Below are 72089 nucleotides of genomic sequence, written 5' to 3'. Positions count from 1 at the left end.
GTTTCGTAGCCCCTCTTTTTACAAGTTTTGGAGTGGAAAGTATACTTATGTTTCAAACAGTTTTGTCGATTTCTGTTTATGTTCAATACGGATGCTGTGCGTATAGAGTTACTTGTGCCATTCGACGTGCTTGATTTTGTTTATATGTGTGCGATTTATGTGTTTATGGTTATGATTTATGGTTTGGACGTGCTTATTGTATGAGTTTGAGACTTGGACATGAGACTTGAGACTTGGACTAAGGCAGGTACCGTAAGGCCAGACTTTGAGACATTGAGTCTTCAAGACATTGAGTCTATGAGACATCGAGACTTTGAAACATGAGACATGAGACTTGAGACTTTGGACATATTATGGCGTAACTCTGCTCATTATGTATTGAACTAATACTTGTTTAGACTTTAAAGAATCGAAAAAAGACTTATTTCTTTGACTAAAACCTACGAACTCACCAACCTTTGTGTTGACACATTTTAGTATACTTTTCAGGTACTCAGGCTAATCAGGGATAAAGACTGCTATGCTAGGCTTGAACTTCGGAGATTAGTGCTCCTTTATTTATTGTCAGACTTTAAGGCTACATGCCTTGGATTATTTCTTTATGGACTTGGTTGTAATAAGCTATTTTAGCATTGTTTTGACTTTGAACTCATGTTTTTAGGAATATATTTACTATATTCTAATTCATTTAGCTGTATCTATGTAATTCCATATCGTGTTGTACTTTTCATGACACCTCATATTTCCGCGAATGATGGGGTGTTGCACTATGATCATGATATCCAAAGTTTACATGAAATTCCAAGTTACACCTCATACCTACTTCATCTGAAGTAAAACTTCATTAAGATGGACTATGCTCATGTTGTACGACTACTCATTTGCAATCTGAAATAACTCCTTGTCAAGTAATGAAGTTAATGATTCATTCGATTGCAACTGAAAATGTAAAGTTTCAAGAGGAAGTAGTCACGTTACAAGCTGAAAATGTCAAACTGAAAGAACAAATGATCTACTTTCGAGCTGGGAATGTGAAGCTTAAAAATGAGATGAAAGAACTTCAAGCTGAATTTGGAAACCTTGCAGTTTGGAATGATATTGACAAACAAACTTTAAAGAAGAATGATGAGTTGATGTCACAAATGAAAGCTGAGATAAAAGAACTTCAAAAAGAATTGGAAACTTCCAACAACAAGTTGGATAATAGTATCTTGGAAAGCAATTCAAGAGAACTTAATTTGCAAGAAAAGATTTCAAGTTTTCAATCTCAGCTGAAAAATGAGACATCAATTTTCTTCACTATGGAGAGCAAGTTCGTTGATGAGATGAATAGAGTTGAGAAGGAGAGACAAGATGTTTGCAACAAAATCAAGACTCTTGAAGAAAATTGTTTGCAATTTCAATCAAATGAAACATCTCTACAAAAGAGAATCTCTGAACTTGAGATGGAATTGCAAACACAATCAACATCTTGTGATACTAAAAGTGATGATGGCTCTGTTTATCATGATGCAAGTCCAATATTTTCAACTGAACTTGAGGTTTCAAAGAAAGTTTCCATTGAGTGCATCCCAAAGAGCTCCAATATCAATGGTTCATCAACCCCTGCCCGAAAGATGTCTCAGTTTACCAATTACTCATTGGAGAAGAGTAAGAAGTATTCAACATCATCTACAGTTGATGGATCAGTATCTTCAATCTCATTCCTATCTTTTGAAGACAATACAACTTTCATCTTACAAGCCAAAGCTCAGTTGCCTAAGCTCACATGGAAATCAATATACAAACAAAAGTCAACTGAGAAAAAGACAATCAAATACTCGTTTTGGGAACTCTACAATCTTGCACCTAAAACAATTCATATGCCAAAAGTGAATGTCTTATCCTCTCCACTGCGTCCACAAAAACTCAACTTTTCAACGACTGTATCAACTGCCATAGAAATGTTTAAATAAATTCCTCGAATCGTGTTGTCGCCATTAGAATGATTAGACGGCTCAATTTAACTTAAGTTCTTGATATATTTTAGACTCAAGTATGTGTTTACATGAAGGCCCATTTTGATCTTAAACCTTGAATTATAAGACGAGTTCATAATTTATTATGATAAAGTACTAGATTTCGAGTCGTAAACGATCGTAGTTATGAAAGTACTAGCCCTAAAATATTCACAAATAGTCCCTAAATTTATTAAGATCATTATTATTCGAAAACTACAAATAGAAGAACTTAGTGAGAGAAACTCATTCCTTCATCTCCTTCATCTCAACTCTCTCTCTCTAAAAACACACACTTGCAGCCACCATTTTCACACACAAAATTCATCTTTTGATTTTGGGTTGTTAAACCAAAATCGTTTGTACTTTTAGCATCCTTGTGATAATCAAAACATATTTCTAGAATCAAATCTCAAGTAACAACAACAAATTTGGAGTTTTTGATCAAATTAAAAGTGTACTTTTTCAAGTTTATGTTCTTGATGATTTGGTCCAATTTTGATTGAAAATCGTGTTAATGATTAATGGGTTTGTGTCTAAATGTGTTTAATAACATTTGTGTAAACAAATTTGGGTCATAACATGCTTCAATCTTCAAAACCCATTTTTGAAAGTGAAGGAAAAACTTGTTCTTGAGTGGCACGACTTGTTCACGTTATTTTGATCTTGAATTCATTAAAAGTGTTATTGGTTAGTGTTATTGGGTATATATGTACTAGTGTTATGTTCTAACAAGTCCGGAAATCGATCTAGATATTGATGTCGTGTTTGTACTTGTTCTTGGCCATGAAACAGTTTTGTTCTTGAAGGCAATGGGACGATCTTGGTCCCAAGATCGTCCTATGGCAGTTCATGTTCTATCGTGCTTGTTCGTTTGATCTTGTGTGGTGCTGTGCTGTTGTGTACTTATTGGGTAACTAATCATTTGGATCGGTTTCGCTCAAACACTTGTTCTTGAACTAAGAACGATCATGTACTCGTTCTTGATCTTGTTCTTGTCCTTAAGTCTAATAGAACGATCTTGACTAGGAGACTAAAACGATCCTGACCATAAAACTAAGACGATTTTGAACCATGACCTATGAAATGATCTTGAGCCTTGACTTTTGAAACGATCTTGAACTTAGAAACTTAAAACGATCTTGAACCTCAATACATGAAACGATCTTGACCCTGAACAGATGAGACGATCTTGAACCCAGTCTCCCAAGACGATCTTGACCTAGAACAAATGGAAAGATCCTGATATTGCACTACTCTAGAACGATCTTGCACCCAACCTAACATACTTGATAATTAATCGACCAGACCTTGTACATAACTTCTAGATAAGTCCTTGGCTTCATTATCATTCGATTAATCACATCAAAGGCTACATATTAACAACAGAGCTAGTTCCTGAAACGATCTAGAACAACGTACATAGTGCAAACCCTAATTAAGTACACATAAGACATGTGTTAACTAAATTCCTAAAGTGCGAGTTCTATGAGCAACTAAATTGAGTTCTTGAAGCTAAAGATCATTATTTAAAGTCACATTCAACTCATTAATGCGATAATTACTTATGTGTGAGTTCTAAGATGTTCATATCAAGTCCAGTACGAGTACTTAAAGTTCATTTAAACACTTTTTGAGTCAAAACATTCAAAGATAATCAAAGGACAAAATCATCAGTTCATCAAGGTTATTTCAGTGAATAATTAAGCACAAGAACTAATACATGTGTTCATCTATGATCAACGACTTGTGATTAGGCTTACATCAAGACGTACTTGGATTCAAATAGATATATCTTACTTATATCTGTGCTTGTTCTCTGTGCTTGCAAACTAGGCTTGTACCGGATCATTGTGAGTCTTCGTAGCCCCTTTTTCTTTACTTATGTATTGGGGTGAAAGGAATACTACATATGTTTTTATATATGACGTAACTGCTTTTACTACACTATGGCTATCTGACTACTTGTTACATATCAGCCGGTCCTGTTGAGGATTGTGTGTGCTCACTTATTACATATCAGCCAGTCCTGTTCAAGATTGTGTGTGCTCGCTTTATACATACTTACCGGTCATGTTGATGACTGTGTGTGCACGATTACATACAAACACTTACTTATGTGCAAGTTGGTCTCTAGCCACATTATACTACTGACGGCATAAAACGTTTTTATGCATCTTGTTTATGAACTCAAACCTACGAACTCACCAACCTTTGTGTTGACACGTTTAAGTATTCCTTTCAGGTAATCAAGCAAATCGTGGCTAGGATTGGTAGCATGGGACTCTTAGCAGACCGCAGGCTAGGTTTTGAAGTTTGCATGCTCTTGTTTATGCTTGATGGCAATATGCCTAACCTTTTCCCCTGTGTGGGAACTTATCTCATCTCTATTTGAGTGCTTGATTCAACTTGTGTGTGATGACTACTATTATGCTTGTTTCGTTATGAAATTGACTATTTATGCTTAATGTATGCACACATTTAGTATTCCTATGTAACATCCATGTGCGTGTGTGCTTTATCTTACATCCCAAGTTTTCCGCCGTTGTCGGGGTGTTACAACGACTTCGAGATTTCACCCTCCATGGACTTCAGACTCAATTCGCGGGATTGATGATACTTACATTTGGAATGTGAAGACAAAAACCATTGGGCCTAAGCAAAAATGGGTCCCAAAGGTTGTTGTTAAGTGATCTGGTGAATTTGGTTTATACACATGTCAGTGTATAACCCGAGCTAAAGATGTTGTTTATTGGACTACTACTTCATAATGGTTGATTCCCCAGTTTCGACTTCAAAGAAACATGATGAACATGTAGCCACACATTCATCATGAGGGGAAGAAAAAGAACAATGAAGTCGAACAAGTGTGTGTGCTTTCTTGAATTTTGATGGGGAGAAAGAAGAATTCATCAGTTGAGGGGAAGAAAGATAAATTGTTGACTAAAGTGATCCCCAAATTATTCTTTGAAGATAGTTATCGCCAACGTGGTGGGTACGCCGCGGGTACACCCTATACATAAGCGTTGGTGGCACGCAAATATGATTGTTTGATCGAGGGGAAGTTTGTGATGAAAATGATGTTTGTCCAAATGCTTTAAGTGAGAGATTCATTAATTAAGGGAAGTGTGACAAAGTTAAGTTTGTCAAGAAGAGGCTTTCATGTTCAAATCTAAAGAGCCAAGATCAAGTTTCCGCAATGATTATACTCTGAGAAGTTCAAGACTTAAAGATACATCTTTAAGAAAAGTGTGAAGATTAAAGACGTAAAGCCAAGTTTGATGCAAGATCTTGAAGACAATGAGAAAGCTTCGAATACCTTCATCAACAAATTCATATTTAAAGATGTTGTCATGCATGTATTACATGTCAACACCAAGGAGAAGAATGTTAGAACAAAAAAATGGTGTTAAAATGTAAATATTTTAGAGGTGGAAGGGGCATTAGTGAAACTTAGATTTATGATATAAATAGCCCCCTTCCACACATTAATTGTAAGCCTTTCACCATTTTCTTAATTAATCATATACATTCCACTCCAATTCTCTCTCAATCTTCATCCCCAACCTTCATACACACACAAACACCTTTTCACACACTAACACCATTTTTGCATAAATTGAGCTTAAATTTCTACTCTTCATTTATTTAATCTAAAATTGGATAAAAGTATTCAGATCAAACCTGAAAGACTTAAGCCATTCTATAAGTTTCTTATATACTGATTGATGAACACACATCTATAGTTCTTCAAGTAGTTTTCTTAAACGATCTTTAAAGATTGAGATACTTGTCCCGTGAAAATTGCGATGAGATCTGCCAATCATCTTAAACTATATCATCAGTTTATATACGATGGTGATAGTGGTAACATCTAGATTTATTATAAAGCTCAAGCTAATACTAACTGTTACTTAATGTCGATTTCTCCATACTTCACTGGTCTTAGTAAATGCAAGTTCATGCACTTCACGTTTCTGTGCATAATTTATCTGGCTTGGGGAAAAAAAATGGTGTGGAAGTTCTTGATAATTGAACATTTGGACTAACATTGTGGAATGGTTTACTAACTCTAAGTGCCCAAAGACTGTGTCATATAGTTCAAAGGATATCATTAGCTGCATGTGTCCTATTTGATTTGGAAGAAAAGGAACAATAGTATATTTAAACAGATAAGCAAGCCTAAACATAAAGTGAGAAATCAAATTGAGGACGTTAAATGTTATATATCTCAAATTTTTGTCTTATTTTATCTCCTACACACAAATATTCAATATATTTGAAGTAGGAAGTGAGATAGGGTAGAGGTTGCAAAATGAGTGGGTCATGGCTGGGTAATGGGACAATATGGTTTGGGTCCCAAAATAGTTGTTCACTTAAAAAGAAAAGATGCTCTTAAAGTGAGTACTACAAAAAAAACAGTAACATGTAATAGTTATGAGTTCATTTTGGTTAAACTATGCTTTTGTTTAGCATTTATATATATATATAGGGTAACATTTCGGTGAGAACACTTTTAAAATAAGAACGGTGTAAACACTTAAAAACATCATTTTGATGCATTAAAAGTCTATAAAACTAACATGGTGCTTAACTAATTATCTTTATTTAAGTGTTTAACAACACATTGATCCGTCAAAATCGAAAAAATCACGTTTTTTGTTTTGTGCATCCATCTTGGATGCATATTCATTAAAATGATGCATCCAACAAAAAACGTGATTTTCTCGATTTTGACGGATCAATATGTTGTTAAACACTTAAATAATGATAATTAGTTATGCACTATGTCAGTTTTATGGACTTATAATGCATCAAAATATAGTTTTGAAGTGTTCTCATTTGTTCTCATTTTAAGTTGGTTCTCATTTAATTGCAATGTGAAAGGCGACAAATGGTTTAAACTGGTTTTTGAGTCGGTTTTTGATTATTTATTGACCCGGATTTTGGATGGTTTTTTTTTGCCTGGCGGTGTGATCAAAGGGAGAATGGTGATGTAAGAAGGCAGGGAAGACCAGGATATGGTGATCTGTCATATGGTAATGCATTGCATTTAAGAGCTCCTTAATTTCAAAATGAGGGTGGGGTAATGCTTTCTATGATAGTATAGATAAAAATATGGATAATCATTTGGTGGTGCTTGGTAAACTCAACTTATTTCACCTCAAGATAAGCATAAATAATGGAAAAAATGATAAGCAAATAAACTGGAAGACTCTCATTTGTAATTATTCTTATTTTGTTATGGTGTAGTTGTGGGAATCGATGACGATGCAAGCCGGAGCTATACTGAATTTGACAGACATATCTGTGACTGCAAAATTGACGGCTCTCGGGGATCTAACGAATAATGTTTGTGATCTTAATGTAACTTATGATGGGCCTGATGTGTATGAGACATGTACAACTCATTTACTTTTCCCTCCGGTAAGTTATGAGTTAATCTTTTGTTGTAAATGCGTATTCGTTTGAAAATGGTCTTAGACTTGGTTGGATGCTTATGTGAATTCCCCTATAAATGGATGCATATGTTGTTGAATAATGTTCTGATAAGGGAATTATACATGTTGCAGTAGAAACATTGTTAGTTGTTGTAGTAATAGCAATTACTTTGGTGACATGGAGATTTAGAAAATTAGTGTTTGTGTAGTCGTGACTAATGTAGGAGTTTGCATTTCTTGCAGAGAGATGCAATTTATACTTTTTTATGTATAAATTGTTTGATTTGTATTATGGTTTATCAGTTTTAAGTGAATAGGTCGTAGTGGGTGTTTAGTCACCGTAAGTGTAGTTTATGGCTAACAAAGGAACAACCTCTTAAGTTAAAAAGGCAAGTATAATAACATAGTTTTTGTACTGGGTGTTTGATTTCCTAATACGGGGTTTGTTTAAGGTGCATAAATTATTTGTACATTTACCATGAAAATCAGGGGGTGGGCTTTAAATATGGAAGGTGCAAGTTCTTTTATGCACGTTAAATACAACCCTTAGGGCTGTATATAGCATTTCCCAATACTTAACACAATAACTTCTTCCATAAAATGGAAAGTAATTTTAGCGAGTCAACCTAACATGTTTTAACTTTTAACCCCCGCTAAAGCTAGTGTTATTACTCGTATCTGTTTTGACCTCATTACACAACTGCCTGACCACCCATTTTGGTACATCTACTTGCACATATATGTTAAGCGGGCGTTAAAGAAGTTACACGGGTATTTAAACCCTCGTGGTTCTTTAAAAGTATTGTTTTATGACCTAAATATCAAGTGTACTATTATGTTGCATAATAATAATACCATAAAAATAAAGCGTCCTATAAAAGTTAAACTAATAAAACCCAAATGTTAAGTGTCCTATTAAGTTATGTTATAATAGGACTCTATCAAATAATGGTTTTTAAAGCTATTGTTTTATGACTTAAATATCAAGTGTCTTATATTATGATATATGATAATAATACCGCAACAAGTAAGCGTCCTATAAAAGTTAAACTAATAAAACCCAAATGACACGGGGTCATATTATTATAAGTCGCATGTCCGGGAATATTTTAAGCCTACGGGGTCACACGAAATGACACGGTAACTCGATAATAACAATTGATATATTAAAGTAATATATTAATTAGTTTGATCACGAAATAATTAATTAAACATAATTAAAGGATTAATTATATTTAATTGATTAAAAAGGAGGATTAAAATGTGAAAATTGGAAAGTGGACTTGGACCTAAGTCCATATAGGGGGACGGCTCATCAAGGCTTTCCAAAGCCTTGATGTTTGCTTAATTTCCAAGTAAAGGTTAACCTAATATTGTCCTATAAATGGAGGGTTAAGCTTAAGGTTTTTCACACACAATTACAAAGTAATTCTCTCCTCTTTCTCTCCTTTTCTTTGGTTCGGTCGACTCCTCCCTCCTCTAAGGGGTTTTCGGTTTTTAAGCTTAGGGTTAAACAAATGGTTGTTTAGGTTCGTGATCTGGGTACTAGCATACATTATTCGGGGTGTCTAGTGTACGATCGTGGAGAGGTTTTGCTTTAAACCCTAAGTATTAATAATAATCTTATTATTATTATCTCAATTGGATCTTTGCATATAAGGTAGACATCTCAATTCTCTCTTTGTTAATTAATGTGATTACATATATGTTTTGATTTCTTCCGTTGCGCTTATTCGTGATCTTGTATATTTTATGTGTTCATATTCTAACAGTGGTATCACGAGCCACGTATGTGATCTATTAATTACAAAGATCAAAACTTGAAGGGGGGTTTAAGGGTTGGTTGATTTTAATTAATTGTTAAATAATTAAAAGGTTGTTTTTCTTTTTTTTCTTAATTAATTAAATCGGATCTTGATTAAATAAAAATTAGGGTTTTTGTTTAATTAAAGTTTTAACCTTGTTCAATGGAGATTGAAACCCTCAAACAAGTTTTGAATTGTAAATTGATATAAATAATGTGATAATTGCATGGTTATGTGTATCGTTTTATTTAATATTGTTAAATAAATAGTAAAATCACAAGAAATTAATGCAAAATTTTATTGTGATTTTACTGGATATATAAAGAGTTATATTATGCAAAACATGTTGATCCAATAATTAGGGTTAATTATTAGATAATTATGTGACAATGTGATTTTTGCGTGTAAATTTTCTGATGTACGACAGTTTACTAGAAAAATCATATAAAATGATCTGTAATGTAACATCCCAACTAAGGCAGAAAAATGAGATGTACAGAAAGTCGAGTATTCAAAACAAAGGATTATAAATAACATTCACCATAGCTTTATTTGATAAAAAGAATTTACAATGTACAAATGCGTCCACCATACTTGGATATTAAGTCCACGAACCAAATAACAAGCACATGAAATTGTACACTACAATGATCAAGGCGGATTCCATTGCCTATCACAAGGTTTGATCTTTGACTCCAAAGTGCAATGCAAATAATCATGAAGCATATAAATCATCAATGCTTAAGCTTATTTCCTGAAAAACATGAAAAAAAAGTGTCAACTGTGAAAACGTAGTTGGTGAGTGCATAGGTTTTTATATAAATCTTGGTACATCACCGTTTTAATACTTAGAAAACCGATTACTATTACATTTCGAAATATCCAAACCATATGACCGACAAAATTTTCATATCATGTTATCAAGTTTCCAAATACCATAATGTCATATCAAGACTTGGAACAATCCATAGTAAAATTTCAGGTTCTCATTTGTCAAATCATCATGAGAGAAAAAGTATATAAATCGATTAATCGTATATCATACCAAAATTATTCGGTTACCAAAATCATTTCAATATCACCAATTTCAACGTCTTTCAAGATATCATATGAGGGACGATACCCAATCTGTATGTTCAAACAATTTCCAATTATCAACAATATTAATATCAATTTCGCTTAGCCACAGGGGCATAATTCAATATCAATTTCATTTAGCCACAAAAGGCATAATTTACATAATTTTGATGAGTAAATCCTTGAGCCACTACTACTACCATTTTATCAAGTCCAAGAATATATATAATTTATTTCATGGCACAAGCTGTCAATCAAGTGCCGTATTAATAATAATAGGGTCGTGCCATGGAGACGACCATTCAAATTTAAGGTAACTAGAGCACCACTATGGTCGGACTGGAAGTGAAGGTTGTCACGAAGGCAACCAACCTTCCACCGTTACACTTATGGGTGGGTGGACGAAACCTAGTTGCACAACTCTCTAACTACAGGCCTCCACTTTCGGAGTAAATAGTAGTGTACCGAAAGAAAACGGGTTGACAAGACTCAAGCTCATCATAAAACATTTATCACATTGAACTTACGAAACAATTTCATTTCATAATCATATTATCAAAAATCATTATATATATATATGTATATAAAAGCAATTTCATTTATATATCATGCTTTTCACCCCGATAGTGAAACACATAAAATAGTTTGAAAAGGGACTATGACTCACCTTGATATGCCGCATATTATACTCATCTATCCGAAATGGGTACTTCCCATCTACAGCTTCCTTGACCATATATTTATTATGTTCCTCCATAATATTTCAAGCCAAGACTATCCCTACGATAGGACTAATATACGTAAGTTCCTATCTTAAGCCATCACTTAGAAATGCATTTTCATTATATTGCTATCAATTATGGGATCCAAGTATATTGGTAACACTCGCATCGTTTTGGTTGTAGAGATTGATGGTGTAAAAGGTTACTTTCATTACATGCGTAGTTATAAGTTGTTAGATTTTCAGCAACTTGGCTTCATTTGTGGTTTCACTTGATATATTAGGTTATCATATAGAAATACCATATTAAGTTATGTTCTCCTTATTCATCATTTGTTGTGTAACCGATTTTAGCGCGAATTAGCATTTGTGATATCAATATATAGCTTGGTTAACATAATTATTTATGCCTATCTCACTTAATTATCTTTGTTGTATTTTAATTACACTTATCTCATGAAATTCATTTAAGTGTTATGGGCCATTATCAATTGGGCCAAAATGTGATGGGTTTTTAAGTGACTTGGGCTTAATTTAATTATTGGGCTTAACCTTATTTGGGTTATGTGATTATTGGATGATTGTGGTTATTGGGCCAAATGGCCTACTGATTTATGGTCCTTTGGGTTCGCTAATTGGGCTGGGCTAGCCCATTAACTCCTTAGTGCATCTTTTAGCCCATTACACAAATGATTACTTTACTTTAGGATTTTCTGTTTTTACTTGTCATTTTTAAGGAATGTTGGGTACTATTTTAGGGTGAAGACGAATTATTTGGACCTTAATGTTTTTTAGATGATGTTTGGTGTCTTTAAAAATTATCCAAACACAAACTATCCCGAATGGGCACTGCTTGCGACATCAGAAGTTTTATAAAAGTTCTTGATGTTCTGATTGTTAGAAAAATTCCATTATTTTATTTTAAATTCACGACACATTGATATTACTTTTCACCAAGTATGACCTCCTGGAACCTTATGGATTAGGAGATAAAAATTGTTAAAGTTTATAAAATATTCAGAGAAAATGACAGTTTGACCAGTTTCAGTAGAAAATGCCCTCACATGCCCAGTTTTCCCGTTCAAAGACAGAAGATGGATTCTGTCAGCTTACTTTGTTTGCCCAATGCATGCCTTTACTTTATGGCTTCACCCAATACTTATTTTGGCAAACCCAATACATTTTGTTAATCCTAATTCATCTCTTAATCTTTCATTAGTGTTTTCTCCAGATTTTATTTCATATTTTATGGACAGATCATGTGATGAAAGTGATGAATTTATATTTGTGTTCTTGTGATTTCGGTTAGTGATTTTTATGCATAGTTTTGTCTTAAATTCTTATAAAATCCTAATTTCTTATACTAACTTCATAAATCCCAGATTATTAACATGTATTTTAACATCAAAATATATATGAAATCATCAATTAAAGGTCCATCTCAAATCCCAACTCAAAATCAACATAAACTAACATAAACTAGCATAAATCTTAGCATGCATGTTAAGATCTATTACTTTCACTATAAATCTTTCATCCATCTTTCCTCTAACATATAAAAGTTACTTTTTAATAAAATTTCCAGAAAGTTCTTTATCAAAAATACTTAAAAATGCATCAATCTTTCAAGGAAAAAGTCACTTTAAAAGCTACTAATTTATAACAACACTTTCGGGTCTTAAACTTGTTGAATCCTTGAATCTTTCTTCTAGATTTCGACATGCATGAGCATGATGAGAAAGATTCTATCAACTTGCCTTCATCAAGTGTGTTTTTCAAAGAATCAAGAAGAAAACATAAACTTTTGATAAAGATCTTTGAATATACACATAACCAAGGTTAATCTAACAAAGAGATGAAGATTCATACCCTTAAAGAGCACGGTTTTGATGAAGAAAATATGGCAAAAATTTCGTGGCTTTGATGCTCCAAATAACCCTTATTTCAAGCTTAAAATAACCCTTAAATCTTACTTGAATCAACCCTTGTTTAAGCCTTTCAAAAACCCTTTTTATTATTAAAGTTTAATATGATTTTTCCTTGTCTTTTTGTTGATTATTTGAGCCAAAATGGAGAGGAAGAAAAGAGGAGGAAGTGCAGAAAATTTGAGAGAAATGAGAGAGAAAATATCGGTTTGTGTGTGTAAAATGAAAAGGGATGTGTGAAGTGTGGGGTGTGATGATAGGTTAAGTTAACCTTGGGAGTTTAAGGGTATCATGTGGCTAGTTAAATTGTGATTGGTGGAGTGCACATGGCTGAATTTTTGCAAGAAAAATTAGAAATTTTGTAAGGAACAATTATATAAAAGTCTTACACTCATGTCAATATGCATATATATGTATGTCTATGTATGTATTTGTATTAGTTCTTGCAAGGATATAAGTGTATGTATATGTTCTTGTATAAATATTTACTAGTTATGTAGTGTTTCTAAGACATGGTTTATGTACATATGTGTGTGTATACGGTATGTATATATATATATAGATGTATGTAAATATATATATATTTTTTTGTGTTTTAATTTTATTACTTACGTCATTATTTATAAACTTTTATTTACATTAGATATATATATAGTTATTATTATTTAAGCACTTTTATGTATATCATAGTTCTATAAATATATTTTTAAGATGGTCATTATAGTTATGTGTTCAAATATACTTGAATTTACTTGGTGTTTGAATTGTTGGACATTTGTGAATAATTATCTTTGTTAACCCAATTTGTGAGTCTTAGTTTATTATATATTTAACTTAACTTCTCGAATTAAAATTTTTTGGTTCATTGGGATTTTGTCAACTTCAATTAGAACTAATACATGTAGCTTGAGATTGGCTTAACAAATTATAGTTATTGGTTATGGCATTTCTAAGATAGCTAGTCATCTATGGTATTTCTAAGGCATTTTACTATACTAAAGGGCGATTTCTCTTAATAAACTTCTAGGGATAGATACCTAGATAAATATAAGTAAGTTGTCCTAGTCGGAAATTGAGGGTTGTTACATCATTACCCCCTTAACTATAACTTCGTCCTCGAAGTTCGCTCGTTCACGAGGTGATAAAATGAATAGATTGACGATAAGGATAGCTTAACAGGGACGCACGAACGTAAGAGTTCATCTAGGTTTCATCACGACTTTTCAGTTACTTACGGAATTTTTAACCTCCACAGTTGGGGGCATCTATTCCTTGGTGCCCTAAATATCACTTGATTAGAAGCTTTAAAAGTGTTATAACTGTCGCTCACTTCTTGAGACGACTTGAGATTAATCGTAAGAGATCATTATGGGTTGTCCATCTTGCCTAGATCAATGTTAAGTAATGGGATGATGACAAGAATATTAATACGGAAACGAGCAAACTGTTCATAACGTGAGTTATAACAAAAATAGTAAGAGACGTTGGAATTTTGATCGTTGGTGGCTACTCATTTCCCCAATAAAGAATCCTCCACTGGCTCCTTGCCTAGTTTTATCTTTCTTTGGTTTGATGTTGGACACACATGCCGCTACTAGAAATTATTGACTTCGTTTGTGACAAATCACTTATTAAGGGATTATCCCCTTAACAAGGGTGTTGCTAATCCAGGATGCCAAATTGCATTAAAATTTGCAAAGGTACACCTCCATAATACCTCATTCTAGGGTTTTCAGTTCGTCTTTATTGTCTCATGGCGTGCAAAGGAAATCGGTCATGTAATGCATGATGATAGTTCCATCTTGTTCCCCATACTTACCTTTTTTCTTTCAATTTTGCCCTTATTTTCCCAAAGCCACCTTTTTCCGTTATTCGCTAAGTCACATTGTTAATAATTTCTCTTGCTCTTGCCAATATTAGCTTGTAAATCGTTTTATAGCACCTTTATTTCTTCCTTTTTAACGTAGAAGTACCACCATCTAAGACATACTTCCGGCTAAGCTCCTTGTCAACATTGCACGTATAAGCTCTTCCAATTCTATTCTATGCCTACGCATTCCTCGCGATAGAGTTTACACAATCCTTATACTCACAAATAATCATATCATATCCTCACCGTCTTGGCAAGACTGACATTTCAAGCCCTCATTAGTATGAATCACTTCTCAAGGACATTTCTTCTTGGGTCCTTTCAGGCCTCTACAAAACTCCCAATGACCTTGCCCTCTAAAGCCTCATATCTTAATTTTTTTTTTGTTTTTTTTGTTTTCTAAGCTAAGCTTCTTTTCAAGTACACTAGTCCAATGCTCTTAGGAATCATGATGTAACATAAGTTAGGTGAAGCTTCACACCTCATCCTTCTCTCAATCATCTAGTTTTCTCCATTTCTCTTTCGTGTTCTTATGGATAACCATACTCCTTACCGTTTTGCCACTTAGATCCATCTCTTGCTAGATAATTGTTATTATGGATGACACCCACGCAGTCGATAGTCCTTGGAGTTTATCTCAGGGGCACTTGCGAGATCATAGTGATAGGGATCCTTGGATCCTAACTCATCACAGATGTATGTTATCATTATCACGCTTTCGTTCCAGTGTTTCGTAAATAGCTCTTTCCAGAGTTTGTAGTTTCTTGAAAGTTAATTCAATGACCAACTTCCTTAATCGTTGTGGTGGTATGTGCCTTAACTTCTAACATTGTATTCCTTATTTGCTTTCACTACTAACTTAGCGATTTCATGTCGTTTTCCTTTTCACTTCTCTTGGGCGCACTACTTCATGGGTCGATGGTTCTTGACTGTTCACCATGTGTTCTAAAATTTTTCTCGCCCAAGTTCATCTTATTTTAGCTTACCTCCATACGACCGTTGACCTTGAGGGAATATCCATCACTCATGTTTCCTCCACATATCGACCATACTCCCCTTCTTTAGCAAAGCTTGCCTCCATCGGCCGTTGGGCGTATATCGCTTCCTCTCAGCTTAGTTGATCATGCTCTACTAATAGTTGGTCCTACGATAAAGGTTTTCCAATAGGTATTTAAAGTATAATGCGTGGAGCGCCATAAAGATGAACACCTTTAGAACCACATCTTGTAGATGACGTCAATATCTTCACTTTATCATTTGAGTTAATCTCCTTCCTTTACTTTACTTCTACTCCACATCCTCTTCAATGATGCTAGTGAATATCTCTTCTTGAACGATAAAGTATAGTCTTGTGCTTCATTTTCCTTGTTTGAATATCTTCCTTGTTGCGATTACCCCCTTAACATTTTTCTTCTAGAAAAATGTAAGGGATTTCATGTTTTTCGTATCATCTCGCTTTCTCCTCTAAGCAAGCTCCCCAGACACCTACATAACTAGGTTCCTTGAATCATCTTGCTTTCTTACGTTCTTTGGCAGTCTTCAATCCACCAAAACTTCTTATCATTCTCGAAGGCCTTCAATTTGCCAGATTTCCTAATCCCACTTGTAACTACTCTTGTCCTCCAGAGTACTCCCAAATCATTTTTCATTTATCTTCAAATCGCGGGGGTCACATAAGTCTTAGATTACTTCTTATCCTCCAACGGTAACTTTGGAATTTCTTTTAATTTCCATCGAGGCTCCATTTTACATGGATAAAAGGACCTTCAATTCCTTCACCAATTTGAGGCCTCGGTTCGATTGCCTCTACACTCGCTCACATGTAGACCATATCCAAGGCATCACATTCATTGGGTATATTAGTCTATACTATCTTTTATACTATACTTTTCTAACTCGCTAGTTTTTTTTTTAAACTTCCTTGTAACGAGGGGGGTCCTTCTCTTAACGTCATTGCGAGTGTGTGGTGTTAGTTATTTGGTCTCACCACTTTCAAGTGTTACGTCGAGTCATCTATGGATTAAGGGAATCATAAATCTTTGCTAAAGAAGAAGAACCATGCTTTCATCGTGTTTGGTCCTCAAGATTTTCGAAATTCACTTGGCTAGTTTCAATGTGGAAGTAGGGAGTAAGAGTTTATAGCGAGAATAAGACGTCAATCCAGATTAATATCTTTAGGTGAGTTAAACAGAATGCTTCAACATCGCTTGTGAAAATTTTGCTTCCTCGTACATTGATTGACACAATATATCTTCCACGGCCTACGTTATGTACGTGACCCAATAGCATCTTCTATGCTATATAGTTATCCCAAGTATTCCACGTACTGAAAACTGCTGTCTGAACGTCTTTCGCATCCATTGATATCACAACGAGAGCGGAGTACTACTTACTCGATTTCGGCATTTCTGAGTGTTGTGTAAGTGAGTTGTATGTTGTTAGGTTACTAACTTTTGAAGAGAAGCGGTGGTGATCATTACTTTGAATCATTAAGAATATCAAGGATATAGAATTTGGTTTCGAATGAATGAAGTAGGAAATATAAAACAAAAGATTCATTAAGGCTTGAATCAAACTCCTTGCGAGGGTTAAAGAAATCACTTCTATGTGTTACGTTGCTCATTGGACTCCAACTTTCAATGACATCAATATACGTCGCACCGACTTAAATAATATAGATAGATGTTCGCGTATACGTGTTAGAATAGAAATATCGCACCAAATTTCGGAGCTTCCATCCCTAGAATGTGTCGTCTAGAATGTGTGGGTGCGTGTTCGACTAGTGGCGTTGTATCGTCATGAGGCCTTAGTATCGCTCACCATTTGTAAGTCTCTAACTTAGTTTGGCATTTCTATATGTTTTGCGTAGCTACCTTCAAGTCGCGTCATATCTTGGGACTAAAATCCTTAGAGTATATCGTCAAACACTCGTGAGAAGACGCTTTATGGATGATATCGCATTGTCGTATGTTCACAATAAATAGTAGTGTCATAAGAAATAGGATGTGGGATAATTTCAAAAGGGCACGAGTGAACGAATATCGGGGGGTACTTAATGTCAACTTTCATACTTAGAAAATTTCTAATTTATAATGAATTTCCTAGGGCGATCACTAGTTCTCAAGCAGTCAAATCTCAACATGTATTATCCATCTTGATAGTAAGGACTTATAACCATGTTATCATCGTATCAAGCAATTACTAGTCCTTAATAGTCAAATCTTAGAGCACCATAACTAACTCATAATTAGGCAAACTATATAGTCATTACATCATCTATGCACTAGTCCTTATATAGCTCAACCTTAGGGCGCAACAATTTTCTCAATAGTAAGGCATGACTACATAATCATCGCAATATTCATATGCTAGCTTCAAATAGCTCAAACTTAGAGAGTAAGGGTTCTTATATCCATATTTCAAATAGTCCAAACTTAGAGAGTAAAATCTCTTATATCCATATCGGCTATAGAATTTCATATTACTCGTCATACCTATATCCCCTTCCAGTTCATTCTTAAATAATCATTCACATCACCCAATAACTTAAACAAGTCATATTCGAAAATAATTTCATGCTTCATAATAATCATATTATTTTATAGTGCATACGCTACTTAAAGTTCAACATCATAGTTCATAAATCTTTTACGGATGCATTTCTCACAAAATTTTCACATTGCACCTTTAAAATTTCACATAGACAATACAAGCTTTCACAAATTCACATTACAACTTTCACATTGTACCTTATAACTTTCATATTACAATCAAATCAATCATGCCCAAGCATAGAGTAGCATGTATCAACAAATATCTCTTTCAATCTTAGATTCGTTTCACTTCTAATGTGCAAGGAGAAGAATCCTACCAAGCTAGCATAATTCTCAACTAAAGCAGGTCTCGAATCCTTATATGTGCTTAGGTGAATGTCTAAATGCAACATGTATGCTCATAAAAACGAATTTAATAAAGATATTTTTTTTTTTTGAAAAGGAATCCTTTTGAACATAAGTCCAAGTGGTCGTTTGAGTTTTTACATGGTTCTCTCATAATTAAACATAGATTCATGACTCTATGTTTAATTAGGGTCCTACCAAGCTCAAACTAATCCACTTAACCTCATGCTCGACTCGACTATAAAAATTGTTTTGAAAAGTGGCTATAGTTTTGAAATTCCCGTAGGAACTCCAATGTTCTCTATAACCTTGGCTCTGATACCATTTTCTGTAACACCCCAACTAAGGCGGAACGATGAGATGTACAGAAAGTCGAGTATTCAAAACAAAGGATTATAAATAACATTCACCATAGCTTTATTTGATAAAAAGAATTTACAATGTACAAACATGTGAACCAATTTCCAAGTACAAATGCATCCACCATACTTGGATATTAAGTCCACGAACCAAATAACAAGCACATGAAATTGTACACTACAATGATCAAGGCGGATTCCATTGCCTATCACAAGGTTTGATCTTTGACTCCAAAGTGCAATGCAAATAATCATGAAGCATATAAATCATCAATGCTTAAGCTTATTTCCTGAAAAACATGAAGAAAAAGTGTCAACTGCGAAAACGTAGTTGGTGAGTGCATAGGTTTTTATATAAATCTTGGTACATCACCGTTTTAATACTTAGAAAACCAATTACTATTACATTTCGAAATATCCAAACCATATGACCGACAAAATTTTCATATCATGTTATCAAGTTTCCAAATACCATAATGTCATATCAAGACTTGGAAAAATCCATAGTAAAATTTCAGGTTCTCATTTGTCAAATCATCATGAGAGAAAATGTATATAAATCGATTAATCGTATATCATACCAAAATTATTCGGTTACCAAAATCATTTCAATATCACCAATTTCAACGTCTTTCAAGATATCATATGAGGGACGATACCCAATCCGTATGTTCAAACAATTTCCAATTATCAACAATATTAATATCAATTTCACTTAGCCACAGGGGCATAATTCAATATCAATTTCATTTAGCCACAAAAGGCATAATTTACATAATTTTGATGAGTAAATGCTTGAGCCACTACTACTACCATTTTATCAAGTCCAACAATATATATAATTTATTTCATGGCACAAGCTGTCAATCAAGTGCCGTATTAATAATAATAGGGTCGTGCCATGGAGACGACCATTCAAATTTAAGGTAGCTAGAGCACCACTATGGTCGGACTGGAAGTGAAGGTTGTCACGAAGGCATCCAACCTTTCACCGTTACACTTATGGGTGGGTGGACGAAACCTAGTTGCGCAACTCTCTAACTACAGGCCTCTACTTTCGGAGTAAATAGTAGTGTACCGAAAGAAAACGGGTTGACAACACTCAAGCTCATCATAAAACATTTATCACATTGAACATATGAAACAATTTCATTTCATAATCATATTATCAAAAATCATTATATATATATGTATATAAAAACAATTTCATTTATATATCATGCTTTTCATCCCGATAGTTAAACACATAAAATAGTTTGAAAGGGGGCTATGACTCACCTTGATATGCCGCATATTATACTCATCTATCCAAAATGGGTACTTCCCATCTACAGCTTCCTTGACCATATATCTATTATGTTCCTCCATCATATTTCAAGCCAAGACTATCCCTACGATAGGACTAATATACGTAAGTTCCTATCTTAAGCCATCACTTAGAAATGCATTTTCATTATGTTGCTATCAATTGTGGGATCCAAGTATATTGGTAATACTCGCATCGTTTTGGTTGTAGAGATTGATGGTGTAAAAGGTTACTTTCATTACATGCGTAGTTATAAGTTGTTAGATTTTCGGCAACTTGGCTTCATTTGTGGTTTCACTTGATATATTAGGTTATCATATAGAGATACCATATTAAGTTATGTTCTCCTTATTCATCATTTGTTGTGTAACCGATTTTAGCATGAATTAGCATTAGTGATATCAATATATAGCTTGGTTAACATAATTATTTATGTCTATCTCACTTAATTATCTTTGTTTTATTTTGATTACACTTATCTCATTAAATTCATTTAAGTGTTATGGGCCATTATCAATTGGGCCAAAATGTGATGGGTTTTTAAGTGACTTGGGCTTAATTTAATTATTGGGCTTAACCTTATTTGGGTTATGTGATTATTGGATCATAGTGGTTATTGGGCCAAATGGCCTACTGATTTATGGTCCTTTGGGTTCGCTAATTGGGCTGGGCTAGCCCATTAACTCCTTAGTGCATCTTTTAGCCCATTACACAAATGATTACTTTACTTCAGGATTTTCTGTTTTTACTTGTCATTTTTATGGAATGTTGGGTACTATTTTAGGGTGAAGATGAATTATTTGGGCCTTAATGTTTTTTACACAGTGACTTATATGTATCTAGTATTTTTGTGAATTTTTGGTGAATTTTTAGATGATGTTTGGTGTCCTTAAAAATTATCCAAACACAAACTATCCCGAATGGGCACTGCTTGCGACATCAGAAGTTTTATAAAAGTTCTTGATGTTCTGATTGTTGGAAAAATCCCATTATTTTATTTTAAATTCACGACACATTGATATTACTTTTCACCAAGTATGACCTCCTGGAACCTTATGGATTAGGAGATAAAAATTGTTAAAGTTTATAAAATATTCAGACAAAATGACAGTTTGACCAGTTTCAGTAGAAAAATCTTATCTTTCGTTTCGTTCAGTATTTTTGAGTACTTCTAGTTGGTGGTTATTCTTAACTCGTTCCTCTACAACTTTTATTTTTAATGTTTTTCTTGAAAATGCCCTCATATGCCCATTTTTCCCGTTCAAAGACAGAAGATGGATTCTGTCAGCTTACTTTGTTTGCCCAATGCATGCCTTTACTTTATGGCTTCACCCAATACTTATTTTGGCAAACCCAATACATTTTGTTCATCCTAATTTATCTCTTAATCTTTCATTAGTGTTTTCTCCAGATGTTATTTCATATTTTATGGACAAATCATGTGATGAAAGTGATGAATTTATATTTGTGTTCTTGTGATTTCGGTTAGTGATTTTTATGCATAGTTTTGTCTTGAATTCTTATAAAATCCTTATTTCTTGTACTAACTTCATAAATCCCAGATTATTAACATGTATTTTAACATCAAAATATATATGAATCATCAATTAAAGGTCCATCTCAAATCCCAACTCAAAATCAACATAAACTAACATAAACTAGCATAAATCTTAGCATGCATGTTAAGATCTATTACTTTCACTATAAATCTTTCATCCATCTTTCCTCTAACATATAAAAGTTACTTTTTAATAAAATTTCCAGAAAGTTCTTTATCAAAAATACTTAAAAATGCATCAATCTTTCAAGGAAAAAGTCACTTTAAAAGCTACTAATTTATAACAACACTTTCGGGTCTTAAACTTGTTGAATCCTTGAATCTTTCTTCCAGATTTCGACATGCATGAGCATGATGAGAAAGATTCTATCAACTTGCCTTCATCAAGTGTGTTTTTCAAAGAATCAAGAAGAAAACATAAACTTTTGATAAAGATCTTTGAATATACACATAACCAAGGTTAATCTAACAAAGAAATGAAGATTTATACCCTTGAAGAGCATGGTTTTGATGAAGAAAATATGGCAGAAATTTCGTGGCTTTGATGCTCCAAATAACCCTTATTTCAAGCTTAAAATAACCCTTAAATCTTACTTGAATCAACCCTTGTTTAAGCCTTTCAAAAACCCTTTTTATTATTAAAGTTTAATATGATTTTTCCTTGTCTTTTTGTTGATTATTTGAGCCAAAATGGAGAGGAAGAAAAGAGGAGGAAGTGCAGAAAATTTGAGAGAAATGAGAGAGAAAATATCGGTTTGTGTGTGTAAAATGAAAAGGGATGTGTGAAGTGTGGGGTGTGATGATAGGTTAAGTTAACCTTGGGAGTTTAAGGGTATCATGTGGCTAGTTAAATTGTGATTGGTGGAGTGCACATGGCTGAATTTTTGCAAGAAAAATTAGAAATTTTGTAAGGAACAATTATATAAAAGTCTTACACTCATGTCAATATGCATATATATGTATGTCTATGTATGTATTTGTATTGGGTGCATATATTAGTTCTTGCAAGGATATAAGTGTATGTATATGTTCTTGTATAAATATTTACTAGTTATGTAGTGTTTCTAAGACATGGTTTATGTACATATATGTGTGTATACGGTATGTATATATATAGATGTATGTAAATATATATAGTTTTTTTTTTAGTTTTAATTTTATTACTTACGTCATTATTTATAAACTTTTATTTACATTAGATATATATATAGTTATTATTATTTAAGCACTTTTATGTATATCATAGTTCTATAAATATATTTTTAAGATGGTCATTATAGTTATGTGTTCAAATATACTTGAATTTACTTGGTGTTTGAATTGTTGGACATTTGTGAATAATTATCTTTGTTAACTCAATTTGTGAGTCTTAGTTTATTATATATTTAACTTAACTTCTCGAATTAAAATTTTTTGGTTCATTGACATTTTGTCAAGTTCAATTAGAACTAATATATGTAGCTTGAGATTGGCTTAACTAATTATAGTTATTGGTTATGGCATTTCTAAGATAGCTATGGTATTTCTAAGGCATTTTACTATACTAAAGGGCGATTTCTCTTAATAAACTTCTAGGGATAGATACCTAGATAAATATAAGTAAGTTGTCCTAGTCGGAAATTGAGAGTTGTTACATGTAATGAGTTAGAAGTCGTGCTTTCGACTGTAGAAGACCAATACATAGGGCTACAACTTTGTAGTTTTGGTTGAAAGCTGAATCGGACCAGAAACAGGAGTAAACTGGTCATCAAGCTGCTGGAAATTTCCAGACAGCATGTATATGTGTTTATTTGCAATTTGTTAAGTTAATTTGTTTAAAGGCTTACGCAATCAAGGTAACTTGATGCATGTGGTCCTCTTCTTCGGAAGGGGGAGCCGAAATTGAACTTTTGCATGAACCATAGTGACCATGTTTAGGTGGCCCACCTTAACTTTTTACTTGATTAAATAGTTCGGTAATTAGTAAGTTTATTAATTTTTGTATTTGTTTATAAGTTGTATAAAGGTGATGCAAAAATTGGTTTTGAAAATAAACTTGACTAAGAACTATCGAAATAGAGATTTCATTAATAAAATTGGAGTCTTGCAACTTTGAGATACACCGGCTCACCCATTTGAACAAACTCTAAGAGAGGTATAAGTCGGAGTGCGCTAGCCTTCTAAAAGAGCGGGTTTGTAAATCGCGTTTATCGCATACCTTTGCCCTTGCGCTTCTTTGTGCGTTCAAATGGAGCTACCGAGCTCTCTTGTGTTGTAAGACTATACAAATGATTTTATTAAATATTATGTTTTGAAGATTATGCATGAGTCTTCAAACATAAACTTTTGATTCACATCAATTGCATTACCCATTTAAAGTTAAGTCAATGCCACCCACTTTGCTAAGAACACTTGCCAGTGCTTTTTGCTCTACGTGAGACGTAGGTGAATTGTATCTCTTCAAGGTGGATTACCACTCGTTGTGAGACAGCGGTGGACTATCTACATGTTCTTAATTAGGCGACTTAAAACGAGTTAAGAGGTGAGACCTTAACCCGTGGCATAAGATGGGACAAAACATTTTTACAAAACACTTAATACCCCTTTACAGTGTTATTGTAAGTCCCATAAACCTAGGAGTTGCATGAATGCAATTATCGATTCTTGATTACCTTTTGAATGCCGTCATTTCTAGCAGATCAACTAATGAAATGATTGTATGTCAAGTTGGATCCTACCCTTAGTGAAAGTAATTTGTTAGATGAATTTAACAAGGGTAAAATTACATTTCTTAAGGATAATTATCGAAATACTGATAATTGAACTTTTTGTCTGTTTTGTAGATGGCAACAATCAATACCACTCAAAACATACAGCAATCAGCGTTCAGGCTAATGTTGGAAAGGGAAAAGCTTTCTGGACCGAATTTCAATGATTGGTATCGTCAGCTCCGAATTGTTTTGAGAGCTGAGAGGAAATACCAAGTCCTTGAAGAGCCAAGACCCGTTGCTCCTGCTGCCAATGCTTCTAATGAAGCATTAGCGGAATATGCGGCTGCATATGATAGACATAATGAGGTCGCTTGTCTGATGTTGGGAAGCATGAATGCTGACCTACAAAAGCAATTTGAGCATTCATTTCCGTGTGATATGCTTATTGAACTCAAGTCTATGTTCGAGAAGCAAGCTGGCGTGGAGTTATACGATCTTATCGATGTACTTCATGACTTGCGACATGAACTAGGAACACCGGTGAGCGCTCATATACTTTGAGCAGTTGGAAAGGTTGAATTTTCCTTATGCAAAGCAAGTACAAATTGGTCTGGTTCTCAAGTCCTTATCTAAGGATTTTGAAGAATTCGGACGCAATTATACTATGCATAGCATGGATAAAACCGTTATGGAACTTCTTGCAATGGCTGTTGAATTTGAAAAGAAATTATCAAAGAAAACTGCTACTCCCAATTGTCTCATGATCAAGGGGGGTAAGGTCCAAAAACGCAAACAACCGAAGGGAAAGGGCAAGGCTGACGATAAAGGAAAGCAAGTTGCTGCTCCTAAACCTAAGAAGACCCCTCTAGCGAAGAAGGAACATCCCGCTAAGAACCTACCTTGTTACCATTGTAATGAAGTGGGTCATTGGAAGCGGAATTGTCCCAAGTATCTTGATGAGTTGAAGAAGAAGCAGCCCGGTACGTCCGGGACTTCAGGTATATTCTTCACCATTGAATTATATTCATTTTCTAAGCGGAATTCATGGGTTTACGACACTGGGTGTGGTACTCATATCTGTAATTCTTTACAGGGGCTTAGAAGGGGAAAGAAACTGAAGCCGGGATCTTTACAACTGTTCGTGGGAAATGGCCTACCTGCAGTTGTGGAAGAGATCGGCGATTATCATTTGGTTTTACCTAGTGGTTTAAAAATTGTTTTAAACGATTGTCATTATGCACCTTCTATTACTAGAGGTGTTATTTCAGTTTCTTTGTTGAAAAACAACGGTTACGTTAATGTCTTTAATGATATTGGAATTTCAGTTTCTCGAAATAATGTTCATTATTTTGATGCTATTGCTTGTGATGGTATTTATGAAATTGTTATGCGTGGTTGTGATTCAAAGGATAATTCAATGTATCAAGTTAGCAAACGAGTCAAGTCCACCTTGGACTCAACTTATCTTTGGCATTGTCGGCTTGCTCATGTTGGCAAGAAATGCATTGAAAGACTTCAAAGGGACGGTGTCTTGCAATCAAATGATGAATCATTTGAAAAATGCGTATCTTGTGTTTCTGGCAAAATGACAAGGAAACCTTTTCCAAATAAACTGGAAAGGGCTAAATATCTACTTGGACTAATACATTCGGATGTATGTGGCCCATTTAGACATGTGTCAAGGAAAGGTGCTAGCTATTTCGTCACTTTTACAGATGATTTCAGTCGTTATGGTTATGTTTACTTGATTAAGCATAAACTTGAAGTCTTTGAAACATTCAAGGAATTTAAAAGTGAAGTGGAGAATCAACTCGGTAAAACCATCAAGATCCTCCGTTCGGATCGAGGTGGTGAATACTTAAGTTAAGAGTTTAAGGATTATCTTAAAGCTTGTGGAATAGTTCAACAGCTTACTCCTCCATATACTCCTCAACACAATGGTGTTTCGGAGAGGAGAAATCGAACCTTGTTGGAAATGGTTCGATCGATGATGATTCATACGACTCTTCCTTTTTCATTTTGGGATTATGCCCTTGAGACTGCTGTTCGCATTCTCAATATGGTTCCAACTAAGAAAGTTGACAAGACACCGCATGAATTGTGGCTTGGGAGTGTTCCTCAATTGTCTTACTTAAAGGTCTGGGGATGTGAGTGCTCGTGAAACGAGATATGCCTGACAAGCTTGCACCTAGATCTGTCAAGGGCATCTTTGTAGGATACCCAAAGTAAACGATGGGTTACTACTTCTACTTTCCTACGGAAAATACTGTCAAGGTTCATTGATATGCTGAGTTCTTTGAAAAGAAACTCATATCTCAAGAAGATAGTGGGAGGATTGTTGAACTTGATGAGCATCAAGAAGATGTGTCAACTTCTAAAGATACTAGCAATCTTCAACTTGGGGGGGGGGAAATGTTCAAAGAGATGAATCTCAAGATGAACTTCAAGTTGAAGATGAAACGATTCTACTTCGTAAGTCCTCAAGGACCATACGTGCTCGTGATAGATTAAATCTCATGATTGAGTCTGAACAACACGTGGTAGGAGATTTGAATGAACCTCCTAATTTCAATGTTGCATTATCAGATCTGGAATCTGAAAAATGGCTTGAAGCTGCGAATGTGGAAATGAAATCCATGAAAGACAATCAAGTCTGGAGCATGGTTGATCTTCCACCAAATGGTAGAACCGTTGGGTGTAAATGGATCTTCAAGAAGAAGACCGACATGAATGGAAATATACACACCTATAATGCTCGTCTTGTGGCGAAAGGTTATACTCAACTCTTTGGAGTTGATTATGAGGAAACCTTTTCTCCGGTAGCGGACATTAGAACTATTAGGATCATCTTAGCCATAGCGGCGTACTATGACTTTGAGATATGGCAAATGGATGTCAAAACTGCTTTCTTGAATGGTTTTCTAGACGAGGAAGTCTATATGGACCTACCTGAAGGTTTTGTCGATCCAAAACATCCCAACAAAGTATGCAAGCTTCAAAGGTCCATTTATGGACTAAAGCAAGCATCAAGGAGTTGGAATAAAAGGTTTGATGAAGAGATCAAAAAGTTTGATTTTGTTCAGAATCCTGATGAGCCATGTGTATATCGCAAAGCTAGTGGGAGTAATGTTACTTTCCTTGTCTTGTATGTCGATGACATATTGATAATAGGAAATCACATTCCAATGTTGAAACACGTTAAATCTTATCTTGGAAAGTGTTTTGCTATGAAAGACTTGGGTGAAGTAGCATTCATACATGGAATCAAAATCTATAGAGATAGAAGTAAACGGTTCGGATATAGATAAAATCTTGAAGAGATTCAAGATGGAAAATTCTAAACACAGGAACATGCCTATGCAAGAAGGACTTAATTTATCCAACAAGAATGGTGCTTCTACACCTGAAGAGGTGGAGCGTATGAAGAGAGTCCCTTACGCTTCGGCAGTGGGTTCTATCATGTATGCGGTTAGATGCATGTAAAATAGAAATTTGAGCTAGATTTGTGCAATAATGGTGTTAGTGTGTGAAAAGGTGTTTGTGTGTGTTTGGGAGGTTAGGGATGAAGATTAGAGAGAAAGTGTGTGTGTGTTATTAATTATGATGGAAATGTGTCAAAGGGTTACAAATCTCATGTGGAAGGGGGTTATTTATACCTTAAAGCTAAGTTTTACTAATGCCTTTTCCACATCTAAATACTTACATTTTAACACCATTTTTATCTCTAACATTCTTCCCCTTGGTGTTGAAATGTAATTCATGCACGACATCATCTATAAATACAAATTTGTTGATGAAGGTCTTCGAAGCTTTCTCATTGTCTTCAAGATCTTCCATCAAACATGACTTTATGTCCTTTATCATCAATAAATCTTGAAATTGTCATGCAATGAATCTTTTCAGAGTAAATGCACTGCGGAATATGGATTTGGCTTTGCTGCTTCTGAAGATGTCAACTGCTTGATGTCTTCAACATCCAGTTCTTCACAAACTACCTCACAAGCAAAACCAAGTGTGGTAGATTTCATTTCTAAAGATGATTTCTTGTCTGTCCAAACAACTGCTGATACTTTTACAAAGCAAAACCTTACTTTGAAAAATAATTTGAAAATGGCAAAACAAGAGTTTGATAAAATCAATGAAAATTTTTCTGAACTCTCAATAGCTCATGAAGCTCTCAAAGTGAATTATGATTCTTTGAAAGAAATGCATTTGTCAAGTGCCAGTTCTCAAGTTGTTTCCCCCAATGCTCATTGAACTAACAAATTTCAAGATCTTGACGAGACTGTCCACTCACTCAAGCAAACAATTGAGACCCTAAAGCTTGAGAAGACCAATGAGTGGATAAGAGCAAATGCAAGACAAGCTGATGTTGAGTTTCTCACAAATAAAATGAAAGATTTTAAACCCAACTGTGAACACCATGAACGACAAATTTCTAATCTAAACAGTAATTTTTTCTCAAAGGAGTTGAAATTGAAACTCTTAAAAAGCCAATTGAGGATTTGAAAGCAAATATCTTCTTTTACCAAGAGAAAATCTATAAAATTGAACAAAATCCTCTTCTGGATTTCACTGCCTTTTACAACAAGTCAAAGATAGATAGATCAGAACTTCTTCTTGGGTTGGGATATGAGAATCCAGCACACTTGGCAAAAGCTCAAACAGAAGACCTTGGTCCTTTGTATGATGAAAACCTTCTGAGACTTAGCATGATTCAAACTTTTGTTAGACCATCTAAGAATGATTTTAAGTCAGATGATGTTGAAAGACCACAAACAAATCAAATTGGTATTGATTATGTTGCTCTAAATGATACATATAAGAAAACTCATAAAAGAACCATCTATGAGTTAGAAGAAATAGACAACATTTCAATTCCTGAAAATGATTCTCAAAAAGATTGTCTAAAACCAGTTTCAACAAGGACTTATATTCCAACTACCATATTGGAAAAAGAAATTGAAGGTTTAAAACAAATAATTGAGTCTCAACAAAAGGTCATTGAACATTTGAAAACTCAAGATCATACTCCAAAGGTAAGTGAGACCACCCTTGTTCAAATGCTGCATGTTTTTAATTCTCCTGATTGCTCCACTCAGTCCAAAGAGTGTGAGATTTCTAACAAAGCTGTGCAGGGTGAAAGAATCTCTTCTCAAGAGATTCAAGATATGTCTTCTTCAATGTTCTCATCATTTCTCCAAATTGAAGAAAGACTTCAAGCTTTGAAAGCCAAGAATCATTCATGTGTGAAAAAGATACTTTCTTTTGATTCTCCTGTGATCACCCCAACTGACCAAAATAAAGTGAATCTAGAGCACAAGGTTGAGATTCCTAAAGATCTTAAGGCTAAAGCAAAAGCATTGATTGAAAAGATAACAAACAAAACTGATTCCAAACCCAAAGTTCAACAAAAAGTTTCACCATTCTCTTTCCCAGATTTTTTTGTTAAAGAACTTGATAAGTTTTTGGAAACTGAACATGTTTTTGCACCTGAAGTAGAGAAAGAACTTGCAAAACTTTCACCAAAAAGGCCTAAAATTGAAACAAAGAAGGTATCTAAGTCTAAGATTGCTCAAACTTCATTTTATTCACCCAAAGGTCAGCATGCACCAGCTGTCAAAAGTAAGAAGCCCATTTTAAATACCTCAAAGAACAAGGTTAATTCTTCATCTGTATCTAGAACCACTGCTCCTAAAGTTGACTCACAATCTAGTTCTTTACCTAAGATGTCAAAGTCTAACAAAGATTTTCTAATCACAAATACATCTGATGGTAAAACCAGATATAGAGATCAGTATGGTTGGTTCACTGTTGGAAATCCAAAGAAACAGAACATCAAATCTTCCGAGAAAACCAACAATCAAATTGCGAAAACACAAGTGTCTGATAAATCACCAGTTAGAAGAAGTTGGACAGCTAATGACTACAAGAATAAAGTTCCTAATAGGAAATTTCTTTCAAATTTGAGTAATTCAGCTAAACCATGGTCTGTAATAAATTCTAAATCTTCTATTGTGATTTCTAAACCATTGATTGTTGATTTTAGGGGATTGTGATGAATTTTAAGAATAAACCTCTTGTTCGAAAACCCCATTTATATACCTTGAATGTTTCCTCTAACCCAAAAGGACCCATTCAAAAGTGGGTACCTAAAAAGACTTAATTTATGTTTTATAGGTAATAAAGGTCTGTGTTTAGCATTCCCATCCTGGATGTTGTACAACACATGATCCTGGAATGAGTTTCTTTTCAAAGAAACAATCTCGAATAAAGTGCTCATTACCAATGCACTTACTTGCCTCTGAATGTTCTGTACAAATCCTTCATCTCTTTCCTCTTCATTCATTATCTGTCAAACATTGATGCTATGTTTATATGCAATGTGCTTAAATAGCATGCAATGTTTGAGGGGGAGGAAAAAGGATAATTCATAAATATCTAGGGTGAATTTGTGTATTTTCACTATTTGAAGAGAAACTTATTGTTTATTTCTTTTAGAAAAACAAATAAAAATATTAAAAATGAAAAATCCATAAAAAAATTTTTATTAGTTGTTTCATTATTTGTTTTGCTAAATTTTTTGTTTAGTTGTTTATCATTTGTCTTGATAAATTCTTTGAGCCCAAAATTTTTTCTAAAAACATCAAGCCCAGTTCTTAAAAAGGCCCAATCTGATCCTCTCAAGCCCAAACCATGTGAAAACGGGTCAATACCCAGTCAACTTGACCCGATCTGAGTCTTCCAATACAAGTTGGAGGGAATGATCATTTCTTTTTATCTCCTTTTTCCATTTTCCCGTAAACACCCACTCGATCACTCTCTCTCAATCACAAAAATTCTCAAAAATCATCTCGGTTTATTTGAAAGATCAAAACAAGGGTTGTGTTTAGTTTTTCAAGCTGATCATTTTATCTCATATCATCAACCTCTGAAAAATTCATCTTCAAGTAAGATTTCGAACTCATTTATAGATCTCATCTTTCCAAATTTATTCGAAATTCTTGCTTCTGTTAGTAAATCTGTGTTGATTATATGATTTAGAAGCATGTTTAGGGTATATGTGTATGCTTTTTACATGATGAAATGCTTGAAATTGAGTTTTTGGAAATTCAAATAAAAACCCCCCTGTTCCATTGTAGAAAACAACCTAAAACGATCTTGTTTAGGTCTAAGTTGTTTTCGTCAATTTCTTGAGTTTTGTGGTTATGAGATACCTTTGTAATATGTTTGGTGCTAATTAAAATCATTTTTGTGGAATGTTTGTTTGTGTTTTAAACTGATTGGAATTAGAACGATCTAGGCAAAGTTTTCTTATTTTCCAGTTAGGGTTGGTTCTAAGACGATCTTGACAAGATCTTCTTGGATCCAAAACGACTTGGAAATGAGACTATCTTGCCAAGACTGTCTTACTTCCACTTACTTGTTTTTACTTATAAAACCCCTGAGACCAAGACCAAGACGATCTTGTTAGGATCGTCTTAGGGTCTGAACGTTGTGTGGTGTTTGAAGGTTGTTTCAAATCAAATTGAATGGGTAACTGATTTCGAAAGAAATCGGTTTTGCTCAAAATCTAATTCTTTCAGATATAAGGGGAAACTATGCTCAATTTTTTGAAAATTGACATAATTTCAACTTATATTTCTAAGTGTTATAAACTTTTCTGAAAAAGAAGTGAAGTACTTTGACACTTGTTTTCAAAACGATCTCACCAAGATCGTCTTATCTTCCTTCACTTCAAAAGGATTTTTTTTTACTTTTTACTAAAGTTTTTTTAAGACGATCTTATCAAGATGGTTCCATTTTCTTTTTCCTTACTTAACCATTTTTCCAATATATAAAAATGAGACGATCTCCTCAAGATCGTTCCATTTCTTCTTTCAATACTTAAACTTTTTCTTCTCTTAAACCTTGAGACGATCTTATCTTGATTGTCTCTCTGAACTCTCCATTCTTAACATTCTTTTCAAAATGTTAAGACGATCTTATTTAAGATCGTCCCATCTATCTGTGTCTATACTTAAACATTTCTGAAAATAGTCAAACGACCTTTCCAAAATCGTTTGTTTTCCAAAATCTGTGTTGAACCTCAAAACGATCTCACCAAGATCGTTCCATTTCCTATTTCCTATACTTAGAAAAAAAATTTTGTTCTAACAATTTTTTTAGAAACCCTAATTTTTCATAAAAACCTAATCTTTCTTGTGTGGTGTGACAAAATGCTTTGTATATTCATATAATTGCAAAATATTTGAAATACGAGGAATTAAACGCCTTTGTGTACTTCCTTGCTATTTTCATATATATTGTACTTATATGATTATATCTTATTTTCAAAAGTTATATATATATATTTCTATATATGAAAGTATAAGGAATTGAACGCCTTTGTGTACTTCCTTACTATGATTATATATGGATATATATCTAACTATTTTGTGTTTATTTTCTCATATCAAATTATTTATATAAAGCGCACTGAGTTGATCGCCTTTGTGAACCTCTTCGAATTATATATAAATAATTTGTATTAAACTTGTTATTTGCTATTCTAACATTGATTTCTGTGTGAGTTAACATATTATTCTATAAATCAGAAAATCAAAAATAAATGGATCACCAAGAAGAAATTAATCAAGATGAAGAGATTGCTCTGAATGCAACTATTGAAGAAATCCTAGTTGTCGGCAACTCATCAAATATGAGAAACAACAGAGCTCTCTCAGATTCATTTACAGCTCCGGGATTCCCAATTGTCCCAAGAATTCTTCACAACCATCCTCTATCATATGCACTTGGTGTTGAAAGAGATCTAGCAGAAGTATATTTGTTTCAAATGTGGAGAACCATAAGATTTGTTCAACCACAAGATCCATCAAGTTCAAGAACCAAACCAAAGCATAAATCTCCAGAACTTCGCCGACAAGGTTACTTTCAGTACCAACTTACCTCTGGAGATAGAGTTTACGACTTTGAGTTCAACCTTGAAGATTTCATAAGTCGTCTGAGATTTCCTGAAGCTGATTCTAATGGTCATCATAACTTTGATGAGTTTGAGTCGAATGATGTCATGTTTGCTGCCTTGATATCACTTGGGTATGAAGGTCCTTTGACCAAGACTAGAGACTTCCAATTGAAGAATCTACCCAAGATTTGGTACCATGTCTACTCCATTCTCAGCAACTGCTTTACACCATACAACCGAGGGATGGATAACTTGACTCAACACATGCTGTACATCTTTTATGGAGTCGTCTTTGATCGACATTATGATGTTGCTCAACTTCTGTGGGACCAGCTTATAATAGTGGTTAATGGAAAGGTCTCTGCTCCCAAGAAGTACATTCCTTTCAAAAGGTTTTTGACAATTATTGTTCAAGGAGCAGTCAGAAAAGAGAAAAGCATCCCAAGACTTCTCAATACAACAAAAGTACAGCTTCAACAATATAAGTATGTCAGTGATTCAGGCCTGGCAAACTACACTTATCTAATTCCATCACACTTGTTGGTTTTAGTTTCTGAGAACCATGTTGATTATCAGGCTTATATAGACTGGATTAGAACAACTCTGGGACCGGAAAGCCTCCCGGTTCCTACCCAAGTTGTGCATAGGACACCAAGTGAGGGGTCAAAGAGAAAAAGAAAAGAGCGTGAGGGTGTATCCAGTTCTATTGAGCCAAAGAAGAGAAAAATGATGAAAAAGCAAAAGTTTGAGCTGAAATTAAGCAAGAAAGTATTTCAAAAGAAGAAGAAGGGAAGTTCGTCAAAGAAATTGAAAGAAAAAGCTCCTGTTGAACCTTCTTCGCCTACATCTTCTGAGGAGACAGTGTCAATTGTTGGGTCTCCAAAACCAATTAGATCTCCACCACCGAAAACATCTTCATTGAGATCAACTTCACCAAAAACACCATCACCTCAACATTCATCAACTTTATCTTCATCACCATCTTCACCAAAATCACCTCAAATGCCTATTCATCAATCCTCGCCACTTCCTGAATTCAATTCACCAATTCCACCAACCATGGAACCATCACAATCTCAACCCATCGTATCACAAATTTCTTCATCTTCATCACTTCCATTATCACCGACACCAACCTATTTTCAAAATCGAAGAAAATCAATTCCTGTTAATATTCGTAAATTCAAGAGATCAAGATTTGAATATGATCGTCTTCAGACCACTGAATAAGAAGATGCACATGACTCAGGTGGAAATGAGGGAGGAGTTGAAAATACCAGAGAGGTTGAGAGGTCCGGGCTAGGAGAAAGGCAAAAAGAAAACGTTGGCCTCCATTTAGTTCAAAACATCTATCAACGCTGGGTTCACCCTAGGATAGAAGTCGAGAGCTCCCAACTCTCGCAAGGTCAAACCTCCGTAAGCCATTCGGAAGTCTCTCTACAGACTGACGTCTCATTCATGTACGAGCAAAATCCACGTACTCCATTCCATTCTCCTTCTGAGTCTGTGAATGTTGAAACACAAGAGACATCAGCTCCTCTCTTGGACTTCATTTCTGCACATTTGTCTAGTACCCCACTTAGGACACCTTTTGCACCTCTTGTGATCCCATATGCACATCTAGGTGATGTTGCCGGAACAAACATAGAGAGATCGGCTATTGTGCCCTCTCGAGGATTGTTTGGAAGTCCTTCCATTGCTAACATCACGCCAGCTTTGAACGAAGGCGCCTTAGTGGCTAGATCAGTTGTGCGACAGTCTGAGTTCCTTCGAGCTCAATCTGTTGTGTCAGCTCTTCATGCCTTAGGCATAACGGCAAGTCTAAGTGACTCTGGAGTTATTCACCTTCATTTCCCAAAGGATTCTAGTTGTGAAGTCGAATCATCAACTGTTGATCATACTTTTGAACCAACAGGAAATCCTGAGACAATAATGATGTCTTCAGGTTACTCGGTAGACTCACTTGAGGCTACTTAAGTGCCAGATTCTGTTCTTCCTCTTCCTATTGAAGCTCAAAGGTTGATATCTCAGTTTGTTGAAGGGATTGAGGAGGGTCAAAGAAGTGAACTCCTCGTGGCTAGAAATGTTATAACTGGAAAGCTCCCAGCCACCGAATCAAGACCTTTACCGATATTGCGTACTGGAGGTGCTCTTGTAATTCGTACTCCAGTAGCATCTACATTTCCATCAACAACAACAACAACACCGATAATTCCATCAATTCCACCAACAACAACATCCACACCTACTCAATCATTCCCTGATCCCAGTTCACCACATCATTCTTCCAGTTCTTCTTCTGAATCATCTGAATCTTCTGAATATTTAAGTGATTTCTCACCAAATCGCCTTGCCACAAGTGGACTTTTAACCGATACTTTAATTGTTTCTCTCTTGAATAGGTTGAGGTCTGAAGAACCAAATCTTTCCACTCATAAAAGAACAATCTTCCATTCACTTCAAGCTTATCTATCACATCAAGAAATTGAAAAAGCAAAGCAAGCTGAAGTTGAAGCTTTACAGAAAAGGGTTCGCGAGCTTGACCAACAATGCAGACTGGCCGATATCTCAAGAAGTCGGGATGATCAAGATCCTGATAATCAACCCGAGGGGGAGAATATCAAAGATATCGGAGAGGGTAATGAAACTCATGAGCAAACTGGTTAAGAACAAAATATTCAAGATGTGATGCAAGAGCAATCTATTCAAGATCAAACAAATCAAGAACAAGCTCAAGCCTCCAAAATTCATGTTGATGAATCAGACTCAAATGAACTTCCAATTGATGATCTACCACTTCCACTGCTTGTTCAAGATATTTCTCATTATTACTCCACCACTTCTGATGAATCAAGTGATCATGATCCTTTTCAAGCTGAAGAAAGTGAGTCTGAATCATCTGATTCAAGTAATCCTGATGATGCTCCAGTTCAATCTCAATCTCAACAAGAAACATATGGTAAAGACATCTTTGAAGAGATTGTCTATCACTTGAGAAATCCAGAGAATCTTGAAACCCCGAATGAGCTTGCACATGGTGTTATACATCCAAGAATCCCAAGCAGAACAATATGGCAAATAAATGAAGGATGCTTTGTGGAAAACTATGAGCAGATTATGGATTTAAGGTCAAGACCTGATGAGATTGTGTGCAGAGCCAGATATCTTGAAGAAAGAGCTTTTCAGATCTTCTGCACTTCTGATGAAAGATTGAATATGACCTTGAACCGGTTGAGAGTATTCTTTCTGTTTCATCGCAATAATCAAAGAGACAGATACATGGAGTTAATGAATGCTGTAAATGTGGTGAGACATAAATGGTGGTTTAAGCAATTTGATCTACCAATCATTGAAGTAAAACGGATGTTTGTTCCTGAGATAGCTCCTGGTATGAGGCTTGTTCGCTTTGAAGTTCGCAGAGCTGATGGCTGTATGTATATGCTTCAAGAAGAATCATTTCAACACTTGAAGATCTCAGACATTCTATTCCTTTACAAGCAATATGCCTATCTGATAATCAAGAATCCTGATCAACTCCTAGCATATGAAGCATTGAAGAGTCATTTACAAGTCGTGATTAGATTCTATGAGTTTAATGACTTTCAAATTGGTTTAGAGAGAAGGACCAGAAGAATCAATCTCATAAGACCAAATCAAAGGGCTGGAGGTTATGAGCTTGATTCTTATCAGATTGGAGATTCTATTGAAGAGTTGGATGGATTCGTCTTCATCAACCGTTTAAAGAGAAAAATCTGCATTCGTGCTTCAGATCTTCCCAAGTATTCAGATGGTACTTTGAATTACTGTCTATCCATTCTGAATGCGTTAGATGAAGCTGCTGATGATGATGAAGATGTAAATATCAAGTTACAAAGAAAGAATCACATCAAATGTATCCAAGATGTTATTGAGATACGACAAAGAGTCAGAGATCTCATCGTTGAAAGAACTCCAAAGGCTCAAGAAGGAGTGAGGCATACTGAGACTAGTACATGGCTTCTTTGGAATCCAAGTCACAAACATGGTCCTCATAACATTCCTCCGGTCAATTTCCAAGATAATATTCGATCGCCTGATGATCGTCCCGAAGGTGACAATTGGCACTTTATTCCTAAGAGGTTTTGGAAAGACACTTGGAGTTCTTACAAGAAAAGAGCTTTCTGGGGATCTAAGATTGACAAGCCATCAACTTCAACTGCTGCACAAAGTTATCAAAAGAGAAAAAACAAGAAGGGAAGAGCAAGCAAGAGAAGAAGACAACAAAGGAAGAGATGATGGACAAACAAGATCACAACCAAGCACTAAGGGGGAGAATGTTAGAGATTCAAAAATAGTGCTTTGTTGTATTATTAGTTTATGAACTTTAATGTAACTTTAATAAGGTTTAGGGGGAGCTTTTCTAAGTTTTCCATGTAATATATAAACCCCTCAATCCTTATTACTTGTAACTTGGTAGAAACACTTAACAATTTTCCCTGATTGAATAAAATCACCTTCTCTCATACGTTTGTGTGTGTTTGGGAGGTTAGGGATGAAGATTAGAGAGAAAGTGTGTGTGTGTTTTATTAATTATGATGGAAATGTGTCAAAGGGTTACAAATCTCATGTGGAAGGGGGTTATTTATACCTTAAAATCTAAGTTTTACTAATGCCCCTTCCACATCTAAAATACTTACATTTTAACACCTTTTTTTATCTCTAACAATGCACTAGACCTGACATTGCGTTCGCGCAAAATATTGTAAGCCGATATCAGCAAAATCCCGGAGAGGATCATTGGACTGCTGTGAAAAACATTCTTAAGTACATGCGTGCTACTAAAGAATTGTTTTTGGTGTATAGAGGAAATCCGGATCAAGAGCTTAAAGTCACTGGATACTGTGATGCTGGATTTCAGACTGATAAGGATGATACCATGTCTCAGTCAGGGTATGTCTTCATTTTAAATGGAGGAACAGTAGATTGGAAGAGCAAGAAGCAATCTACCGTTCCTATGTCTGCTACAGAGTCTGGGTATATAGCTGCTTCGGATGCAGCAATGGAAGCTGTCTGGATTAGAAAGTTTATTTCTGGGCTTGATGTGATGCCATCAAATAATACACCGATGGATCTGTACTGTGATAATTCTGGAGCAATTGTCAATGCCAACGAACCTGGGGTTCAAAAGGGTGCCAGACATTACCAAAGGAGATATCACTATGTTCGAGAGCAAATCGAATCACGTGAAATCAATTTACTCAAAGTTCACACAGATAATAACTTGGCGGATCATTTTACAAAGGCATTGTCAAAGGGAAAGCTCAACAAGTATGTAGAAGGCTTAGGTCTTAGATATTGCTAAGTTATTTCATGTAAATCTGTGATTAGTATTTGGATAATGGGATGTTAAACAATTTTTATTTTCAATAAATGAATTTTTATACGTGGTATAAGTGGTTTCATTTTTAAAATAATTGTGTCTTATATTTGCATGTTTAAATCCACGAATATTAGTTGGATATTCTAAATGTCTATTGTCGATTAATTATATGGGAATATGATTGAAGTAAGACAAGTGTGAGAGATTGGTGAAAATATTTAAGGGAATATTTTGAAGATGGTGGATCGTACCAAACTCACATGATATTCAAAAGGTGAATATTGGACTTAGCCCACAGAACGATTTATCATTTTATGGATCGGCGTCATTAAATGAATTCGTGAAATGGTTACTTTATTTATCCTTTGACTTAAGATACAGGTGAGTTATGCAGGTGTGGATTGCATTTCTTGATATAGTTCCTAACTGTCCTGAACAACGCAGTAATAAAGGGCTATTTTCAGAAATGTTAAGAAACGACATGGCCAGACACTTGTAGTCAATACAGGATTTGTTCCTTCAATTTGCAACTGAAGTATGATACCATTTGGGCCCCAAATGAACTCAAGAGGATTCTTGACTAATTTGGTAATCTTGATTAATTGTAGAAATGAGAAATATAATCGTTAAATTATGAAATGACATTGATCCATATTCATAATTAACAAGGGTATCTGAACAAAGGGATATTAAAGACTAAATCATTTCAACTTGGCAATTAAGAATCTATTCTTAAATATTTCCGGGAGCATTGGAGTGTTGCTAGACGCCAACCAATGTTATTGCTTTTATAATAACATGCTCAAGTGAGAGCTGTTGGCATATGATCATATTATTATAAGTCGCATGTCCGGGAATATTTTAAGCCTACGGGATCACACGAAATGACACGGTAACTCGATAATAACAATTGATATATTAAAGTAATATATTAATTAGTTTGATCACGAAATAATTAATTAAACATAATTAAAGGATTAATTATATTTAATTGATTAAAAAGGAGGATTAAAATGTGAAAATTGGAAAGTGGACTTGGACCTAAGTCCATATAGGGGGACGGCTCATCAAGGCTTTCCAAAGCCTTGATGTTTGCTTAAATTCCAATTAAAGGTTAACCTAATATTGTCCTATAAATAGAAGGTTAAGCTTAAGGTTTTTCACACACAATTACAAAGTAATTCTCTCCTCTTTCTCTCCTTTTCTTTGGTTCGGCCGACTCCTCCCTCCTCTAAGGGGTTTTCGGTTGTTAAGTTTAGGGTTAAATAAAGGGTTGTTTAGGTTCGTGATCGGGGTACTAGCATACATTATTCGGGGTGTCTAGTGTGCGATCATGGAGAGGTTTTGCTTTAAACCCTAGGTATTAATAATAATCTTATTATTATTATCTCAATTGGATCTTTGCATATAAGGTACACATCTCAATTCTCTCTTTGTTAATTAATGTGATTACATATATGTTTCGATTTCTTCCGTTGCGCTTATTCGTGATCTTGTATATTTTATGTGTTCATATTCTAACAAAGCGGGCGTTAAAGAAGTTACACGGGTATTTAAACCCTCATGGTTCTTTAAAAGTATTGTTTTATGACTTAAATATCAAGTGTACTATTATGTTGCATAATAATAATACCATAAAAATAAAGCGTCCTATAAAAGTTAAACTAATAGAACCCAAATGTTAAGTGTCCTATTAAGTTATGTTATAATAGGACTCTATCAAATAATGGTTTTTAAAGCTATTGTTTTATGACTTAAATATCAAGTGTCTTATATTATGATATATGATAATAATACCGCAACAAGTAAGCGTCCTATAAAAGTTAAACTAATAAAACCCAAATGTTAAGTGTCCTATTAAGTTATGTTATAATAGGACTATATCAAATAATGGTTCTTTAAAGCTATTGTTTTATGACTTAAATATCAAGTGTCCTATATCATGATGTATGTTAATAATACCACAACGAATAAACGTCCTATAAAAGTTAAACTACTGAAACTCATATGTCAAGTGTCTAATTAAGTTATATTATAATAGGACTCTATCAAATAATGGTTCTTTAAAACTATTGCTTTATGACTTAAATATCAAGTGTCCTATTACGGTGGATGATAATAATACCACAAAAATTAAGCGTCCTATAAAAGTTAGACTAATAAAACCCAAATGTCAAGTGTCCTATTAAGTTAAGTTATAATAGGGCTCAATCAAATAACGGTTTTCTAAAACTATTGTTTTATGACTTAAATATGAAGTGTCCTATTATGATGTATGATAATAATACCACAAAAAATAAGCGTCCTATAAAAGTTAAATTAATGAAACCCAAATGTCAAGCGTCCCATTAAGTTATGTGTTATAATATGACTCTCTTAAATAATAGTTCTTTAAACCTATTGTTTTATGACTTAAATATTAAGTTTCCTTTCATGGTGTGTTATAATAATACCATAAAAAATAAGCGTCTTATAAAATTAGACTAATAAAACTAAAGTTTGAAGTGTCCTATTAGGTTATGTTATAATAGGACTCTCTGAGATAAATGTCTCATAACCCTCATCTATTATGACTTATTTACCAAGTGTCCTATCAAGTTATGTTATAATAGGACCCCTGATTATCAAGTGTTATATTAAATAACTTCTTAGGACACCGTTTAAATAACTTGTATTATAAAAGGACCTTAAATGTAAATTTGTCCTATTAAAAAGTTTTTTAGGACACTGTTTTAAAAGCGTCCCACACAAAGGGTCCTAAAAGGCCATATTTCTTGTAGTGTAGGTTCATAATTTCAATTTTCACCAATGTGGTAATTTAGACTTCAAAAATAAGTAAACATAACTCAAACTGCTAAACTCTTGCTTGTCTAAATATTAAAAAAAATTCCATCGAGTTCTTCATTGTTTGTCATTTGAATTTTTCTAATTTCGGGAAAAAGTTAACATAACAAATAGACATAAAAACTAAAAAAATACATAAATAATTATCCCTACAAAAAAAGATATGCATTAAATATTTTTAATAATACATCATGGCAATATAAGTTATTCGGTTTAACAAAATTCATTATCATATGACCATAACCAAACCAAAAACCACATATTTAATTCGGTTTTGGTTACAAACCAAACCCAAAACCAAATTCAAAAACGGTTTGGTTTTTTTCGGTTTTTTAAACAATTCTGTTTACAGTTTAACCGGGTAAAAACCAAACCACGAACACTCCTAAGATGAAGGAATAGAAAAGGAAGTAGAGAATGAAGAATAAGGAACAAAGAGATCAATGTGTTGTCCATGCTGAGAATGCTCAGTTTTGGACAACGACGTCGATGGTGGTATGTGCCTATCTCTTGGCACAAAGAGAGATGACAAAAGTGATCGTGGGAGAGATGGTGGTGGTGGCATTTCAGTGGCTATTATGTCAGTAGAAGGGGAAACTGAAACATGTGGTTCTGGGGGTTGATCAAGAAATGAAGGGAGTTGATCTTGTACAGAAGCATCAACAATTTCTTGATCACTAGTAGTTCCTTCAGAATCCGAAGATTCTACCTAGAAGTCATCATCATTCACGCCCAAATCAATGAATGATAGAGATGGCTGAACTTGAAGTTCAGAATCCTGATGACCATCTCCAGTTTCCTGGATGGTTTCATCAGTTGAAGGATCCATTGCCGAAGCATCTTCTCCCTGGATGGAGGTCACTGATGCCTCAACTACAACTGCTCTATCATCAGTTGCGGTATCATGGGCCGTAGAGTTTGGAACCTCGATCTCTGGTTGTGACTGGCCAGAGACTTATTCAGTTCGTACAATAGTAGTGTCAGAAATTTGGCCTTCAACAGTTTGTGCAGACACTAACTCTACTCTCAGTTGGGCTAGCCTAGTATTATCTTCACCATTTCCTCCTACAGCAGTTGCGGAAATGGTTGCTTGCATTTCTCCCATTTGACCGTCTCCAGTTACCTGTTGGGAGACAACTGGAGGGTTGGTTGGGGCACTAACGTTGGTGGCAAGTTCTGACTGTTTCCTAAGGCGCTTCTTTGTTGTACGTTTTGCCTTTGGAATCACCTGGACACCTGTTGGGAGGTCTCCAGGGTAAGAAAGTGGAAGAACTTACAAGCTAGAACTGGTGGGAACAGACTGCTGCCCAAGTTCGCAACTGTCACAGTACTAGCAGACGAACTGGTGGGTCCCTCACTATTTTGAGGCCCGCCCAATTGTCTTTCTGACTCACCTTGGATTGGTGCATCAGGTTTAGAGAATGCCAGCCGCATTCAGTTTGGAATGTAGACCTCTCTAGGTGATGAGATAAGAGAGTCCAAATTCCTTAGCATCTCTGGGATAGTGTAAAGAGACTAAGTGTTGTGATATGCATCACTGCCCAGGATATGAAGAAAATAAAGTGATATCTGGAAAAGGGTATACACAGACCCCTGGTACCCTTCAGCTTATGTACAAAGCTTCTATACAGGATCTTAACAAAGTCCACGCGAAGTCCATTCCACAAACAGTTAGCCATCTCTGCTTGTGTTGAGTTGATCTGGTCGAGTCTACCAAAACTTCCTCCCATGCTTTCCACCAGATGAATGAAGAAATATCTCCATGAGGGTGTGAGGCCTTTCAACGTCATATCACCTTTTGTCTTCAGCGCCCCATTTTCTAAACACTCCTTGTTTCCTATGTCGAGGAGCACCTGGCGAAAGTTTATGTTTTGAGAGATGACTACTGGAGTCTCACCATCTCTCCAGTAGTTGAGATGCAGAGCATCTCTCACAGTATCGGCTGTGATGGTACACTCAACTGTTCCATCCTTGAGAGTGAAAGAGATGGATGAACAGTCTTCGGATAGTTGTGTAGTGTACTAGAATTCACACAAGTAGTCATGGTACAACTTGTGTGGATTAAGAGAAAAAGACTCGCCAATGGGAGAATCCAGAAGAAATTGTTGGATACTTGTGATGAGAGAATTTTCGACTTGAACCCCTTTCAAACTTGCCATGGGATTATTAGGGTTCATTTTAGTTAATTTTGACTTAGGGCACCATGAGCACGTTTGATTTGAGGAGATGGATTATATACAACAGTGAGCAGATTAATATCTCTGTTGCGAGAAGATTTGGGAGCCATTTTATTTAAGAAAGAAGGTGAAATTAAGAATTTTGCAATTAGGGTTTTTGATTTAAGAAACAGGGAGAAAAACGAAGCAATTATTGATGATTGGAATTGTTTGAAGAAATGTGAAACGAAAGTAAATATGTTCGGAGTAAATAAAGGGTATTTATAAGCTGGATTCACAATCCCAAAGAATAACCAAGAATATTTAATTACCAAAATTCAAAAATTGAAAGATATTTATAAATATTACTTTGAATTTTGAAGCAAAAATTTAATTCTTGGTGTCGGCATTAAATGCTACAACGACTTATATACCCACTCGCCTACTATCTTTCCACAATCCCAATAAAAAGCGCATCTTTTTACAACATGGCGATGACACGTCATGTGACAATTGTGAGTAGGTTAAAAAACTCGAGTGCCATCACGTGTCACAAAAATTGACCAAGTATTCTTACCGTTATGAAAATCTGGTTGACCTCCAGTTTTAAGACAAGACCAAACGTGTACACTGGAGGATTAGTCCAGTGCCAGTTTCAACTGGAGAGCTCTGCAGTTGCAATTTTTCAAACAAAAACAATTTTAGCCAGAAAAATATTTTGAGTCTTTTCCCCCTAGAATGATAACCCAGATGTCAATTAGTGCCAGGATAGTATCACAAAGGCGTTCGATAGCCTGGCGAGCAAAGATCATATGGACCTCCTCAGCTAGAGAACTTTATCAGTGTCACTAGTGCGTTCATAACAAATTTTCCAGTTTTAAGGATTTAGGATTCCCAATTCGCTGATAAGATGTTTAAAAGTTTTCTCATCGAGAGGTTTTGTTAAAACATCAGCTAAATATTTGTCAGTGGGGATGAAATGAATTTCAATGATACCTGATGTCAATATGTTTTGTTCTAGAGTGCATCACTGGGTTATGAGATATAGCTATTGCACTGGTGTTGTCACAAAAGATTGGGGTCCTTGTGTATTTTTGACCATAATCTAGTAACTTGTTCTTGATCCAGAGAATCTGGGCACAACAACTGGTCGCAGAAATGTATTATGCTTCAGTAGTGGATATAGAAACTGAGGTTTGCTTTTTGCTGGTCCAACTCACCAGTTTTCCTACAAGGAAATGACAACCACCAGTTGTAGATTTTCTATCTATCTTACAACCTGCATGATCTGAATCTGAATAACCCATTAGATCTAACCCTGAGCATTTTAGATACCAAAGACCAAGGCTAGGACACCCTTTCAGGTATCTAAAGATGCGCTTAACAACGTGCAAATCTGATTCTATTGGGTTAGCCTGAAATCTAGCACATAAATATGTTGCAAACATTATATCTGGTCGACTGACAGTTAAGTACATCAGTGAACCAACCATTCCTTGATATTTATTTTGGTCTACTGGTTTGCCATTTGGGTCAGAGTCCAAATTTAATGGAGCTGCAATTGGTGTAGTTTTCGATGAGATTGAATCATATTTGTATTTTCTTAACAAATCTCTGACATATTTTTCTTGGATAATAAAAAAATACCATCTTTGGTTTGCTTAATTTGAAGACCTAAGAAAAATGTTAATTCACCCATTAAACTCATTTAATACTCAGTAGACTTGATTTTTGAAAAATTTTTAGACATTGCATCATCAGTTGACCCAAATAAAATATCATCAACATAACTTTATACCAGTAAGATATTACCTTTTTCTTTCAAGATAAAAAAGCTATTATCTATTGCACCTCTTTTAAAACCATGTTTAAGAAGATGTTTGGTTAGAGTGTCATACCAGGCTCCTGGGGCTTGTCTAAGACCATACAAAGCTTTGTTCAGTCTATATACCCAGTGAAGATGCTTCTCATCAATGAAGCCTGGAGTCTACTTAACATACACTTCTTCTTCTTCCAATATTCCATTTAGGAACGCACTTTTGACATCCATCTGTGCATAAGCCAAGAAAATCTTATGGCTTCAAGTCTAGCAATTGGAGCAAAAGTTTCATCAAAATCAACACCTTCTGCTTGACAATAACCCTTGGTTAACAATCTGGCTTTGTTTCTAACAACATTGCCTTTTTCATCCATCTTGTTTTGGTAGACCCATCTTGTACCAATAGGTTCTTTCTTTAACCCTGGTAGACAAGGAACAAGTTCCCAAACATTGTTTGTTTCAAACTAGATAAGCTCTTTTTGCATTGCTTCTACCCAGCTTGGGTCTGCCATAGCCTTGTCAATCTTCTTCGGTTCAATCAGTGATAAGAAGGTGACGTTCAAGCATTACTCACTTGTGGCTCCTCTAATACGTCTGAACCCTACTAGTTGGATCTCCAATTATTTGCTCAATTGGATGTGCTTGTGTCCATTTAGTGTATTGACTAGGTTGATGTACAACAATATCAGTGCAAGTAACCTGAGGAACCTCCTCAGTTGTTGCAACTGGAGGACGATCAGTCCAAACTTCTTCAATATCCTCATCAGAGTCAATTAGGTCACGATTTGCATCATGAAATTCTTTAGTTGGAAGCGTTTTTTGAACAACTGCAGAATTTGGGGCTTAAACTGGTTCTGATACTGGAGTGGCACGAACATCAGATCCAATCACCAGTTTTTGTGGTAAATTAAACTGATGGAAGGATAAAATGGAGTGTCACTGGTTGTCTTCTTAACTGGTTCCAGGTCTTTGTGACTGGAAACATCTCTTGGTGTAATAACTAATTGATGAACTGGGTCAGATACACCAAAATCAACTGGAATAACTGGAGAAATATCAAGGTTTGGTCTTTTATTGATTGCATCGTTGGATTCATCAAATGTGACATGAATTGATTCATGAACCTTTTGAAGTCTATAATTATAATAAACTCTAAAGGCTTTGCGAATATCTGAATAACCTACAAATACTCCTTCATCAGCTTTAGCATCAAATTTCCCTAATTGATTGGAATCGCTTAAAATGTAGACTGGACAGCCAAATACATGGAAATAACCAATATTTGGCTTATGATTTCTGAGCACTTCATAAGCAGTCTTTTTGTGTCTTTTGATGTAGACAGATCTATTTTGGGTGTGACAAGTTGTTGCCACTACTTCACCCCAAAAACTGGTGGGAAGACCAGATTCAGATCGCATACTCCTTGCAGCTTCAATCAAAGTACGATTCTTTCTTTCAACATCACCATTTTGCTCTTGAGATAACTTATTAATATTTTTGAAATTTAGATGGGATAGTCTCTTATGCCACAACCAGTTGGTGTACTCATCAGCCTTGGTATAGAAACAATGCTCTTTTGGAGCAGGTTCCATATCCATGATGTACACATTTCTCTTTCTTGGAGCAATCATTACCACTTGCCAATCCTTGTTAAATATGGTGCCATGTGCAATATCGAACAAAACTCTGAAGCCATCATCACACAGTTGACTTAAACTGATCAGATTATATTTCAAACCATTCACAAATGCAACTTTAGTGAATTTGACTTGTCCATTATTAAGCACACCATATCCTTCAGTTTTTCCACTACCATCATTACCAAATGTCACTACTGCTCCATCTTGGACAGTGAACTCTTCCAGCAGGGACTTACATCCTATCATAGTCCGTCCAGCTATCGCTGTCCAGACGCCAGATATGCTTCTTTCGATTGCCCTGCACACCCACAAAATCATTAGTTGTTTTTGTGAACCCATCTTTTCTTGATGGGTTCACTTGACTTCACTTGAGAAGCCTCAGTTGATTGTTGAGGGGTGGAACTGGAGGCTGAATCTGGAGTATGTTCAACAGCTCCAGATCCAGGAGTAAAGACAATTGGTAAATGGTATTTATTCCCCTTTTTATTTTCAGTTTTGGTTTAAGTGGGAACCTTTTGTTTCTGTTTTGAATTAGAAGGGGTTTTGACACTTGGTTTTTCAACTAAAGGAGAAGAGGCTCCTTCCAGATTTTTGATTCTGGTAGTACAACTCTGAACCTGCCTAGACAAAAGTTGGAATTGACTGTCTAGTTTCAACAATGTCATTTTCAACAGACACATGAACCTTGGACTTAGGTTCAGTTTGATTCTTGGTCTTAGGATTCTTGGGCTCCTTCGACTTTTGAGGTAAAGACTTTTCACCAGCCGCCTTATTAACTGGAGCTTAAGCCTGTTTGGCTCCAGTTTTGACCTCAACAGTCGTGGTCTCAACAGATTCAGTTTTGACAGTCTTAGGTTGGTCATAAGGTGTTTCAATTCTAAGACTTTGAGGTAATGCATGAAGATCTGGTATGAGTGCAACCATTTGCACATCTCTAGATGTCCATGCATTTTTCTAGGCATCAATAGTTCTAGAAAATGCATCATAATTCTTTCCAGATACTTTTACCAATGACTTGATAACTATTTGTTCCTTTTCCAGATCAGATTTTAATTTTTGGTTTTCAAGTTCAAGAACCTCATTTTTCAAAAATGACTCCTTATGAGCCAACTGGATGCTTTGTAAATCATTCAACTGGGGTTTTAAATTATTTAATTCAGTTAAAATTGTCTCCAGATATCTTTCATAGTTGGTTCTAACAGTTTCAACAAACAATAAATCACCATTAAGTGATTCAGCAATGTCCAGTTTTAGTTCTGGATCATCTTGGTTGTTATAATCACATACCTTTTTCAAAATGATGTCCACCCATCTCCCTGCAACGACATCATCTTTCACCAGATGTTGTTGTTGATCTTTCAGTGCCATGAAACACATATCCCTAATCTCTTCCTCGTCATCAGATGAATCATCAGAGAGTTCCCACTTCCTTTCACTGCTTGCCATCATGCATTTGTTCTTTTCTTTTTCTTTTTCAAGAGACAAGAGGGCAATTTGTGACTTAAGCTTTTTATATTTAGCTTTATCTTTATCATCGGGCACATTATAAATTGGGACAAGGGGACCAGCTTGATTGTTCATTTGACTAGATCTGCATTCCTTCAAAAAGTGACATTTCTTACCACACTTATAGCACGTAAGATTGGCCTTGTCCAAAGAGTTGGAGCTGGAAGCATTGTTGGAACCATTATATCGATTAGATTTATGCTTAAACCTATTAAAGGTTTTGGCAATCATGGCTACCAGATCATCGTCGTCAGTTTCATCACAACCAACATTGATCTCAGTGTCAAACCAGTGTTCAGCAAATTGCTTAACATCTCCTTCATAGAACGTAACTGGACATTCTCAGCAGATATTAAGGCAGCACAAGGTTGTCTAATGTAACTGGTTACCATGGAACCCTGGGCATGGTTCATGGCATCCTGTTCAGCCACAAGTCTTGCAACATTGTTATCCTCAGTGAACCTGAAAGCTCCATAGAGGGATGTAAGAGTGTGACTGTGCAGGGTTTTACCTTGTGTTAAGATGATATGATGTGAATTTGAGCTTTAGTGTGTGTTTTAGTGTGTGTAAGTGTGTGTGTGTCGAGAGAGAAAGTAAGAGTGTAAGGGAAATATTAGATTGTATTATGGGTGTAAAGGTTACAAAACAAAGCTATGGAGGGGGTTTATATACTTCTATACAATTTACACTTATCCCCCTTCCATATTTATGAATATTACAATACAAGTATAAACGTGTTATTAATACAAATCAACTACTGCAAATAATATTTTTAACAATCTCCCCCTTAGTAGTGATTTGTCAAAAGAGATCCTATAATCAAAAGTCTTCAAGCTCAAGTATTTGGTTTGTTTTTTTTTGGATGCCAGAACCAGTTGTCACCTTCCGGTCTATCATCAGGAACCACCATGTTTGCTTCATAATCTCTTGGAGGAAGATTTTGTGGTCCTAGAACATTGCTAGGCTCATACTTAATCCAGCATCCTCCTTTTCGACGAACAACATAATTGGACTTCTTAACATTCTTTGATTCTCTTAACTTTTTGATGCTCTCTCTGAAACTAAGTCTTTTATCAATCTTGTCGATTACTCGATCAAGTAGTGCTTTCTTCCGTTCAGATTCTTCATCTTCTTTTAGACATAACAACACATTCTTACAGAATTCCAAAGTTCCATCAGAGTAAGATGCAAGGTCACACATTGTGATGAAAATCTTCATCTTTCTGCTATTAAGAAAAATCACTCCAAGTGTTGGTTTTTCAAGAACATGACCAATACTGAGCTCTTCAATATCTGTTGTATAAAGACTTTGACCAGGATAGGGAACATTAATCTTTCTTTTAACCAACTCAAAACTAATATGAAAATCTTCTAAGGATGCATGTTGAATAACACTAGACATATATCTCTTCACTGCATCAAAAGCAATAAGATCCTCACGATATCTTTGAATAGCATTGATGTAATGGTTGTAGAGAAAGATTATGTCATCTACAGGTAAGAGCTTGAATTGAGCTTCACTGAATCTGTATATCACATCATTCTCTCTTTTCACATGAAAGCAAGGAACAGATATATGTGTTTTTCTTATCAAAATTACTCTGACAAGCACCAAGATCCTGAACTTCCTTTGATCTTCAAGAAGATTTGGATTATAGCTATCTGTAAGTTTAAGGATAGCTTTGTATTCTTCAACTTGTCTTGGATCCTTAAACTTATATATAGCAACAAATTCTGGTCTTTCTACTTTTGCAACTTTAGTAGCTCCAAAGAAGATATGAAATGCTCTTTCCTTCAAAAATCTTGATTTGATTGCAACTTGCTTTGGCTTTATGCCAAGTGTAACAATTCTTTCTTGATCCCTTAGGAAGTATCCCCTATTTACAAAATTCTACTGTTCTTCAGTCAATTCGGTAGGGAAATAGTTAGGAAGTATTTCTTCTTCAGATATGATTGCTTCTCTCAACACTTGCTTGAATGTAGACTTCTTGAAGTCTTGAGCAACAGCTTCAGGAGTTTTTCTCAGCTCATTAAACCCATCAAAATCATTAAAAGTATAATGCTTAGGAGTTGACACAGAAGGATTTGACGACTCTCTAGCTTCACTTCTACTTGATGGACCAGTTTTACAGTAATTAAGATCTGCAAATTCTTCAAACACTGGTTCATCAGTAGTTTCTACATTTTCTTGTTCTTGAGTCTCTACAAATTCAGGCCCATCTAAAACAATATTGTCTTTGATAGCCTCTTCATCAGCCTCTCCTTCAGCAAATTCAATAATAGCCTCACCAACAACATCCTCATCAATTACATCTTCTTCTTCTTCTCAATGGTGTTCATCTTCTTCTTCTTCTATACCAAAAACATCATCAACTTTCCTGCTAATCTCATCAAATTTCTCAACTTCCTCATTTTCAACCTCATTAATGTTTAGACCAAGCTCTTTCCACATTTTATCAGACTTAGCACTACACACAGCTAATCTGTCAAGTTCAGCTTGATCTTCAATAGCTCCTTGATTTCCACCCTCACTCCTTTCTCCCATCTCTACATCACCACTAGCCATATTTCCTTTAATTCTTGCCGAATATTTTCATTAGTTTGACCCTCTCTTTGGTTCTCCCCCTCGGGGTGATCATCAGAATCAGGATTATCCCGTTTTGTAGAAACCGAGGCCGGTCGGCAAGTCTCCAGAGCAAGAAATCTTAGCTCAAAAGCAGCAAGTTTAGCATCATAGTCATTCTTCTGACTTTGCACTTGCTCTTGTAAAGCTTTAACTTGACGCTCATGCTCAAGTTCTCTATCCCTCAATTCCAAAGCATTTAACACTCCCTTGTCAATCATGTTAATCATATCTGCTTTAGACCACAAGGTTTGAAGTTGTTGAAATTTTTTGGGGTGTTTGTGTTATTTGGGTTGGTGTTGGTGTTTGAATAGATGGTGAAACCAACCCGGAGGTTGTTGGCACACTTGTGGTGTGACCTAAATCAACTAAAGCTAATTCAGGATTTCTTGCAGTTCCTCGGGTTAGACCCTCACTAGTAGTTTCGGATTTAGTGGCTTTGCAACCAGAATCGGGTTGTGTCCTAGACTGTGATAAATCACTATCCGGGACTTCTTGTTGGGTAACACCACTAATAACACCGGGGTCACTGAGTGTCACACCCCGTTGTAGCGGAAATACAGGGTTAACAAATAGTTGCGTACTAACCAAAGGCTAATAGAAATTACATCCATTTAATACCAAATACAAGTCTAATACAAGTACAATCGTTCAAATGTGAACCCCAGAATACGGATACAAGTCATCCATATATGGAATTTGGCCCACTGAATACAAGATAAATATTTGGACAGTCTAGTACGATTAGAACTAATAAGATGATAGTTCTCATATGTTTGATGCTAATTGTACGTCCAAAGTCAAAAGAATGGCCCTAACATGCCAAGATGATCCAAGACTTACTGTTGGTTACCCGAAAAGCATGAAATTTGAGAGGATCAACTATCAAAATAGTCGGTGAGTTTACAGTGTGTTTGACCAAAGTTTAGCCGTCATTGAGAATACACAATGACATGTAGTTATTCAAGACAAGACAGCCGGGAGCAAAATTCGACAATATATAATGACAATCCAGACCTAAGTCCGACAATATGACTAATATGCCTCGCACAGGATTTCCCGTCTAAAGTGGGGTGCGGACCAAAACCATGACAGTCAGGAACAAAATCTGACAAGACAACCATTAGGATCTCATAATGGTAATAACTACATAAGGGGAACATTTTAGTCTGTCAAACACATAAACATTTAGTCAGCCGACAACATGGCAAGTCTAAGTCACATAGAACAAAATTTCATAAGACATGTATACACATTTTCAGACAGCCGTCAACATCACAAACATAAGGAAAATGATTTAAGTAGCCAAATCACATGACATAGACAAAGACAAATCATTTATAAAGTAGTCGTGTATACAACAGTACATGCTTTTCAGGCCCAAAGTAAAAAGAAAAAAAAAGGGCACCATAAACTCACCTTAGCGATCAAAGAGCAAAAGGGCGAGCAAACTTGAGAATGAGCAAATCTAGTCTCCACGTCTATTCAAAACCTAGGATATGAGTACGAATGGTGAGGATCAAATCTCACGACGTCAAGTATCCTACGTATAACTACTTAGCTATCAATCCTAGAATGCCCTGACAGAAAATATGATATAAATGTCCATTTTACGTAACTTTAGTTTCTGACTTCATTGACATTGTCATTACACGTAGACTCACGTACTAGTCCATGTAAACAGGGTTCGAGTGATAAAGTTATCAAAATATGAAAATGTCAAACTATACAGAACATCGCGGCGCGAGGCATGACCTCATTGAACCAAAAAAACTCATTTGTCGACCTTTTTCCGCAAACCAAATTGTTTCTAAATCAAACCCATTCATTATAACTAGTATAAACATGTCTAAGGTACTGAAAAACTATCCATTTCCCCAGTCATTTACGCTTCAAACACTTTTTGATTTCAAAGACCTAATTCTAGTAAAATCCCATTTGATCAATAAAACCGAAAAACTCATAATCATATTAAAAGCCTACTTATTAAATCAATCATAACTGAAATCAACCCATAAGATTAATTTAGACAAATTAAAAGTTTGAATAAAAAGTTAACTTACCAATCTGATATTCTTGAGATAAGAATGAAGAAGAGTAAGATGAAAATGATGAATCCTTGATTTTTTTAATGCTAGCTGACTACTTCCTTTAAATTCCCATATGATTTCAATTTGTCAAATGTTGATTTAGAATGGGGAGGGTGTCGTGTGTGTGTACTGCGCAGGCAAAAGAAAAAGAAAAGGAATGGGGTGTTTGGTGGATCATTTCCCTCCACACACTGAACGGCCCATGTGGCTATATTTTAGATATTTTAATACCTTTAATTTGGTAAAATGTTTACGATTAAATACCGTATGACTAAAAGGTTATGATTTAAAATAAAGGTATTTTCCCTTGTATTATTTAAATTAAGACGAGTTAATGAAATTTCGTCAAAGTACACTTTAAAAATATTAAGTCTAGACAGTCTATTTATTTTGCACAAGACAAAACCTTTAAATATTTATTTAAAGTTATTTTTAGACTGAGCATTTATCTAGATAGTTAATAGTGTACGTCATTAAGATACGTCTAATTGAACTAAGTCAAAAGTCCAAATGTCTAATAATTTCAACGTCAAAGACCGTCTAATTTAGACGAGGTTATGATAATGACTAAGCTTAAACGAGATTAAGACTAACCCGATGTTAATAAATTACGAGTTGTCACACTGAGAATGCCCATTAATACAGTCTAAGGTTGATCCTCAGAAACAGCAGTGTCACCTTGGCGTTCATACTGTCTCTCAGTCTCGGTTTGAGAACTGTTGCCTGTGGCTAAAGCTGGCATAATGTTATCTAAGGCAGGACTTCTAAGCTGTCCTTGAGGGTCACACAAAGTGGGCACCCCTCCGCTTGTTCCGGCATCAGTACTCAACTGAGCTTGCAGGTTCGTGTCCCTAGGAGATCTAGACTCAAGTGCATGAAATGAAGGTGAGAGGTGGGGCTGGTCCTCTCTTGTTTCAACACTCTCATCCTGTGGTGAGCGTGGCTGTTCCCCGTGCATTTCTAAGAATGAGAGATTTAAAATAATGTGTAGAAGAAATTGAAGTCACAGACATTAACAGCCCAAGGATACATTTCACATCGAATCAGAAGCTGAAGAAAGGTATTGGGATCTCAAAGAAGATAGACCGTGTTATGAGGATCTTAAGTTTGTAGTTGCAAATTTTCTTGTTCATAAACAGGGTTTTATGAAAGCTGTGCAACGATATTGGGCGGAGGAAGTTACTAGGCATTACATGTTTCGTGGTGTTAAGAAGCTCAAGACTGTCAAAACTCCCATGCGCAAGCTTCTTTTAAAACAAGGCAACCTGCATGCTCGTGTATATGAATTGCGTAAGAAGCTAGATACTAACCCTTGCTTAATCCTTTATAACCCTTATTATTAATATAATTTAGCTTTGATTTTTCTTGCCTTTTTGTTACCTTCTCTGAGCCATATAAATAAGAAGAAAAAGAAGGAAGAAAGAGTTTTAAGAGAGAGAAATGTGTTTGTGTGTGTATGGGAAAGTGTAAGTTTGGTTATAGTGTGAAGGAAGGGAGTTGGAGTGTAGTTTTGGGTATAATGTTTCTTTGAATGTTACGAGACAATCTTCTATCCCTTTTTTGATTGGTGGTTCGGTTATGAGTGCATGGGGAGGGCCAATTTTTTTTTTTCAAATTTTAAATGGGGGGGGGGTGTAGTTTTAATCTTGATTAATGTAGATGTATGTATTATGTGTATAGATGCATTTAGCTTTGATTTATCACGAGTTATTTAGTGTTTCTACGCTTTAATATGTGAGTGTGTGTATATATATATATATAAAGAAACCATGTATTTATGTATGTGTGTATATATATTTGTAATTTTAATTTTGTCACTTAACTCATTACTTGCATTCATGTATTTATTTTAGGTACATATAAATACTTATTACTATTCAAGCTCAAATTTATATACATAATTGTAACACCCCAACTAAGGCGGAATGATGAGATGTACAGAAAGTCGAGTATTCAAAACAAAGGATAATAGATAACATTCACCATAGCTTTATTTAAGAAAAGAATTTACAAATGTACAAGCATGTGAACCTATTCTAGTACAATGCATCTACCGTACTTTGATATTAAGTCTACGAAATAAATAACAAATACATGAAATGATATACTACAATGATCAAGGCGGATTCCATTGCCTATCACAAGGTTTGATCTTTGACTCCAAAGTGCAATGCAAACAATCATGATGCATATAGTTCCTCAAAGCTTATGCTAAATCCTAAAAAGCATGAAGAAAAAGTGTCAACTACGAAAACGTACTTGGTGAGTGCATAGGTTTTCAAGTAAATCTCGTTACATATCCATTTCGAAACTTAGAAAGCATATTATACCTAAACCACATGACCGACATAATTCTCACAACAAACTATCAAGTTTTCCAATTACCTTATGTCACTTGAAGCCTTGAATATCCATGGTTAATTATAAAGCTCCCATTTGTCAAAATCATCGTGAGAGAAAAAGTATTTCAATTGATTAATCATATATCACACCCAAACCATGCGATCATCAATAGTTACCAACCATCAATATTATCCATAACATTTGTCCCAAATTTGTCATTAGTATCATTTACATTGATATTTTAGATGAGTTTAGCTTGAGCTACTACTAAGACCCTTTCACGTCCAAACCAACATAATATCCCATTGTATAACAATAATAGCACATGCTGTCAATCACGTGCATTAACCATAATTGGGTCGTGCCATGGAAACGACCAATAATATATAAAGTAGATTAGAGCACCCCATGGCGGGCAGCCGTTGAAGGTGGCCACGTAGGCGGCCAATCAACCCGTCGCCAATGATGTGAGTGAGGGGACGAATCCTGGTTGCACAACCCTCTAACTACATGCCTCAATGAGTTAATAGTAGTGTAGTGAGGACTTGACTTTGACAGTACTCAAGCTCATCACATAACATATAACACGTTAAACATACAATATAATTCTCACATCATAATCATTCTTTCAAAGTATCATTTCATATAAGGAAAGCAATTTTAACTATTCATGATTTTCACCCCGTAAGTAAAACATATAAAAGGGTTTGAAAGGGGGTGATGACTCACCTTGTTATGCCGCACATTATATTCACCTATCCAAAATGGGTACTTCCCGTCAATCTCTTCCTTGATCAAATATCCATCATGTTCCTCAATCACATTTCAAGCCAAGACTTTTCCTACGAGAGGAGTAATACTCATAAGTTCCTATCTTAAGCCATCACTAAGAAATGCGACCTTTGTTTATACGATTAATTATTGGTTTGCATTTGTTGTGGTTTCAATTGTATCTTTTGTATGTATCTTTTGTATCACTCGATCATTATGGTGTTTATTACCTCCATATATTTGGTGTTTATAAGTATATGATATCTTGAATTCATGTATTTAATTTAATATGATTTAGTTAATTATTTATCCATTTTCTTGATTTAGTAATTAAATAATTTCCTTAAAAATACTTCTAAATACCACATTTGCCTTTATAACTTATGGATAATTATATTTGGGTTGTATTCTGATTTTTATGCATTTTAACTTATAATATTATGATTTATATTTTTATTTATATAATTTTTCCATTAATTTAATAACTTATTTATTTATTTATATAAATAAACTAATATACTTAATTTAATAATTTAATAAATTATGTAGTGATTGTAGTCTCATTTCTCAAGCATATCAAGTGCTTTAAAATAGATTTTCATCCTTATTTCGTTATTCACATAATGTTCATCACATCTTGGTATTTCAAGTCATGATAGTGGTGGTGGTGTGATATGTGCAATTTAAGGCTTTCGGTTAGTGCTTATATCAACTCAAAAAGTGATTTGTAGGCTTGTTTTTGCCATTTAATAACCAAGTTACGTTTTATAACTTTTATTTGACCTATTCACAGTAGTTCTAGGATATTTTGTTCCGAGATTATTGGCGTTTATTAAAGTTGCAATCTGGTGATTTTTAACTTAATTTGTTGTGAAGAACTTTTACTCGGCATTTTTATAGTTTTAACACTTATTTTCATGAAATGTTGACTAATCATTCATGGTTAATTTGAATTATTTGGACATTGGTTATTTTTATACAGAGACATATATGTGTCATATATTTATTGTGAAATTTTACTAAATTTGTAGACATTGTTTACTACCTCTAAAAATTACCAAACCAAAACTGGTCAGAATGGTTATTGTTGCGCGACCCAAAATGTTTTATAAAAGATTTCTATTATGAACATCTAAGAAAAATCCCCTATTTTTATTTTAAGTTTAGGACACCTTGAAATCAACTTCCACCAAGTTTAAGCTTCCGAAGCCCATTAGTTAGAAAATTAAAAATCATTAAAATTGACTCAATGTTAAGACAGAAATCCAGTTTTGACCACTTTTGGTAGAAAAATCATAACTTTCGTTGTATTCAATGAATTGACTTTTCTAACTCCATTCGGAAATACGTTCTTTGAAACTGATTTTACACTAAAAAAGCGTTCAAAAATGTTATACCAAACATGAGATATGACCTCCCCAAGATAACATAGTTTTTTGTTCAGCTTTCCTTGAAAACACAATCTTATGTCTTTGCTTTATTACTTCTACCCAACACCTAACTTGACATCCCCAATGTATTAAATTTATTTTATATCATCCTATGCTATTTGATTATACTTTCTACTGATTTTATACTCACTTTTAATAACAAAGTTGTTGAATTAAAATGGTGGTTTCAATTTTGTACAGTAGAGATTTTCAGTTTGTGATTATTGATGTTGTTCTTGTTTGATTCTCACAAAAATCCATTATTCTTGTTATTACATCATTAAACCCAGATTATTGTACATATTTTAACATCCATATATATATAATCATCAACCAAAAGATCCATCTCAAATCCCATATCAAAACAACTCAAACTAATGCAAATCTAAGCATGCATGTGACGATCTAGCACTTTAACATTCAATCCATGATTATCTCTTGCATTCGCCATTATTTCTGTAACAACCGCACTTTCGCGAGGAGCCAATAGAAGTTCTTGACCGCGATGAGAAACGCCTTAAGAGGAGCAAGATCCCTATCATTAAAGTCAGATGGGATACAAAGCGCGGACCCGAATTTACCTGGGAGCGCGAGGACTTCATACGTGAGAAATATCCGCACTTACTACCTAAGCAAACTCAAATTCTGGGACGGAATTCTTCTAAGGGGGTAAGGATGTAACAACCGCACTTTTAATATTATATATGTGCTAGTTAGGTTGTCTACGTTCCCGCAAGCCATAGTTGTACTGGAAGCTAGTAGGTAATGCCCCAAATTAGTAATCTAAAGCTAATGATATGTATAAGAACTTCCTAATGAAGATACCTCGGAACAAAAATTTTTAGAGGTGGTCAATCGATACGATAATAATAACTTAAGACTCCCAAATTGAGATACCAATCAAAATTCCTATGGAATGCCCAACAAATCAAAAATAAAACCAAATCAAGAGGATATGATCATGATAAATAAAATTACAACTAAAAATATAATTGGAAGAATTATGTACGTAAAAGCGTCGAAAACTTAATAAGTAAGCATATAAGCTTAAAAATGAATACAAATTTACAACCAATGACCTATGTACCCAACTAAAAATACAAAAATATATCCATACACATAAATATACATGACTTATACACATATATACATATTCCTAACTAAAACAACCAATTACTTACATTTAACTAACTAAACACTTACAAAACAAATACATAATTAACATATACTTATACAACAACTTATACACTAATTTTATACAAAAAAAAAATAAGGAAAAAACCTTTTCATTACCCCCAAGGCCGCCCCCCCCCCCCTTCCCCCTCACACACTCTACATTTCAAATTTCGCTTCCACAAAATCACTCTTGGAACTCTCATTTTTACACACTCTTCACACTCTTCACATACTAGTCATTATTTCCTCTCAAGAAACTCCTCCTCCCTCCTCTTTTCTTGTCCATTTCGGCAGCCATTGGAAGAAGCAAGAACAAGACTAAAAACTCATCTAAACACTTGATAATAATAAGGGTTGTAGGTTAGATAAACAAAGGGTTGATTCAAGAATAGTTTAAGGGTTGTTTCAAGTGTTGAATAAGGGTATTCTTGGAGATATAGGCCACATTTCATCATCTAAAAGTGTTCTTCAAGGGTATATATCTTCATCTCTTTATTAGATTAATCTTGTTCTTGTTTATATTAAAAAGGTTTTATCAAAAGATTGTGTTTTCTTCATGTTTTCTTTTGAATATACACTTGATGAGGGCAAAGTTGATAGGATCTTTCTTTCCATGCTCATGCATGTTGAATCCATGAAGAAAGATCCAAGGATTCAACTAGTTTAAAACCCAAAAGTGTGGATATAAGTTTAATAGTCTTTGATGTGATTTTTCCTTTGAAAGATGGCTATATTCATACATATTATGAAGGTAATATTTCTGGAAATATTTATAAAAATATAGATTTTATTGATAAAGTGTTGGATCTATAAAAGCTAGCATCAAAAAGGGGGATATGTGTTGATAGTTTGTAAAGTAACTTTTTATATAAAAAGATGAACATGTTGTATAAATATTTGCATATATATTTCTAGAATATTTCATGAAAAATATATTTTTATGTTGATGGATTTTTGATAGTTAAAGCTTTATGTTACAAAGTATTGATTTAAGTGCATATATGCTAGATTTAAGAAGGTTGGATTGTTGTTTGGATTATGAGATGAAGCTAGGCTTGTCATAAGTGAAAAATGTGTTAATATCAAGGTTAATATTCTGGAAAAATTATGGTAATAACAAAAATATGATTATGGAACCAAACAAGACAAAATAGGCTTGAAATGGAAAACCGAAAACTTGTTAAAATGCATTTTGAGCACACACATGCAGTATTAAGCGGTTTCGACTTTATTTTTTTGGAAATATATAAATAGAGAGCAAAATCATCCCTAAACCCTAACATATACTTTCCAGTCGAATTTTGGAGCTTTTGAAGCATATTTTCATCAATTTAATTATCTTTGAAGAACTTCGTTACGATTGGATTATTTCCGCTATTCGTTTTCATTCATTTGTATTCGATAAAGATAAATTCTCTTTATTTGATTTGTTATTCGTATTTTAATATGAGTGGCTAATCGTCTTTTCACCCATCTTGATGGAGAAAGACAATATGTAAGGATTGCACAATTTTTAATAATTCAAAGTTGATTTCATTTAACGTTAGATCGTAATCATAGCATATCTGTTCCTTATAATCTATCTTGAATTGATTGGTGATTTATATGTGTCTTTAGGTAGTTATTGATTTCATATATTTTATTTCAATTGTTTGGGTATAAATGGTTGGATCTATGACGGGTACGGTAGATAATTATTCAATGATAATACGAATAGATGTATTAACTGTTGCGTACAATCAGTAGATGTAATTGTTATTTTAATAACGAAAACCATTGTTGAATTAGCAAAGTTATAAAAGCTGTCTTGCGGTACTGGTCTTTGTAATGGAACTAGTTTATACAAGAGAGTCGAATGATGTTATTAACTTGACGGGTACGGGGTTGGTGCTTAGTTTGAGTCTCTATTATTTAATCAACTAAATTGGATTTGAACTTCATTATAAGTGCAATCTAAACATGTTCTCGAGCAAAATCAAGATGGATGCCTTTTAAATTATTGTTTTAAATCAAAACTTTCTTTCTTGCGATTAATCCTACGGGATTACTAACAAATTTACTAACTAATTGCAAAGTGGCAATTTGGCCACAAACCCCCCCCCCCCCCCCCCCATCCTTTATTTGAATCATGTTATTTGAACAATTGCTTACAAAGTCCTTGTGAACGATCTCATATTTACCGGTTTACTATTGTTAGGTCCAGATTTACTGGACTCGCTCCAGACATAACTACTGCAGCCCTCTGAAGATTTGTCCAGAAATTATGTGAACACCGGTGAACAACTTACTTGTATAGAAATCTGGATTCCACCAGATTTGGTCACTGGACTTTACTCCAGTCAAGATCTTTCCACTGAAGAACATTCTCACTGAAGTCGAAGACTGAAGTCTGAATAAAAAAGTCTGACAAATAGCGGAGCTCACTGGAAGACTTACCAGATCTCCTGACTGGAGTCCTTGACAGTGTTCTAGACCTTACATGTCTGAACACTGATTACGAGAAATTGACTTTATGCCTTTACATGACTTTAACCGGACAATCCATTTGTCTTTAGTTAAAAGCCTTACACGCATGTAAAGGTGGTTGGTTAATTAGAAGACAAGTCACTATCATGTGACTTTATTCTTGTACTTTAATCAATGCTTTTAAGGAATTAAAGTAATTTCCTTAAATGCATGTAACCATATTTGTACGGCAAAAAGAATATTATATTTATTCTTTTTGCCTATAAATATCAAGTCACTTCCCCGTCCAAATTACATACTTTTGCAATTTGGTGCCTTTACTCAAATACTCTCGATCTAAACAGTCATACTTCACAACTTTAAGTATTTCGATCAAAGAGTTTATTTAGCAAAGTTTAGATCACTTGTAATTCATAGGTTGTTTAGATACTTACTTAGTAATATCTTGTTCCGCAACAACCTTGTATTTTATTTAACATCAATAAATAAAATACACTTGAAAATTACATTGTGTCTCACCATTTACTTATTTGCTTAACTTTATATTGCTTAAGTACGTATTATGTTATATATTTTCTTGCATTTATATTAATCGTAATACTAGTCCAATCTAGTGTTTACTTGATGTTTAATACTAGTCCTCTCTTGTGTTCACTTGACTTGTTATTCTACACTTGTGGGTTAGATCTGCATTTTCTCGATGGCCAACCCAGAGAATACACAAGGAAATCCTTTAAATACTGGACCTCCACCCATAAATGAATTTGAACAAACCAATGACCATGCTAACAATAATCCACCACCACCACCTCCTATTTCTGCTTCTCCACACGTGCATGTGTGTAACACCCCGACAGCGGCGGAAAACTCGGGATGTAAGATAAAGCACACGCGCACATGGATGTTACATAGGAATACTAAATGAGTGCTTAGAATAAACATAAATAGTCAATTTCACAACCAAACAAGCATAGTAGTAGTTATTACACACAAGTTCAACAAAGATGATCAAATCAAGTATGAAAAGTCCCACGCAGGGGATACGATTGGGCATATTGCCACCAACCACAAATTACAAGCATGCAAACTCCAACTCTAAATCCTGAAGTCTGCTAATAGTCCCATGCTACCACTCCTAGCCACGATTAGCCTGTTTACCTGAAAGGAATACTTAAAAGAGTCAACACAAAGGTTGGTGAGTTCGTAGGTTTGAGTATAAACAAGTAGTATAAAAGCATTTTATGCCGTCAATAGATCTCAAGTGTAAAGTAGTATGTAGTGGCTAGTGACCAACTTGTACATAAGTAAGCGAGCACACACAATCCTCGATAGGACCGGCTAATAGTACCAGTAGAGCACACACAATCCTTAATAGGACCGGCTAATAGTATCAATAGAGCACACACAATCCTTAATAGGACCGGCTAATAGTATCAATAGAGCACACACAATCCTTAATAGGACCGGCTAATATGTAACAAGTAGTCAAAAGCCAGAGAGTAGTAAAAGTAGTTACGGCATGTATAAAAGCTTAAGTAATATTCCTTTCACCCCGAAATAAGTAAAGAAAAAGGGGCTACGAAGACTCACAGTGATCTGCTACAAACGTAGTTCTACAAGCACAGGGTATAAGCACAGATATAGTAAAATATATCTACTCGAATCCAAGTATGTCTTGATGTCAAACTAATCACAAACCATTGAGCATAGATGGATACATGTATTAGTTCTCGTGATTATTTATTTACTAAGTGTCCTTGATGTACTGATGATTTGGTTCACTAAAGATCCTTAAACGTTTGACTCAACAGTGTTTTTCATACACTAGACTCGTAATGAACGTCTTTAAACACGCACTTTGATAAACAAGATCGAATATGTCTTGATTATACCTTAATTAGGGTTTCCTTGTACATGATAGACTTGGATTACAACTAAGTATAAAATCTGATTTCTACAGCTAACGAAGATAGACCTTAAATTCGTTAGGTGTATCTGAACGAAGATAACCCTTAAATTCGTTAGGTGTATCTGAACGAAGATAAACCTTAAATTCGTTAGGTGTATCTGAACGAAGATAAACCTTAAATTCGTTAGGTGTATCTGAACGAAGATAAACCTTAAATTCGTTTGAGGACTTAAGTTTGTTTGGAGCTTAAGTTCGTTTTGAAGCTTAACTTCGTTTTGGAAGACTTAAATTCGTTTCTAGGATACTAAATTCGTTTTAAGTGTTTTTAGGACGAATTTGGGACTGTTCTAACAAAAACGAGGGTTTTGAAGATTAAAACATGTTTACGACCCAAATTTGATCACGAAAAGGTTACTAAACACTTTTAGACACAAACCCACTAACTTTTAACACGATTTTTACACCAAAAATGGACCAAATCATCAAGAACATACACTTGAAAAGTAAACTTTTGTTTTGATGAAAATCTCAAAATTTGCTGTCATTACCTGAAAATCGATACTAGAAATATGTTTTGATTATCACAAGGAAACTAAAAATGCAAGAAATCTTGGTTTAACAACTCAAAATCAAATGATGAATTTTTGTGGGTGAAGATGGTGAAGGTATGTGTGTGTTTTTAGAGAGAGAGAGGTGAGATGGGATGAAAATGGAGAAGAAGTGGAAAAAAAAAAAAATTGGGTTTTCTAACCCTTATATAGTTTTCCCTTAATTAATGATTCTAATAATTGCAGGGTCTAAATGAGACATTTTCAGACTAGAATTTCTTGAATACAATCGCTTACGTCTTGAAACCTAACATTCTTATCACAATAGACCACAGACGTGTCTTATAATTTAAGATTTAAGAGTGAATAGACCTTCATGTCAGCACATATTCGAAACTAGAACATATCATGGATTTATTTAAATTATTTCTAAGGCGGTTGTTACAATGTGCACTACTCAAACACTCCTGTTCCCAAATTTAGTGGGAATGGTGATGAATTTGGTACATGGAAAGCCAGGATGTTATTACATGTTACTGGTATTGAGAGGAATATGCTTAAAATTTTAAATGAAGGACCCTATATTCCTAGAAGTCCTCTCAATCCACTTCTTGATCCAACTGGAGCAAGATCTGGGAAGGAAAAGAGAGAGGAACATTGGTCTGAAGAGGAAAGGAGACTGGTCAATATTGACACTACTTTAAAAGTCATGATCCTCGGGGCCGTTCCTGAATCTCTAATTCCTACACTAGTGCTTTATCCCAGTGCCAAAAGCATGTGGGATGAACTAGTAAACCAGTACGAAGGTGGTGATGATACTATTGTTACCAGGCTAGTGGCTTTAAATAAGAAGTACGAGTCATTTTTTGCCCTACCCAATGAATCATTAACTGGTACCTACACCAGATTTATGTCTATCATAAACCAGTTAAGAGTGCTTGGGGTAGAGAAGGACAAGGACATACTTCTTGAAAATTTTTGTGATATTCTTCCTTCAAAATGGTCTCATATGATCGTGGTTTTGAGACAAGGTAAAACCTTGCATTCCCATACTCTGTCATCTTTGTATGGAGCCTTCAGATTCACTGAAGAGAATCAAGCCCAGAGAATTGAGGCAGAAAAAGATGCTATTAATCATGCTTCCAGTAGTTCCCCTGTGGTTAGTCAAACTGAACCACCATGTGCAGCATTAATGTCTTCCGAGAATGTATTTTTTATGAAGAAGATGATGTCTGAATTAATGGATTCTGGAGTCATGAATAATATCTCTCTAGATTATGATGAAACTGATAGTGATGATTTAATGGCTATGATGGCTAAAACGTTTAACCGTTTCAAAGCCAGAGCTAACAGACCCACTGGACACACTACACCCAGTTCTTCCACTGATAAGACCAATTTGACATGCTTTAAGTGTGGCAGAAAAGGTCATTTCATGAAAGAGTGCAAGTCCAATCAGTTTGTCTCACAATCTGGTCCATCAACTTCTTATAACAAGCCTGATGATAGCTACAGATTAAAATACAAAAAGCTTAAGGCTCAAATTGCTCTCATGTCTGTAGAAAAAGATAATAATAAATGCATGGTGGCAAAAGAAGAATGGGTTCCCTCTGATGACTCATCAGTTGATGATGAAGAGGAAAGAGATTGTTGTTATATGGCTCTAGTTGATGAAGAGCATCTGGTGAAAGAAGATGTCACAACTGGAAGATGGGTGGACATTGTCATTAAAAAGGTAATAGATTATGACAAAGAAACTGATCCTGAGTTAAAATTGGACATTGCTGAAGCTTTAAACTCTGATTTAATGTTTGTGGAAACTGTTCGTTCAGAATTGTCAAATAATTTTGAAACAGATTTTTCTGAAATGACAAACTTGCAATCTAAGTTAAAAGAATTGCAAGATATTGAACTAGCTTTCAAAGCACAAGTTTTGGTTACTGAACAACTGGTCCAGGAAAAGGAAGAACTGGAAAATCTTTTATCAAAAGAAAAACATGTTATCCAGTCATGGCTTGAGACCAAGAAACCATATGATGCTGCACGTAACCCGTACCCCTCCCAAAAACGTGCATATCTGGGAGGTGATGTTAATGCTGCTGCATTAATACCTGTTGTTAACTGACTGCCTGAAGTGTTAAAATCTAGCACTATATATGATGAACCAACAACACCCAAAACTTGTATTATTCCTCCTGTTCAATTGTCTGAGGTTAAGACTGGAGCTCCACAGATGAATGCTCCAGTCAAGAAGGTTAAGCAGAATAAACCTTTGCCTCAATCATCTTCTAAAGAACCCAGGTTCAGAAAAAGAAGAATATTGTTCCTCCACCTAAGCCAAAAGTACAGTCAACTGGAAAGGCTATGGTGTCATCTGAAGAAAATATTTGGTTAAGGCTGGAGAGTCAGTTTCAACTACTGGCTCGTCAAGTTCAAAGTTGTAATGCAAGAATTAACAATTTTGAGGGTACTTCATCTGGCCCTAAACAAAATACAAAACCTTTTTCCAAGAAAGAAAAATCGAGCACACCTATTGACAAGAAAAAGAAAAAGGTTTCAAAACTGTCAGTTCCAGTGGTGTTTACTGAGAAACCCACTATTTTTGAAAGTGAAATCAACTAGATACCTGCTGGGATCCATCCTTGTGGATCCGGAGAACCCATCAGTCGATGGGTTCGCAAACCTTTAAACTAATAATCTGGTGGATGTGCAGGGCGATCGAAAGAAATATATTTGGTATCTTGACAGCGTTGCTGGCAGGACAATGACCGGATGTAAGACCCTGCTGGAGGAGTTCGAAGTTTCAGACGGACCCTCCATTACTTTTGGAAATGATAGTTCTGGAAAGACTGAGGGATATGATCTTCTGAATAATGGTAAAGTCAAATTTAGACGAGTGGCTTATGTAAATGGGTTGAAGTATAATCTCATAAGTGTGAGCCAGTTGTGTGATGATGGCTACCAGGTGTTATTTAACATCTCTCAAGGCATCGTATTTAATAAGGATTGGAAGGTAGTATTGATTGCTCCCAGAAAAGGGAATGTGTACATAATGGATATGGAAAGCTCTCCTTCAGAGTGTTTCTATACCAAGGCTAATGAAGACACAAACTGGCTATGGCATAAAAGGTTGTCCCATTTAAATTTCAAAAATATCAACAAGTTGTCCAGAAAACAACTCGCAGATGGGATACCTTCTGTCTGCTTCAAAAAGGAAAGGCCATGTCCAGGATGTGAGATGGGGAAGCAGAAACGCACCAGTTTCAAGACAAAACAGAATTTTAGCATAATTGAACCTCTTCAAATGCTTCATATGGACCTCTTTGGTCCAGTGAATGTTCAGACTCGTGCTGGTAAGAAATATACCCTGGTAGTTGTTGATGAATACTCCAGATATTGTTGGGTAATATTTCTTAAATCGAAGAATGAAACTGCTACTGAAATCATCGCTCTTATCAAGCAAATTGAACTCAAATACAAGCGAAAAGTGTGTCAGTTGAGAAGTGATAATGGAACAGAATTCCAGAATGCAACTCTGGAGAAATTCTGCACTGACACTGGCATCTCCCAGAATTTCTCATCAGCACACACACCAGAACAAAATGGAGTTGTAGAAAGAAAGAACAGAACGCTGATAGAAGCTGCCATGAGTATGTTTGCTGAATCTGGTCTTCCCAAAATGTACTGGGCTGAAGCAATTGCAACCGCTTGTCATACTCAAAATCGCTCAGTATACGTGAAGAGACATAAGAAGACATCCTATGAAACATTGAGAAATAATAAACCAAATATTGATTATTTTCACGTTTTTGGATGTCCAATTATCTTTGGTGAATCTGATCCTATCAACTACAAAATAGATTCATCTGAAGATGCTTCCAGTCATCCTGACTTGGAACCAGTGAAATTAGAAAAACCTTCCAGTAATACTTCATTCTATCCTTCAATAAGTTTCAAACTACCCTCTGAACTTGTTATTGGATCAGATGTTCGTACTACTCCTCCAGTATTAGATTCAATTGATTTTGAGCCAGTAATCCAAGAAATGCCTTTAAATGAAGAATTTCATGATGCAAATCGTGATCTTACAGATTCTGATGAAGATGATGAAGTTCTCTGGCAAGATCCTACTCCAGAGAATCAATTGAATTCTTGCACTGATATTGTTGTAAGAAACAATCCTGGTCAATACTCTAAGTGGACAAAAGCTCAACCAATCAACCAGATTATCGATGACTCCAGTAGAGGGGTTCATACCAGAAGTGTCTCTAGTGAACAATGTTTATATGTCAGCTTCTTATCACTGATGGAACCGAAGAAGATTGACTAGGCAATGAATGACCCAAGCTGGGTGATAGCTATGCAAGAAGAGCTTCACCAGTTCGAACGAAATAAAGTTTGGAATCTGGTTCCTCTTCCAGTTGGCAAGAAAGAACCAATTGGAACTAGATGGGTCTTCAGGAATAAGGTTGACGAAGATGGTCATGTGATCAGAAAGAAGGCCAGATTGGTGGCACAAGGGTACGTACAGACAGACCTTGACTTTGAAGAATCATTTGCACCAGTAGCAAGGTTAGAAGCCATAAGAATGTTTTTAGCCATCAGATTGGTGGATGTCATTTCCTTGGTGGCAAACTGGTGAGCTGGACCAGTAAGAAGCAAACCTCAGTTTCTTTACCCAATGCTGAAGCAGAATATGTGTCTGCAGCCAGTTGTTGTGCTCAGATACTCTGGATGAAGCACCAGTTGCTTGATTATGGTATTAAGTATTCAAAGACTCCTATCTTTTGTGACAATACCAGTGCCATTGCTATCTCAAACAATCCAGTCATGCATTCCAAAACGAAACACATTGATGTCAGGTATCATTTTATTCGCGATCATGTAATGAAGAATGATGTTGAAATCCACTTTATTCCCACTGATAAACAACTTGCTAACATTTTTACAAAACCTTTGGATGAGAAAACTTTTCAAAATCTTGTCAGTGAGTTGGGAATGTTGAACCCTTAATCTGGAACCTTGTTATGAACGCCTTTGTGACACTGGCAGGGTTCTTTGATTCCAGATTTATAAATCTATACCAGTAAAGCTATCGAACGCCTTTGTGATACTATCTTTGCACTGATAGATTTATGGATCACCATTCCAAAGGGAATGATTCAGACCACATTTTTTATATATCTAAGTTTCAGGGAAAATTTATTAATTTATTTTTTTCTCACTGGACAAATTTGCTTTTAAAAAAAAAGGTGTTTCTAGTACCTTGTAAATGTGTCCCTCTCATTACTACTGGATAAGTTGATGTGCATGTTTGAAGTAACTTCTGTTGCTTTGTAAATGTGTCCCTCTCATTTGTTTATATTAGTTGATGTGCGTGTTTGAGGATTACCAGAATGGTCAAATCTGGGTACTTACTGGAGTGTCCCTCCGGTGTACCATTAATGCATGTTCTACTGGCCTAATCCACCAGTGAAACTGAAGTGTCCAGTCAACCTACAGATGCATTAAAATGAGTCTGTGTGTGTCAAATTATTTCTTTTTAATAGTTAAGGATAGTGCATGCCAACCTTACAAATTTTTCATCTGGACAGTTACTGTTCAGCTTACGTGGCATGATTTTTCAATTTAAATGATGGTTTTTGTTACCTTGGGAAGACAAAAAGTGCTAGTGGGTAATTTTTGTGGGCTGTCAACCGTCATACATTTATGTGTGATGGGAAACATTAAATACGGATGTCAAAACCGATCAAAACTATTTTGAACTTTTTCAAACTTACCGTTTTAAATTCCATTTTCTCTTTCCTCTATAAATACCCACATTTACCTTCACTTTCAGATTCATCTCGAAAAATCATTTACTTCCATATCTTCAAATTCCTTCATTCATTTCCTTCTTCATTTACTCTCCAATCATCATCATCTCTCTTATTAAATTTTTGTATTCAATCTTAAATTCCTTCACTTTCATTTTCCTAATATCTAAAATGGCTCCTAAACCATCTCCTAAAAATTTTCTTGCTGCAAACTATAATCCTGCCGATAATGTCAAGAAGGCATCTCATATATCTCTTTCTGCTGATGCCATCCGCATAAACATGAATAACTGGATGGCAAAACTCTCAACAAATCACACTGCCACTTCAATCATTGGAAGGTTGAACACCTTCTCCTTGAGTAGTCCACTCTATGGTGCCCTAACTCTAAATCCGGGCAAAATGTATCATGAATATCTTTGTGAATTCTGGTATACTGCTGTGTACGTGGAAAGTGATGAATCCATCCACTACTCCTTAAAACAAGGCACCAAACACTTCACCATCACTGTTGATTCCCTCAGAGATGCCTTGAGGATGAATTATTTCGATGAAAATGATATGCCCATTGAGATTCCATCTGGAATCAATACCAGGGAGGTGTGCAGGTTGATGGGCACACAAAAATAGTGGATGAGAATGGTCAGCTGGTCAGGAAGGGCACTGTATATATGAGCAGGCTGACAGACTCATGGAGGTATTTCTTCACTCATCTTGTTGAGTGTTTGGGTGGCAGTTCTGGAGGTTTGGATCAGATTAACCAAACACAGCTCCAGATTGCTTACTGCCTATGGAATGGGTACAGGGTGGACTTTGCCCAGATCTTCTTTAATGATCTGGAGGACAGATTGAGGGTCAAGAGCAGGAAGGCCTTCATTCCTTACATTCGATTTCTGTCCATCATATTCAGAAGGGCCCTGAAGAATGAGTACAATGTAAATACAACTCATTTTTCAATGTGTGAATATCTTAGGGACCTCAACCAGTTAACCTCATCTCCTACTGAGGTCGACATTCCATCGGTGATGCTCTATCAATTTAGAATGCAAGAAGATGCAATTGCATCATCACCCGATGAGGAGGTTGCTGGTGAGCCTCATAATGATGAGGAAATTGTTGATGATGTTACTGCTGAAAGGGTGCAACCTATTTCCCAGATCGCCCCAGATCTTCAGCAGCCTGGTGTGAATATTGTTGAAATTCTACCTAACCCCACCAGGCCAAGGAATAGAACTCGTCGTCTTAGGAGAGACGGAGTTCTGGTATCAACCCTTCCAGAATCTACTCATCAAGATTATGGAGAAATGGGTCAGGAAACTACCCCAGTAACCACTTCCCCAGTTCATGTAGAAGGAAGTGGTGAAGAAGAAAGAGGATCTGGATCACCTCTTGTCATTCTAGTGGCAACCGCTGAAAGTGGGGACATCATGGCTGCTGATGGGTCCCTAATTGTTGAAGAGGTTGAGGGGGAACAAGTTAGGCAGGTTGAAGGAGAGAATCTGGAGCAGGTGGCTCAGATTGATTTAAATGTTGGGGTGGAGAATGTAAAAGTAGAGGACCAGGCAGGTGGAACCGGCCCAGATTGGGATATGGTTGACTCTCCACTGTCTGAAGATAATGACTTTGATGTAAATATGAGTTTTCTGGGAGAAGAAGAAATTGATCGCACCATCCACTCTGTCTCCAAGTCAATTCTATCTGATATGCCTCCTCCACCCCCAGAAAATACACCACCAACCCTTCTAGATCAAACAACAACAACTCTTGAATCACCTTCTGCACCAGAAATTCAACATTCTGAACCACTGGTAGTCACCCGACCAACTGAAAATATCACAAGGGTGTTGCCAGTATCATCAATCACTAGAATCACCAATCCTTCCAGTGGTCTCTCCTCTTCTTCTTCAACCGAGGTCCAAGGCCTTTTTGATAAGGTGGCGGACCTGGAGAGATCACTTCAGGCTTCTTCTCAGGTTATTT

General features: G+C 35.3%; 1 long non-coding RNA gene across 2 annotated transcripts; it reads right to left on the bottom strand.

Moving 5' to 3' along the window:
- Window positions 1-20456: 20456 nt before the first annotated feature.
- Window positions 20457-53827, bottom strand: LOC122582903. Of its 2 annotated transcripts, none has more exons than XR_006321282.1 (4): window positions 53624-53827; window positions 52980-53052; window positions 30935-31000; window positions 20457-20479 (listed from the first exon to the last, which is right to left on the bottom strand). It is a non-coding gene; the product is annotated as an uncharacterized LOC122582903 (long non-coding RNA). The 2 variants fall into 2 exon arrangements; XR_006321283.1 differs by having other exon boundaries at window positions 20472-20485; window positions 30947-31000.
- Window positions 53828-72089: the final 18262 nt, after the last annotated feature.

The sequence above is a fragment of the Erigeron canadensis genome, chromosome 9 (genome assembly GCF_010389155.1).
Source record: "Erigeron canadensis isolate Cc75 chromosome 9, C_canadensis_v1, whole genome shotgun sequence".
Classification (NCBI taxonomy): Eukaryota; Viridiplantae; Streptophyta; class Magnoliopsida; order Asterales; family Asteraceae; genus Erigeron; species Erigeron canadensis.
This window is presented reverse-complemented; position numbering and strand designations above follow the sequence as displayed.